At 47.7% G+C, this 60592-nt stretch overlaps 1 protein-coding gene across 1 annotated transcript; it reads right to left on the bottom strand.

The window, feature by feature from the left end:
• Positions 1-35176: 35176 nt before the first annotated feature.
• On the bottom strand, positions 35177-60368 carry LOC142740403 (uncharacterized). The gene is made up of 4 exons (XM_075849944.1): positions 60305-60368; positions 51355-51486; positions 36070-36223; positions 35177-35954 (listed from the first exon to the last, which is right to left on the bottom strand). The coding sequence occupies exons 1-4, from the start codon at positions 60306-60308 to the stop codon at positions 35291-35293; spliced, it is 954 nt and encodes a 317-aa protein (XP_075706059.1). The 5' UTR covers positions 60309-60368; the 3' UTR covers positions 35177-35290.
• Between the last annotated feature and the right edge of the window lie 224 nt (positions 60369-60592).

The following is a 60592-nucleotide window of genomic DNA, read 5'->3' as shown; positions in this document are numbered from 1 at the left end:
CTTCCACATCCAATGAAGCAAGGAGCACATCCTGATCAAGACGGATGCCCTCCAATTTCCTAAGGGCATCCATCGTATCCCTCACATATGAGGGTAATGATAACACAAAGGATCTCAATATCTGATCCAAATATACACTCGCATTTTGCGTCAGACTGTCTATCCCAGATACAATTGGGCGACCTTTAAGGGGGGCCGTCCCCTTGTGGACTTTAGGTAAACTATAGAATGTTGCAACCTGCGGGAACTCAATGAACATAAATTTGAATTCTTTCTCACTGATCAATTTGAGATTTTTAGCTGGGTCAAGGATATCCCTAAGCTGATTCTTGAAAATCCTAGTAGGGTCAGACTCCAAGACCCTATAGCACTGTTGGTCATGCAGGATATGAAGACACATTTTCTTATAGCGGCTGCGATCCATGACCACGATGTTGCCACCTTTATCAGATGGCTTTATGACAATCGTGTCATCTGATTCAAGGGATCGCAGACCCGCCATTTCCTCCTTGGTTGTGTTAAAATTACCAATCTTCGAGTCATCAAGTGACCTGAGCTGGTCTTCAACAACCTTTACAAAGACATCTATGGGTGTATTGTCATTTAAGGGTGCAAATTTGGTAGAAGGCGCCCTCAGGTTAGTAAATGGACCCTCACCAATATCTCTATGGCCTTCCTCCCACAGTCCCTCCAGTAATCTGAGGTCTGGCAGATCATCCTCCACTATTCCCAATTCAAGACATTTACGTCGATCATGAGTCTTGAAAATTTTTTTCCATTTTAATTTTAGTGCGGCCAAGGCATTAGTGTCGTACACGCGCCGGGAGGTTTTGAATAAGCACACAATCGTGCTAGCCGGCTGAATTAACAGTGAAATCAAACACAATACCGAATTGAATCGATAATCCCTGATGATGTGTCACTTATTTATGTGGCACTGAAACGCGTTGGATTGTCTGTCAGTCAGTGAGGTGTGTCAGTAGAATATATCGTGAGGGGTGAGGTGGTGCTTGGTGTTTGCAACTATACTATCACATCAGCACACCTCTCCTTATTACTGACCACCTTATCTGAGCCTGTTTATATTGTTACTTGGGGCTAAGATGGCTCATTTTAATGAAACAACTTAATAAAATTAATTTTAATCGTTCTATCTTCAGGCAGTAAAAAAGGATACAGAGGTAGGCCCCATGCACACGACAGTAAAAAACCTCCGTTTTTGCGGACCGCAATTGCGGTCCGCAAAAACGGAGCCATTCACTTTCATTGAACACTGACACCTTTCCGTAGCACTACGGAAGGGTGTCAGTGCCGTGGAAATGTTCCGGGAATTATGGAACATGTCCGTTCTTTCGCATTTTGCGGGCCGTGCTCCCATACTTTGTATGGGAGCACGGCCCGAAAATGCGGCTGTCAGTCAGCGGCCGGCCGTGCCCGCAATCGCGGGCCGTGATTGTGGGCACGGTCGTGTGCATGGGGCCTAAGACCTCATGCACACGACAGTATCCACAAATACTGACCATAAATACGGTTCCGTATTGCTTTATAGTCATCAGCAACGTACCTATTTCTGCTGAATGGTATCCGCAAATACGGTCCGTAATGCATCCGTATATACGGATCCGCAAAAAAAGAGGCTTGGTTGATGGGAAATCCCCTTTGTGTCGCTTAGCAACACTTCTGTATTTGCGGATGGCTATCCGTATTTGCGTACGCACCTCCGTAGCTATCCGCAATTTTGGCTTCCCCCATAGACTTCTATGGAGGAGTCCATGCCGCAATTGCGGCCCAAGAACGGACATGCTGCATAATTCCCGGCACAGTTCTGCGGCACGGACACTCATCCGTCGCGATACGGAAGGGTGTCCGCGTTCAATGGAAGTGAATGGGTCAGTTTTTTTTTTTTTTACGGTCGTGTGCATGGGGCCTACGTCTGCATTTTTTTATATAGTGAAAGGATATGTTTCTATTTTTATATTATACCATGAATTATTAGGCCTCATGCACATGACCGTAGCCATGTGCACGGCCGTGATTTTCGGATCGGCCGGGGGCGGAGTTTCACCCGCAAGCCGCCCGAAAATCGCGGGCCGTGCACATGGCCGCGGCCATTATTTGCTATGAGCCTGGACTGCAGAACACGGCCGTAATAAGACTTGCCTGTTCTTTCTGCGGTCCGGCCTCCTGGGCCATGCACGGACCGTGGAAACCATAGGAATGAATGGGGCCGCAATTCTCCCGTAGATTTTCGGGGGAATTGCGGCCGCAAAAGCACGTTCGTGTGTATGGGGCCTTAGGCCTCATGCACACGACCGTAAAAACTCCCGTTATTACGGGTCGTAATTACGACCCGTAATAACGGGCTCATAGACTTCTATTGGCCACGGGTACCTTCCCATTTTCTTACGGGAAGGTGCCCGTGCCGTTGAAAAAGATAGAACAAGTCCTATTTCAGGCCGTAATAACGGCACGGGCAGCCCATAGAAGTCTACGGAGCTCCCGTAATGACGGGTGGCTACATGTGTGCACCCGTCATTACGGCAGCGTTGCTAGGCGACGTCAGTAAATAGTCACTGTCCAGTGTGCTGAAAGAGTTAACTGATCGGCAGTAACTCTTTCAGCACCCTGGACAGTGAATTCCGATCAGAATATAGAGCAACCTGTAAAAAAAATTCGTTCATACTTACCGAGAACTTCCTGCTTCCTCCAGTCCGGTCTCCCGCCCGTTGCCTTGGTGACGCGTCCCTCTCGACATCCGGCCCGACATTCCTGGATGACGTTTCAGCCCATGTGACCGCTGCAGCCAATCACAGGCCAATCACATGCTGCAGCGGTCACATGGACTGCCGCGTCATCCAGGGATGTCGGGCTGGATGTGAAGAGAGGGACGCGTCACCAAGACAACGGCCGGGTAAGTATGAATTTCTTTAACTTTTATTACAGAAAGGGCTGTCCCTTCTCTCTATCCTGCACTGATAGAGAGAAGGGCTGCCGATTAGTGCAGTGCTATTTTGCCGCCAAAAACGTGCCCGTAAATACGGGTGGAATACGGGTGACACCGGACCCATATTTACGGGCACGGGTTCGTAAATACTGGTGCAAAACGGGTCGAATACGTGTGACACCGGACCCGTATTTACGCCAGTATTTACGGGTGGGAAAAAATACGGTCGTGTGCATGAGGCCTTAGTGTTTACTAGTTAAAGTACCCATATTCTGCTCATTTAATAATACCTGGAACAATATAGTTGTTTGTATTATATTGTACTCAATAAGTACTTTTAATAGTTATTAGTCTTTTAAATCTTTTTGAGGATATATTAGAAGGCATCTGGATACAAACATGGTACTTATTTTTATTTTTAACATTTTACATACGTGTGCAAATTGCAATAGCATAGGACATCGAGTCATCAAAGCTGAAAAGAGAGTCCAATAGGTGACTCTTGGGAAAAAGTGAATCTAGAGTGGTGTGAGTGAATTAAATGCTTATTGGCATTAAAAGTCGAATTATGAGATGCCATTCTTGTACTAAAATGTAGTCCTGTCATATTGTATAAGAATTGCCAAAGAGCATTTACAAGAAGCACCCAAAATTGAAGGTTTCGTTCAAACCTCTTGGATACAAACTATTCATCTCTGTTCTCAAGAGCGCATTGTCCAGGTCTCCCCTTCGTATGCCCAGATTTAAATGACAGATCGCCCATCCCTTGAGATCTTTCAGGTTGGAATTATGTTTAACCTTAAAGTGTTTCGCAACGAGGGATGGTTGGAAGATTTTTCCACTTCGTTTTAATTCTATTAGGCTGGCTTCACACAAGCATGTTCGCTCCGTAATTGACGGACGTATTTCGGCCGCAAGTCCCGGACCGAACACAGTGCAGGGAGCCGTGCTCCTAGCATCATAGTTATGTACGACGCTAGGAGTCCCTGCCTCTCCGTGGAACTGCTGTCCCGTACTGAAAACATGATTACAGTACGGGACAGTTGACCCGCAGCGAGGCAGGGACTCCTAGCATCGTACATAACTATGATGCTAGGAGCCCGGCTCCCTGCACTGTGTTCGGTCCGGGACTTGCGACCGAAATATGTTCCGTCCTTTACGGACCGAACATGATCGTGTGAATCCAGCCTTAACGTTGTCATAATTTTTAATGTTGTTCATATGTTCACGTATTCTGACTCCCATCTCTCGACTTGTCTTACCAATGTAATACATTCCACATGAACTTTGTAAGCAGTAAACAACTCCTGTTGTGGTGCAGCTCATATGTCCTTTTATATGGTAGGTATTTCCTGAGTTCTCCTCAAATTATTTATTCTTAATCAAAACTCTACAAGCCGTGCAGAGACCGCATGGAAAGAACCCTAAGTATTGAGTCTATTGTTGGCGTCTCTAGAGAAGTGAGTGACTCCTTACAATATGACTACCTATGGTGGTGCCCTTTCTGTAGCTGATGACGCTCTCTCATTCAGGTGCTTTTTTAGACCTATGTCTGTTAGTAAAATACCCCAATGACTATTTATGATTTGATTCATCTCGTTCCATTGGTCCTGATAGGTGGTAATAAATCGAGTTGTGTTATCCTTTGTTTTTTCTTTTACTAACAGAAGTTTTATTCCATCTGTGCACAGCGCATTTTTATGCGCCCAGAATAATGGCGATCCAGCCCCCGTGTTTTGAGGCGTTTCTTGGGGCGTTTGTAGCCTGAAAAACGGCCAAAAATAAGCCATGTGAACATACCCTTACTGTTTAGAGACCTGCAGGTCACATGACCGCAGGTCCTAGAACAGCAGCAAAACTCTAAAGAGAAGACTGAGATGAGCTGCTAGGTAAGTTTAAGGGGGTGGATTTGTTTAAGGGGTCTGTATTTAGGGGGTTTGTATTTGGGTCGGGTTTGGGGTCTGTATCTAGGGGGCCTTGTCTGGGGTCTGTATTTGTTTAAAGAGGCTCTGTCACCAGATTTTCAAACCCCTATCTCGTATTGCAGCAGATCGGCGCTGCAATGTAGATAACAGTAAAGTTTTTTTGTTTTTTTTTAAACGAGCATTTTTGCCAAGTTATGACCATTTTTATATTTATGCAAATGAGCCTTTCTTAAGTACAACTGGGCGTGTTTAAAGTTATGTCCAACTGGGCGTGTATTGTGTGTGTAACATCTGGGCGTTTTTACTTGTTTTACTAGCTGGGCGTTGTGAATAGAAGCATCATCCACTTCTCTTCAGAACGCCCAGCTTCTGGCAGTGCAGACACAGCGTGTTCTCGAGAGATCACGCTGTGACGTCACTCACTTCCTGCCCCAGGTCCTGCATCGTGTCGGACGAGCGAGGACACATCGGCACCAGAGGCTACATCGACTTACCTGCAAACGCCGATGCTGCTGCAGAATCAGGGGGACTGTATTAGTTTATGGGGTCAGGTCTGGGATCATTATTAGTTTAGGGGGGTCAGGTCTGGGTCTGTATTTAGGGGTCTAGTCCGAGGTCTCTATTTAGGGTGCTTGTTCTGGGGTTTGTATTTATTTAGGGTGTTTATTTATGGGGGTCTGGTCTGGGAACTGCAATAGTTTAGAAGGTCTGTATGTATTCTAGGATCTGGTCTGTGGTCAGAATTTATTAGTCTGAGTAAAAGGGATGGTCCGGGCACATGGATATGTCATCAGTATGAAAAACCGGTCCTTGCCCAGCCAACCCCATATGTTTCTATAGAGGCTGGAAATTGCTTCAGAAGCGAGGGGCAAAGATGTCTCATCAGGAGAAGTCGCCATAACGGGCTACAGTCTCTTTTTAAACTCTGGGAGGTTTGTTGTTAGTTGACCATAAATAAAATTTAAGTCTGATTATTGGGAACCCTTCCCAGGCTTGTGTCTGGTTGTTTCTTTGTTCCGCATTTACCATTATGGACACTGACCACCAATGTGGGAACAGGACATAGAATGTAATATGTGGACCTGGGATGGACTCAAGGGCCACACCTTAGGCTCCTGTAATGTGTTGGGGTGACCACCTTAGCTCTATTAGATACTATGAAGTTTCATAAAGAGGCTCAGATACACTGCTACTTGATGGACACTGACTTCTTTATTCATTTCATTTAAGGTCTTAATTGTCATAGTTCTCATTAGAAGTCAGGGCAATAGTCTTAAATGTGGCCCTGATGATGATGAAGATGGGCCCTTGACTCAACGAAGAGTCGTCCTCCAGCAATCAGCAGATGAAAAACTCCAGTGAAGGAAACCTCTAGGGAACCACGGCTGAAGGACTGCCCTTGCCTTGGGCTGTGGAGGGAAATTATGGCATGTTCCGTAGAGGAAGGATGATGCAGCAAATATATAACTTGTTCCATGAATATATCTTACTGCGGAAAGTCTAGGAAATATCCTCTTTGGTGAGAACAGAGACCGAGCCCGGAATCTGCCTCTGGATGCAGAAGAAATATCACTTGTTCCATGAATATATCTTACTGCGTGAAGTCTAGGAAATATCATCCTCTTTGGTGAGAACAGAGACCGAGCCCGGAATCTGCTTCTGGATGCAGTAGAAATATCACTTGTTCCATGAATAGATCTTACTGCGTGAAGTCTAGAAAAAGTAATCGAGTTTGGTGAGAGCAGAGACCGAGCCCGGAATCTGCCTCTGGATGCAGTAGATAAATCACTTGTTCCTTGATTATATCTTACTGCGGAAAGTCTGATAAATGTCATTCTTGTTGTTGAGAACAGAGACCGAGACCGGAATCTGCCTCTGGATGCAGTAGATAAATCACTTGTTTTATGAATATATCTTACTATGGAAAGTCTGATAAATGTCATTCTTGTTGAGAACAGAGACTGAGCCCGGAATCTGCCTCTGGATGCAGTAGAAATATCACTTGTTTCATGAATATATCTTACTGCTGGAAGTCTAAGAAATATCATCCTCTTTGGTGAGAACAGAGACCGAGCCCGGAATCTGCCTCTTCTTTCTGAAGCACAGGTCATCTGATCCTAACATAGAGACCTCTGGTGACATAAAGGATCCTGGTTTGTCTCATTGGTTGGGTCATGTCTGGTTGTAGGTCAGGGCAATGTCTTGGCCCATCATAGACTCTACATGTCTTCCTTGAAAGACATGCAGTCACTAATTGACCTTTTTCGGAAAGCCTGTGAACCAGCCATTCTGCAGGCAGGATATTAGATGGTCTCTCATCATCTGCTGCTGGTAAATTGCTGTGGGTTCACCATCTGCTGCCAGTAACTCAAAGGCGAATGCAATAGCGAATACTCCACAGTCATAGCTGTTCCTCTGCTGATCCACTTTTAGAAATCTCAGGTGATTCAGGGGCTCATCGACCATTACACTGTAGATATTACGAATCTGCTCACAAATCAGTGGAGGCAAATTGTTGGTGTTGAAGCTGTCAGCCACCAGGATCTCGCCATTTTTGAAGCAGGTTGTCAGCCAGTGCTCCCTCTCCTCATCATAGTGGATTTGCACAGCCTTAGTTATTACGCAGTAACCTGGCACTAGAAGAGCCAGCGGGGGTCTGCAGGCCATCGAAGTCTGGAAATTGACACTGCAGGAGCTCTTGGGCCATGGTGATGATGTCATCGTCCAGCATGCCACTTTCCCCTTTGCTCTTCAGGGTGTATAAGTGCTCTGGAGACAGGTTGTTCATGTTCTGCTGCCTCCAGGGATTAGGCATCTCCACTTGTGGTGCACCCAGCTCCAGGCTTCCTAGATCATTAGTAGATGGGTAAGAAATGTCTTCTACTTTAGCTCTTTTGGCTGGGGGCATTGTCCCGGGCTGATCGTCCTTGGAGCTTGGCGCTTTTCTCTCACGACTGACTTTAGGAGCTTCACCAGATGCCTTCTTGTCCAATATTTTAAGAGTCTCAAGATTTAAAAAGGAGACATCACCCTTCACTGCTGCGTCTCGTTTTGGAAGATTCTTTATATTGGTTCGTCGCTCTCTGTTCTTTTGTCTTTTTTTAGCAGTTGGTGACTGGTGGACAAGAAATGGCTTCACAACATCAATGTCCCGGGGTCTTTTATGGGGGTGCTTCTCACTTTTGTCTCCTAGGGACAGGTCTTGTGGTTGGGAGAGCTTCTCACTTTTGTCTCCTAGAGACAGGTCTTGTGGTATAAGAAGCCCCTCATGTACATCACGTACACATCTTTGATTATAAGAAAAATCTCCACTTTCTGCAATGGTGGAAGTTGAGTCAATGTCTCCTACTATGTAGGTTGGTGTCTTCTCACCTGTGTCTTGGCTGATGACGTGGTCTTTACATCTTTTTAGAGCAACTGACCTGAAGAAGCTCCTGGCCTGGGTCATGATGGTTGATTTCTTGGCCAGGAAGCTGGAATTCCTAATCAGTGTTCTCCACTTTCGATAGAATTTCCTCAATGGGGTCAGAAGGAAGGAGCCAATAGTCATGCAGGATGAGAGAGTGGTGACCAGCAGCCGCTTGCCACCATAGTGGCGCCCACGGCGACGCACACAATATATCACTTTCTTTATTCTTCTTTCTGAAGTTGTATCCAACATGGAGTCACATCCTCTGGATATAGCTGCAGTTACATCAATGATATGACCGTACTCTGCACTCAGACCTGACATAGACATTGGTCTCACTGTGATGTCATACAGTGACATCACAGCTCTAAGCCCAGTTATATAACATTCCATGTAGATTGTGACATCAGCTTGTGATTTTACCAGCTCTTCCATGATGTGGAGACAAATTGTTTTAACCCCTTAATGACCAGAGAATCTTATGTGTTATTGAACTAACATATATATGTGGTTTTTGTCTATTTAATGGTTGTATTTTTAATGACTAAAGCGATTTTTACCTTATTTTTCATGACATATAGGACTTTGTTTCTGCAGCATTTTCTACACTTAACTTGTATTTTAGTTTTTTTTTTTTTTTCGTTTTCTGATATGTACTACTGAATCTTTTTTTTGGGGGGGGGGGGGGGTTTCTGTTATTCAAAAACGTAGGGGTTTAGATCTATATATTATATTAAACACATTGATCCTTTTTAAAAAGAAGATGTCAAGCTTCTGAGGTGTGCATTGTGAGGTTCTGCAGCACCTGAGCACAGTACTACATGCACACTGCAGCTGCTGCAGTACCTCTTTTCAAAGAGTAAATGGGAGATTTCTGTTCATGATTGATTGCCTCATTCTTTAAAAAAAAAAAAAAGGGCTGCTGCAGCTGAGGTGTGCATTATTATGTTCTGCAGCAGCTTAGTTTTATATTATGATGTTCCTCAGCGGCTGAGATGTGTATGATGATGTTCTGCAGCAGCTGAGGTGTGTATTATGATGCTCTGCAGTAGTTGAGGTTTGTATTTTGATGTCCTGTAGCAGCTGAGTTTTATATCATAATGTTCTGCAGCAGTTGAGGTTTCTATTTTGACATTCTGCAGCAGATGGAGATTAGTATGAGGTTCTGCAGCCCCTGATGTTTGTATTATGATGTTCTGCAACAGCTGAGGTTTGTATTTTGATATTCTGCAGCAGCTGAGGTGTATTAGGAGGTTCTGCAGCAGCTGAGGTTTGTATTTTGATTTGCAAATGCCTGATAGGTGAGGTTTTGTCTGGGACCCCCACCTATGAATGGGGCCCCAGACCCACATCAGCAGCCGACTTTTCCCCATTTAAAGCCATGGAGAGGTGGCTGCACTTGCGCGCTTCTCTCTCTATTACGGAAGGAGTCAGGAATTAGTGTTTGAAATTGATGGCATACCTTCCAACCATCCCGGATTCAGCGGGACAGTCCCGGATTTTGGGCGGTGTCCTGGGCGGCCGGTGGTATGTCTCAGACTTCCGGTGTTAACTGTATCTGCGTCCTGAGGACGCAGATAATGTTGAGCCCAATGCTGAAGCAGGGAATCGTCAGCTCCATGCTTCAGCATTAGTACAGAGGATTTAAGCACTGAGCCCAGGGAAGCCCTTGACGTCACTGTCCATATATGGACAGTGTCGTCAGTAGCTCCTCCTGCAGCGGAATACCCTGCCAGAGCATTGACAACACTCTGGCCGGTGATTCCACTCATAGAGGGAATTTCTGATGTCACTGTTCATATATGCATAGTGAAGTCAGGGGCTCCTCCTGGAGAAGAATCCCAGAACGCAGCATGGGTAGCGGTATCTACAGGAGAGTGACACTATCTTTAAGGGAGTGTGGCACTATCTACATGGGCACTGTGGCATTATACTGTATGAGGGCAGCTAAGGGCATTATAGTCTATGGTTGCAGCTATTGGGGCATTATACTGTATGGGGAAGCTATAAGGGCATTATACTGTATGGGCAGCTGTGGGAGCATTATAGTGTATGGTGGCAACCAAGGGGGCATTATACTGTATGGGGGCATTATACTGTATGGGCAGCAGTGGGGGCATTATAGTGTATGGTGGCAGCTAAGGGTGCATTATACTTTTTTTGTTCAGCTATGGGGGCATTATACGGTATGGGTTAGCTATTGGGGCATTAAGCTGTATGGGGTAGCTATGGGGCATTATACTGTATGGGGGCAGCCATGGGGGGCATTATGCTGTATGAGGGCAGCGCAGCTATGGTGCATTATGGCATTATGTTGTATGGGGGAATTTGTTTGGGCATTATACTACATAGGGGCATCTGTGTGGGCATTATACTGAATAGGGCATCTGTGCGCATTATACTGCAAGGGGGCATCTGTGTGGGCTTTATACTGTATCGGGCATTTATGTTTGCTTTATACTGTATGGGTGCATCTATGGGGGCATTATACTGTATGGTGGCAGCTATGGGGGCATTATACTGTATGGGGCAGCTGTGGGGGCATTATACTGTATGGGAGCAGCTATGGGGCATTATACTGTATGGGGCACCTATTTGGAATCATACTGTGTGGGAGGCACTATAGGAGAATGATGCTGTGTGGGCTGAACCGGGGGTCTATGTGCGGAATCAGTGGTGTGGCTTAAAAGGAAAAAAACTTTTCCCTCTTTGCGTTTGTAAAGGATCTGCATGACACAGCTTCTGTGTCGACGCCCGTGGTTACTCACTCTGCACCTGCTCCCTAAGTCTGGTCGAGTGACCCCTTCTTAAACCAATCAGTCGGGGAGGCTGAGGAGTGGGAGAGCCTATCACAGCCTGGCCAGACGGAGCTAGCTCCCGCCCTCTGTCTATTTATACCTTCACTTCCTGCTCCTCCTTTGCCTGTGATTCTTTCAGTCTGTTTCCTTGTTTCCTGGCTCTGCTGCTGCTGCTTACTACTTGTCTTCTGCTTCATATTGACCCTGGCCTTGACTGACTATTCTCCTGCTCTGCGTTTTGTACCTCGTCCACTCCTGGTTTGACTCGGCTCGTTCACTATTCTCCTGCTCTGCGTTTTGTACCTCGTCCACTCCTGGTCTGACTCGGCTCGTTCACTATTCTTGTTGCTCACGGGGTTGCCGTGGGCAACAGCCCCATTTCCCTTAGCTTCTGTGTACCCTTGTCTGTTTGTCTGTCGTGCACTTAGTGAGCGTAGGGACCGTCGCCCAGTTGTACGCCGTCGCTTAGGACGGGCCGTTGCAAGTAGGCAGGGACTGAGTGGCGGGTAGATTAGGGCTCACCTGTCTGTCTCCCTACCCCGCCATTACATAATCACAGGCCCATATACCTTTTCTACCCTGGTCCCTGTCTCAACTATGGACCCCCTTGAGACCCTGGCTCAGCAAATGCAGGGCCTCTCCCTACAGGTCCAAGCCCTGGCTCAGAGCGGCAACCAGCAAGATGCTACCCTGGTAGTGCCCCCCAACTCACCTCTTGAACCCCACCTCAAGTTGCCTGACCGGTTCTCAGGGGACCGGAAGACTTTTTTCTTCTTTCGGGAGAGTTGTAGGCTCCATTTCCATCTAAAGCCCCACTCCTCAGGTTCCGAGAGCCAGCGAGTGGGTATAATTATGTCCCGGCTCCAGGACGGGCCCCAAGAATGGGCCTTCTCCTTGGCTCCCGACGCCCCTGAACTTTCCTCTGTTGACCTTTTTTTTTTTCTGCTCTCGGGCTCATTTATGACGAGACTGACAAGACTGCCTTTGCCGAGAGTCAGCTGGTGACCTTACGTCAGGGTAAGAGACCCGTTGAGGAGTACTGTTCGGACTTTAGGAAGTGGTGTGTAGCTTCTCGGTGGAATGACCCTGCCTTGAGGTGCCAGTTTAGATTGGGTCTGTCGAACGCCCTGAAGGACCTGTTAGTTAGCTACCCCTCTTCTGACTCTCTAGATCAGGTTATGGCTTTAGCGGTACGACTTGACCGACGTCTCAGGGAACGACGACTTGAACGTTTTTGTGCCTTCTCCTCTGGCTCCCCCATGATGGCTCCCGAAGTTCCGTTGCTTCGTTCTTCCACGGAAATCTCGGATGAACCAATGCAACTCGGGGCCTCCGTGTCTCTCCAACAAGGTAGAGACTTCCGCAGGAAGAATGGTCTCTGCTTCTACTGTAGGGAGGACAAGCATCAAGTGAACAACTGTCCTAGGCGTAAGAATAAGCAGCCGGAAGAACTTCCGCGCCTAAGTGATCATCGGGGAGGTCACTTGGGCGCACAGGTATTTCCCGTAAATATGAAACCTAATAAGATCTTGCTTCCCTTTCAGTCTCTTTTGGTGGTAGGTCTGCTACCGACAGTGCCTTCGTGGATTCAGGGTCCTCTACTAATATTATGTCTGTGGAATTTGCTATGCCTCTAGCTATGCCTTTGATTGATTTGCCTAAACCTGTCCCGGTAGTGGGTATCGACTCCACTCCTCTTGCTAATGGTTATTTTACACAGCATACCCCTGTTTTTGAACTCCTTGTTGGCTCCATGCATTTGGAGCAGTGCTCTGTACTGGTTATGCAGGGATTATCGTCCGATTTGGTTTTAGGCCTTCCCTGGTTGCAGTTGCATAATCCCACGTTTAACTGGAATACTGGGGATCTTACCAAATGGGGTAATGAATGCATGACGTCATGTTTTTCTGTTAATTTTATTTCTCTCCCTGAGGAGGTGAACACGCTACCTGAGTTTATTCAGGACTTCGCTGATGTTTTCTCTAAGGAGGCCTCCGAAGTGTTACCTCCTCATAGAGAATACGATTGCGCAATCGATTTGGTACCAGGAGCTAAGCTCCCTAAGGGTAGGATATTTAATCTCTCTTGTCCCGAACGTGAAGCCATGAGAGAGTATATCCAGGAATGCCTGGCCAAGGGTTACATTCGCCCCTCTACTTCGCCGGTAGGTGCTGGCTTCTTCTTCGTAGGGAAGAAGGATAGTGGTCTTAGGCCTTGCATTGATTACCGAAACTTGAATAAGGTCACTGTAAGGAACCAGTATCCCCTTCCTTTGATTCCTGATCTCTTCAATCAGGTTCAGGGGGCCCAATGGCTCTCTAAGTTTGATCTACGGGGGGGCTTATAACCTTATCCGCATCAAAGAGGGGGATGAGTGTAAGACTGCGTTTAACACGCCCGAAGGTCATTTCGAATACCTCGTCATGCCCTTTGGGTTGTGTAATGCTCCCGCGGTCTTCCAGAATTTCATAAATGAGATTTTAAGAGACTACCTGGGGGTATTTCTTGTAGTGTACCTTGATGACATACTTGTGTTTTCCAAGAACTGGCCCTCCCACATTGAGCATGTCAGGAAGGTGCTCCAGGCCCTTCGGGAAAACAAGCTGTTTGCTAAAACCGAAAAATGTGTGTTTGGGGTGCAGGAGATACCATTTTTGGGTCAAATCCTCACTCCTCATGAATTCCGCATGACCCTGCCAAGGTTCAGGCTGTGGCGGAATGGGTCCAACCTGCCTCCCTGAAGGCGTTACAGTGCTTCCTGGGGTTTGCTAATCATTACAGGAGATTTATTGCTAACTTCTCGGTCATCGCTAAGCCTCTTACGGATCTCACTCGCAAAGGTGCTGATCTCCTCCACTGGCCTCCGGAGGCGGTCCAGGCTTTTGAGATCCTTAAGAGGTGCTTTATCTCTGCCCCAGTGCTGGTTCATCCCAACCAAATGGAGCCATTCATCGTGGAGGTTGACGCCTCCGAGGCTGGAGTGGGTGCTGTCTTGTCCCAGGGTACCAGGTCCCTCACCCATCTCCGTCCCTGTGCCTACTTCTCCAGGAAGTTCTCACCCACTGAGAGTAACTACGACATTGGCAACCGCGAACTCTTAGCCATTAAATGGGCATTTGAAGAGTGGCGCCACTTCCTGGAGGGGGCTAGGCACCAGGTTACGGTCCTTACCGACCACAAGAATCTGGTTTTCCTAGAATCTGCCCGGAGGCTAAAACCGAGACAAGCTCGATGGGCGTTATTTTTTACTAGATTCAACTTTTTGGTCACCTATAGGGCTAGGTCTAAAAATATTAAGGCTGATGCACTGTCGCGTAGCTACATGGCCAGCCCTCCTTCGGAGGAAGATCCTGCTTGTGTTTTGCCCCCAGGTATAATCATTTCCTCTGTTGATTCTGACTTAATCTCCGAAATTGCGGCTGATCAAGGTTCAGCTCCCGGGAACCTTCCTGAGAACAAGCTGTTTGTTCCCCTGCAATTCCGGCTAAGGGTACTTAGGGAAAATCATAACTCTGCACTATCTGGCCATCCAGGCATCCTGGGCACCAGGCACCTCATTGCCAGAGACTATTGGTGGCCTGGGTTGCTTAAAGATGTTAAGGCCTACGTCGCCGCTTGTGAAATTTGTGCCAGGTCCAAGACTCCCAGGTCCCGACCAGCGGGTTTACTATGTTCTTTGCCTATTCCCCAGAGACCTTGGACCCATATCTCCATGGATTTTATCACCGATCTGCCTCCATCTCAAGGCAAGTCGGTGGTATGGGTGGTAGTTAACCGCTTCTATAAGATGTGCCACTTTGTGCCCCACAAGAAACTACCCAATGCTAAGACGTTAGCTACCTTGTTTATCAAACACATCCTGCGTCTCCATGGGGTCCCTGTCAATATTGTTTCTGACAGAGGGGTACAATTTGTTTCATTGTTTTGGAGAGCCTTCTGTAAAAAGTTGGAGATTGATCTGTCCTTCTCCTCTGCCTTCCATCCTGAAACTAATGGCCAAACTGAGAGGACTAATCAGTCTCTAGAACAATATTTAAGGTGTTTTATCTCTGACTGTCAATATGATTGGGTCTCCTTCATTTCCCTCGCTGAATTTTCCCTTAATAACCGGGTCAGTAACTCGTCAGGGGTCTCCCCCTTTTTCTGTAATTTTGGGTTCAATCTACGGTTCTCCTCCGTTTCACCGGGTGGTTCCAACAATCCTGAGGTAGATGTCGTTCATCGGGAACTGTGCACAGTCTGGGCCCAGGTTCAGAAGAACCTAGGGGCGTCCCAGAGCATACAAAAGACTCAGGCAGATAGAAGACATTCTGCTAACCCCTTGTTTGCGGTCGGGGATCTGGTGTGGCCGTCTTCAAGAAATTTGCGCCTAAAGTCCCGTCCAAAAAATTTGCTCCCAGGTATATAGGGCCGTACAAGGTCATTGAAGTCCTTAACCCTGTCTCCTTCCGACTGGAGTTACCCCCGTCTTTTCGAATACACGACGTGTTTCATGCTTTCCTCCTGAAACGCTGCTCCCCGTCCTTGGCTCCCTCGAGGAAACCTCCGGTCCCTGTTCTCACCCCTGAAGGGGTAGAATTCGAGGTGGCCAAGATTGTGGACAGCAGGATGGTCCAAGGCTCTCTCCAGTACCTGGTCCATTGGAGAGGATACGGGCCTGAGGAGAGGACTTGGGTACCTGCCCGGGATGTTCACGCTGCAGTATTGCTCAGGAGGTTCCATCTTCGGTTCCCCTATAAGCCAGGTCCACCTAGAAAGGGTCCAGTGGCCCCTCATAAAAGGGGGGGTACTGTAAAGGATCTGCCTGACACAGCTTCTGTGTCGACGCCCGTGGTTACTCACTCTGCACCTGCTCCTAAGTCTGGTCGAGTGACCCCTTCTTCCACAAATCAGTCGGGGAGGCTGAGGAGTGGGAGAGCCTATCATAGTCTGGCCAGACAGAGCTAGCTCCCGCCCTCTGTCTATTTATACCTTCACTTCCTGCTCCTCCTTTGCCTGTGATTCTTTCAGTCTATTTCCTGGCTCTGCTGCTGCTGCTTACTACTTGTCTTCTGCTTCATATTGACCCTGGCTTGACTGACTATTCTCCTGCTCTGCGTTTTGTACCTCGTCCACTCCTGGTTTGACTCGGCTCGTTCACTATTCTCCTGCTCTGCGTTTTGTACCTCGTCCACTCCTGGTTTGACTCGGCTCGTTCACTATTCTTGTTGCTCACGGGGTTGCCGTGGGCAACAGCCCCATTTCCCTTAGCTTCTGTGTACCCTTGTCTGTTTGTCTGTCGTGCACTTAGTGAGCGTAGGGACCGTCGCCCAGTTGTACACCGTCGCTTAGGACGGGCCGTTGCAAGTAGGCAGGGACTGAGTGGCGGGTAGATTAGGGCTCACCTGTCTGTCTCCCTACCCCGCCATTACAGCGTTACTTGAAAGTTGGGCGGTATGATTGGTGGGGTGCCACAAGTTCCGAAGATCATACAGTGAGTGCAATAGCTTAGTGTTATTAGGGCATTTAATATAGGACCTGTCTCAGTCACCTCTATTATACATTTGTCCACTAGATGGCAGCATTGCTTACATTAACAATTACAATTAAAAAAATATATATATTGTTTTTTTTACTTTTTCCTGTAGGTTTAAGTGCTTCATCCCACTGATTGAGGTGTGGTTGGATAAATGAAACCACTGACATAATCCTTTTAATGTCAAAGTAGGTGACATACTTGTATCCTGGTTCTATAAAACGCAATATTGAAAATTATATATTAAAATGATAGTAATTTGTCAGATCTGAGGACTTTACTTTCTTAAAGGGGTTGTCTGCTGTAGAGAGCTCATTTTAGGATGTCCTATTGAGATAATAGAGGGATCCCACCAGCGATGGGGTCCTAGCAGTGAGACCCCTTAAAATCAGCGCTTCTAAGATCCAATATGGAACTTTAGTGCAAAGACTCTGATACAATAGAAAATATGCAATCCTTCCAAGGTAAAATACTAACATAATACGGCATCTCATGGAGCATGCCACCATTTTTTTCATTTTTTATAAGGAATCAGTGCCTATGCGCTTTTTATACAGAATCAGTCTATGGATGATGTATTATATTTTAGTTCAACTCGAGATATGTGCATAAGGCTTACCTTTCTATTTTGTAAAATCCTTTTTCAGTAGTTTTGGTAACATAATCTGCAGGTAATGCATCCAAATAACCTCCCTCCTTTTTATGAGCAATATAGCATTACTGGTATGGCTAGGGGAAAGGATGTGTTGTAAACTTGACTAGCTGTGTGACCAAAATCATTATTGCTGCAGCCACCACTAGGGGGAGCTTAGGAGCTTACTGCATACAATTTTATTCTTGAGTTCAATGTATAAACAGTATGCAGTAAGATCCTAAGGTCCCCCTAGTGGTGGCTGCAGGCAGCCAGAATTTTATAATTTAATGGCTTTGCAAACCTATTGAATGACCATATTATTATTATTATTATTATTATTTTTTATATAAAAAGGTTAGTCAGTGTGATTTTTTGTAGATACAGCTGCTCTGTATTCCGTATACAGAGCAGCTGTATCTTTCGCTAAATCCTGCTCCCATCAGGTCCGTGGATCTGATGGGTTCAGTGACAGCGGGTCCTGCGTGTCAGATCCACCTGTAAGCTATCACATTTAAATTCATAACTTAGATGTGATAGATTACAGGTGGATCCTGTTTGTCAGAGACACGCATGATCCGCTGTCACTGAACCCATCAGATCCACGGGATACAAATCTACTAAGATCACACAAATACATGTTACAGTTATATCAGAATTTATCGTAGCATACAAAAACACAGAAGCACAAGCATGTCAAAGCATGAACCGATCTAATATCATATATGAGTACAGATATCAAGTATTACCCCCTCCCTCCCTGGCAGCAGTCACACAGACCTCCGGAATCAATTAAGCAGATCTCGTACTAGTGTGGCACTAGCCATTCCATCCGTATCCAACCATGGAGCCCATCATTTTATTAAAACGAGTAACGCCCCCCTTTTAAGGAAGACAGCCTTTTCATTAATGGTAATCATATTCACTTTGGCAATAAATTCCTGTTCAGTTGGAGGAGAAGACTGTGTCCACTGTTGCACAATCAGTTTTCCGATGTACATATAACAACCGGCCAGCTACCGTTTTACCATGTGTATCTAAGTTAAACAGTAGACAAAGCCTAACAAACAGACCTTAGGGTCCCTGGGCATAGACGTGGAGAATACTCTCCCTATTATTTCCGGAACAGTAGACCAAAACATATCCAATTGTGGACAGTCCCACGTCATGAGGATGAGGTCGGCAGGCTCCAAGCAACATCTTGGGCATGTAGCGTCAGGCTGCACTCCATACAGTGCAACACCACGGATGTCTTATACACACGATGAAGTGTATAGAACTGCGAGAGCCTGCATCTCTCACTCAGAGATACGGCTGGAACAGATGCCATGATGCTGGACCATTGATCCTCATCAATATCAGGATTGTCTCTTTCCCATTTATGCATGGCCACAAGAGGATATTTATCCAAAAATTTGGTCAATAAGAGCTGGTATATCCATTGTCACGTTGCGGGTTTGTGGACCCACTAGACCAGACATGGGCAAACTACGGCCCGCGGGCCACATACGGCCCGTTAGGCTTTTTAATCCGGCACGCCGAACTTGTCCAAATTATAGTAAAAACCTCCTTTTTTTTCCCCTTTCCCTGCAATGCCCACGTTTTCCCAATAGATGGCGCACTCAAAACACATTGACCGTTGTTAATGTGGCGCGTATTTCTCTTTATTTCACTTTAATTTTCACTTCGTTTCACGTCACCATTAAGCCCTTCTGTGAAAATGTATATCCGGCCCAAACACTCCCTCCAAATGCTCCTGGCCCGGCCCCTCTGTCAAATTTTAGAACCCATTGTGGCCCGCGAGTCAAAAAGTTTGCCCACCCCTGCACTAGACCATACCGCCGTAGCGGGGAGGCAGCTGGCCAAACAACAGGGAACGCCTTCAATACAATGTCCCGCACAAGGGTACCTGGATAGTCCAGACAGTGGCCGCAGCTCTGGCACTGATGGAGATGGGTGCAGCAAGTAACGCCAAACGTGGCATATGACACAGGTGCCGCAGTTTGCGCCAGACGTGGCGAATTCCCCTGGACGTGGCAGATGACATAGAACGTGACACAGCTCCGACACTAGTAGGCACAGGAACAAGAACAGCACGGGATACAGGTACAGGTAACAGGGCACGGGTAACAACTGGAACGGGAAACACTAAGGGACCATTTGCAAGACAGACTTGGGATAACTAACAACGCTCAGGCAAGGATCAGAAGGGCTGGGGACTTCTTATAGACCAGGAAATCATGGCAGTTGATGATGATGATGATTTCCTCTTGTGCGCGCGCTGGCCCTTTAAGGCCGGGCACGAGCGTGCGTTCGCACCCTACGGGACACAGCAGACCGGAGCAGAAGTGTGCGCTGGCGTCTCCTAGGAAGGAGATGGGGACCAGCGCTCACGGATCCATGGCTGCGGCCGTCGGGAGGTGAGTAAACCTGACGGCCCGTGGCCATTGACGCTACATCCATGATATAATACCTCTTGTGTGTCCAGAATGGGCAAGAGTTTGAACAATAACATCTTGCTGTATATTTGCAGGTGACTGTGGAAATTGCATGCCTTAGTTGTAGATACTGGTAGAACCCGCTATGTGGGTTGTGTAGGTCATCTTTGAGCTGTTGGAATGATTTAAAATCAGATCCACTGACAAGTTGATAAACCCCACAGCTTTCCAGTATTCTGTGCCATCCAATGCAGCAAACTCTGGAAGAAATCTATTCCCCCAAAGGGGTGTGTAGACCATACATCCAGTTATCCCTCTCAGTTGTTTAACTTTCTCCTACGTCGGAAACATAGAACGATTTCCACCCTCAATAGCAACTAACAGAATCCCATATTTCAGATGGTGTTGTAGTGTTAGTTCGAAAGCTCCCTCTACTGAGTTTGTACCCACCCTTTAAAATGTTGGTATTGCGTGGCCAAGAAGTATATCCAGGGGTTCGGGAGGACGAGGCCGCCTAAGTCTTTGGACCTTTGCAGAGTTTACAGCCGCAATCTAGGGTGTTTGCGTCGCCAAATAAGGTCTCGGAAATGGCCATTGATCCTATGGGACCTATTTAGCGGGATCCACACCGGTGCACTGTGCAGCAGGTATAGCAGTTGTGGCAATAATATAATTTTTATAAGGTTTAACCAGCCTATGACAGAAAGAGACAGCTTGCACCACGCAGCAACCGTGCGTTTAAACTTCTGTAATAGAGGAGACAGGTTGAGTTCCTCAAAGTCAGATACCCTATTAGTAACCTCTATACCTAAGTAACGTATCTGTTCAACACACTGGACAGGAGTTCCCACACATTCCAGAGGTTCGTCTAGGTCTAGGGCATCGATCGGAAGCAATGCCGACTTATGCCAGTTGATGGTAAGCCCAGAAAGACGTCCGAACTCATCAACCAGAGTCATAACCACCGCCAGAGAATGACCTGTATCTCCCAAAAATACCAACGCGTCATCTGCATATAAGGCGATTTTGTTTTCATAGCTACCATATTTAAACCCTTTAATGGTCTAGGATAGTCTAACTGCAGCAGCCAAGGGCTCTTTAACAATGGGGAACAAAAGAGGCGAAAGCGGGCACCCGTGTGTCGTGTACCTCTGAAGAGCTGGAATCTCTCTGATAAACCACCATTTACTCTAATCCTTGCTTTGGGACTGGAGTACAAGACCTTAACCCATGAGATGAACACAGGGCCAATCCCCACACTATCCAGCGTATGCGAGAGATATTGCCATTCGACACTGTCGAACGCCTTGGCGGCATCAAGCGAGAGGTTGGTCCTGTACCCATCATTATATGGTGGGATCTGCAAGTTAAGAAACAAGTGACGAATATTTACAGATGTCGCCTTCCCGGGCATAAAACCTGTTTGGTCAGGGTGTATAATAGACGTAATGACCTTATTTAACCTATTGGCGAGAGCTTTCGCAAGGATTTTCACATCCGTAGATAATAAGGAGATAGGGTGCTACGATTCAGGGAGCTGAGGGTCTTTGCCCTCCTTAGGTAGCACTACAATGGTAGCTTTTTGCATGGATGCTGGCAACACAAGGGATTCCTGAAAGACCTCTAAAAGCCTAGGGAGTAATAGCTCCCCATACTGGTTATAAACCTCTGTCGGCAAGCCATCGACTCCTGGGACCTTCTCGTTGGCCACACTTCTTACGGCCTCCTGTAACTCCTCCAAGCTGAGAGGGGCATCCAGTTGAGCCCTTGAGGAGTCAGTCAGTTTAGGCAATTTGGCGCCATACAGGAAACATAAGATGTCGGCAGTGGTAAGAGTCACCTTGGAGGAGTACAAGGAAGCGTAGAAGGACTTCAGTATACCCAAAACACCTGGCGTATGAGAAACCAAGCTTCCCAAAGAGTCTCTCAGAGCACTAATATGTGAGGATCCCTGCTGGGCCCTAGAAATCATAGATAACATATTACCAACCTTCTCCGCCTCCGCAAAAAATCTTTGCTTGGAAAACTGTCTGTTTCTATCTTCCACCTTCAGAAGGTGAATCCTCAGCCAAGATTGGGCTTGCTGTTAGATATGGTCAGTGCTTGGAGCCTCTGGCTGGACCTTTTCTGGTACATTTGTGAGCTGCAAGTAGTGGGATTCTTCTTCTTATAGTATCTCTGATCTAGTTGTCTATCCTATCCTTTTTCGGTGTCTGGATAGAAGATGTTTGATTACAGCCCTTTTCCTACTCAAATGAAAAGATAAGAACTTCCAGTTCTCCTCCCAAAAGGCTCTGGATTTCAGACACAACAGACCTTCACAGATAAGATAATAAAGAAGGAATCATGAGCCTATCGTAAGAATTTAAAGAGGCTCTGTCACCAGATTTTGCAACCCCTATCTCCTATTGCAGCAGATAGGCGCTGCAATGTAGATTACAGTAACGTTTTTATTTTTAAAAAACGAGCATTTTTGGCCAAGTTATGACCATTTTTGTATTTATGCAAATGAGGCTTGCAAAAGTCCAAGTGGGCGTGTTTAATGTAAAAGTCCAACTGGGCGTGTATTATGTGTGTTACATCGGGGCGTTTTTACTACTTTTACTAGCTGGGCGCTCTGATGAGAAGTAACATCCTCTTCTCTTCACAACGCCCAGCTTCTGGCAGTGCAGACACATCGGCACCAGAGGCTACAGTTGATTCTGCAGCAGCATCGGCGTTTGGAGGTAAGTCGATGTAGCTACTTACCTGCAAACGCTGATGCTGCTGCAGAATCAACTGAAGCCTCTGGTGCCGATGTGTCCTCGCTCGTCCGACACGATGCAGGACCTGTGAGTGACGTCACAGCGTGATCTCTCGAGAACACGCTGTGTCTGCACTGCCAGAAGCTGGGCGTTCTGAAGAGAAGTGGATGATACTTCTATACCCAACGCCCAGCTAGTAAAAGTAGTAAAAACGCCCCGATGTACGAACATAATACACGCCCAGTTGTACTTTTACTTTAAACACGCCCACTTGGACTTTTGCAAGCCTCATTTGCATAAATACAAAAATGGTCATAACTTGGCCAAAAATGCTCGTTTTTTAAAAATAAAAACGTTACTGTAATCTACATTGCAGCGCCGATCTGCTGCAATAGCAGATAGGGGTTGCAAAATCTGGTGACAGAGCCTCTTTAAAGAGGCTCTGTCACCACATTATAAGTGCCCTATCTCCTACATAATCTGATCGGCGCTGTAATGTAGGTGACATTAATGCTTTTTATTTAGAAAAACGATCTATTTTTACCACTTTATGAGCGATTTTTAGCTTTATGCTAATTAGATTCTTAATGCCCAACTGGGCGTGTTTTTACTTTAGACCAAGTGGGCGTTGTACAGAGGAGTGTATGACGCTGACCAATCAGCGTCATACACTTCTCTCCATTCATTTACACTGCACATAGCGATATAGCTATATCGCTATGTGCAGCCACATAAACGCACTATAACATTACTGTAGTGTCCTGACAGTGAATATACATTACCTCCAGCCAGGACGTGACGTGTATTCAGAATCCTGACACTTCTGAATCTTTTCTGTGAGATTTCCAGCAAGGCAAACGTAATCTCGTTTTAAATGACAGTTTACAGCGTAATCTCGCGAGATTACGTTTACCTTGCTGGAAATCTCACAGAAAAGATTCAGAAATGACAGGATTCTGAATACACATCACGTATATACACATCACGTATATATCTATATCCCTAGTGCAGTGTAAATGAATGGAGAGAAGTGTATGATGCTGATTGGTCAGCGTTATAATGTGGTGACAGAGCCTCTTTAATCAAAGCGACCCTCCAGTCCCCCCAAAAATGTTTACTATACATTGAAACTGCCGCGCTCCAGGATGATCCAGCCTCCGTTCCTGCATTCCGGTTCCCTGTTTTCTGCTTTCCACGATGGCCACCGCAGTCTCAGACTTCTCTATGGAGAGCTTCATTGGAAGTCTGAGTCACACTGCTATCCGATGGACCACTACAGGGGATGTCGGTCCTGCTGGACACAGCACCGGCACTCTGCATAGTAATTTTTTTAATAATTTTTGGGATGGGGGGGTCCCTTTAAATGGGTTAAATTTGGATTATGTTACACCAGTCTGTGAGTGCCCGTCAGTGTGCCGCTGCTGGACAGCTTTTTGGATCGTTGTTCCTATACCTCTTGCCCATTCACATTAAACATTGTCAAAAGCGAATAACATTGCCTTGAGCCACTAACTGCAACCGATTTCCAGACTTTTGTATACCAAGAGGTATGGGGAAATTCTTGTTTAATTAAGAAGATTCTTCAGAGGAAAGTCCCAAGAGGAAGAAGGAGAAGAAGCAGAAGTAGATAAATCACTGATGATGAATAAGCAGTAGAGCCGTGGATCAGGGGGAACCACAATGAGGATTGAGAGGAAAAAAAGAGGAAAGTCCGTAAAGCAGCTGTTTAGTGGTCTAAAGGGACAAAAACGATTTTACAAAGCTATAATCAACCAAAAATGAGAGAATAGAGAGCAATATTTATTTTGGCCTAAAGCGATAAACCGGAAATATTACTTTCACTCAAAAATTTCAAATGGGAGCCCTAAAGTTGATGCTGCTACTGTCAAAATCCTATAGATATTACTGTCAGGGATCATTACCATGTATATTGTTTGCAAAAATATTATCCTTGCATATATATATATATGGTGGGCCATTTATATGGATACACCTAAATAAAATAGGAATGGTTGGTGATATTAACTTCCTGTTTGTGGCACATTAGTATATGGGAGGGGGAAACTTTTCAAGCTGGGTGTTGACCATGGCGGCCATTTTGAAGTCGGCCATTTTGTATCCAACTTTAGTTTTTTCAATGGGAAGAGGGTCATGTGACACATCAAACTTATCGAGAATTTCACAAGAAAAACAATGGTGTGCTTGGTTTTAACGTTACTTTATTCTTTCATGAGTTATTTACAAGTTTCTGACCACTTATAAAATGTGTTCAAAGTGCTGCCCATTGTGTTGGATTGTCAATGCAACCCTCTTCTCCCACTCTTCACACACTGATAGCAACACCGCAGAAGAAATGCTAGCACTGGCTTCCAGTATCCGTAGTTTCAGTTGCTGCACATCTCGTATCTTCACAGCATAGACAATTGCCTTCAGATGACCCCAAAGATAAAAGTCTAAGGGGGTCAGATCGGGAGACCTAGGGGGCCATTCAACTGGCCCACGACGACCAATCCACTTTCCAGGAAACTGTTCATCTAGGAATGCTCGGGCAGCACTTTAAACACATTTTATAAGTGGTCAGAAACTTGTAAATAACTCATGAAAGAATAAAGTAACGTTAAAACCAAGCACACCATTGTTTTTCTTGTGAAATTCTCGATAAGTTTGATGTGTCACATGACCCTCTTCCCATTGAAAAAACTAAAGTTGGATACAAAATGGCCGACTTCAAAATGGCCGCCATGGTCAACACCCAGCTTGAAAAGTTTCCCCCTCCCATATACTAATGTGCCACAAACAGGAAGTTAATATCACCAACCATTCCCATTTTATTTAGGTGTATCCATATAAATGGCCCACCCTTTTATTTATATATATATATATATATATATATCAGTATATTACACAAAGAAATCGAATCTATGGAACAATGGAGGCTGTATGAGAAACACGCCTATGGAAGACACCGCCCCTGGAATACAAGAGGAGTGTACAGATGGACTTACAGCTGAATAGAGCCAATGGGGCTTAAGCACGTCCCACATCTCTAGGGAGGAGACTTGTGATTCTTTCTTTGTTCAATAAAGTTTAGTTCTTACTTCCTACTTCACTGAGGGAGGATGTCTACCACCATTTGTCTGTTTGGTACATATCTTCCATGCATGCCCTTAGTTTCCAATTTACAGAGGTGGCTATTCGGTGTGGAATAACAGGGAGAAGGAAGTTTAACCCTGTCATTACCAGAGTTGTAACTTGAAGCTCCTGGGCCTCAATGCAAATCTAGAACAAGGGCCCACACCAACCATATGAAATTTATAATACTAATTCCTTCTTATGTGGCGGAGGGACCTTTGGGGCCCCCTCTTGCACCAGAACTTGGGTTGAACTGCTTCTTCTGCACCCCCTATAGCTATGCTTTTGGCTATAACAAGTCAACCAAAAGTATATACAAGTTTTTAATTTCAAAAGGTATTTATTGGTATATCAGTACAGAAATGTGATATACAATTACAATTAATCAATCCTCGAGCAGGAGGAAACAGTAATAAGTGCTTGTTTTAAACAGGGAGACATTAACAGGGAAGTAAGGGATTTGGAGGGACATAGGGAGGGAAAAATATAAACCAGCCAACTGAGCCATAAAATTGTACATATTAGTCATATGACTGTAGAGCGAGCCTAGTGTCACATTTTTGGACCACAATTTACAGGGTAATAGTATACTGAAAGTCGGGTGAATGAGGGGAGGAGAGCCATGGGTCCCACACCGTACGATAGAGGTGGAGTGAATCAGTTCTCACAGCCTCAAGTTTTTCAAATATAGCTATACGATTGACTCTATTAATAACCATAGAGATATCAAGCTCAGCTGTACGCCACTTGGACGCTATATAAATTCGAGCCGCTAAGAGTATAAACTGGGCAAGCTTAAATTTAGAGTTCGGCATTCTGGGAGGAATGGCTCCCAGTAGACATGTAGGAAGTCATTTTGAAACGGTAAACTGGCAGATATTAGAGATTAAAGTACAGATACCTGACCAAAAAATTGAGACTCTTAGGCACGACCACCATGTATGGTACATAGTTCCATCTAAGGCACATCCTCTAAAACACTCGGCCGAAACCGTTGGGTATATGGCGTGAAGATTTGCCGGGACGTAGTATGCTCTATGTAACAATTTCGTGGACGTCTCAACCAAGGATAACTGCCAGCTACCCTTACTAATAGTGTCACAGCATTGTCTCCACTGTGCCGGTGAGAGCGCGGCCCCCATGTCTTCCTTCCACTTCAACATATACGGTAATTTGGTATCGGGGTGTGGGGTATTAAAAATACTATATACCATAGATAACAAACCCTGCCGAGAGGGCGAAAAGATTAATATTCTTTCTAAAAGGGTGTATGTCAATTTAGTTTGGGCAGGGAGTAGTTTGCGCAAAAAAGAAAACATCTGGATAGCCCTATAATGTTCAGGGGCAGGGGGGGTATGGGCCTCATTGAATTGTGCATATGAAATCAGATGATCAGCCCTATTGAAGTCATGGATTTTTGTTAAGTTATTAGAATACCACCAACGATAGCTTGAGCTCTGAAGGCCCGAGGTGAACCGTGGATTTCCAATCATAGAAAGCAGCGGGGAGCATCGGGACTGCAGCCCATGTCGGAATCTAACTGATCGCCATAGAATGAGGGAGTGATATGATAGAAGGGAGATATTCTTTAACGCAGTCGGTAGGGGAGATACCATCCACAGCAATGCGCCCCACGAATAAGGTGTAATTTGAGCCGCCTCCAATGAGACCCACACCGGTGCCCTATCTGGCGGAAGATGCGTTAGTAACAGTTGAGCCACCCTAGCCGCCTTGTAGTAGTGTAGTATATTGGGAACCGAAAGCCCCCCCACTCTTTTATGATACATCATGACACGTGTCGATATTCTAGGGCGTTTATTGTTCCAAATAAATTTAAAAATGTCTTTCTGGAGGAGTTGCAGATCACCTTTCTGGAGGGGGATAGGAAGAGTTCTAAATAAATAAAGTAATCTAGGGAGGGTCACCATTTTGATCGTATTAATTCTACCCACCCAAGAGATCGGTAGTTTAGTCCACTTCGCCATATCAGCCCTAATGGTCTTAAATATCGGTGGGTAATTGTATTTATACATTGTATCATGGGGGGGGGGGTTAAAGCTATGCCCAAGTAGGGGAGGTAATGCGTTTGGGTGTGGAAGCCAAAATTTATTTCTATCAGTTTTTGCAGGGAAGGTGGAACGTTACCAATACAGGGCCTCCGATTTAGATTGATTCACATGTAATCCCGAGACTGCGGAGAAGGAGCCGAGAGCCGCCATCAGATTTGGGAGGGAAGTCAACGGATTAGTGAGCGTGAGGATGAGATCATCAGCAAAGAGACTTATCTTTTGTTCCCTTTTACCAACCCTCGGTCCCGTAATGTTTGGATTACATCTAATGAGTTCTGCTAACGGTTCCATAGCGAGTGCAAATAAAGCTGGCGAGAGGGGACAGCCCTGTCTAGTACCTCTCCGTATGTGTATAGGATGAAGTGTGGTAGTTGGTAGTTTAAGGTGTGCCTCAGGGTTGTGGTATATTGTCTTGACAGCCCGAAGAAAGGGGCCCCCAATCCCCACCCTTTCTAATACTTTAAATAGGTATTCCCAGGAAAGGCTATCAAAAGCCATTTCTATGTCTAATGCTAAAAGGACCATCTTGGATTTAGTAACGTTGGCTGAATGAATAGTATTGAGGATTTTCCGAACGTTATCCGGTGCTTCCCGTCCTGGAATAAATCCTACTTGATCTCTATGAATTAATTGGGACATAAACCTGTTCAACCGTTTAGCTAGAATAGAAGTGAATATTTTAGTATCTAGGTTAAGTAACGATATCGGTCTGTAATTACCTGCCATCAAGGGGTCCTTGTTAGGTTTGGGAATAACTGTAATCATGGCGGAGAGGAATTCAGTAGGCATGGGCCGACCTTTCATCAGGTCTGTACAAAAGGTAACTATATGCGGGACTAACTGCTGAGAGAATTTTTTGTAGTATAAGGCCGTGAATCCATCGGGTCCCGGGGCCTTTCCCAATTTCAACTCTTTAATAGTGTCCTCTACCTCATCGCTCGAAATCTCGGCATTTAAACATTCAACATCCTTTTCGGAAAGTTGAGGGATGTTGACAGAAGCTAAGAAATCCCTCACCGCAGCCTCAGAAGGGGGGTAAGGGTTGGCATATAAAGTTTGGTAGAACTTGGTAAAGACCTCATGAATACGGTCCGGATTAGAGGTGGTCTGTCCCGGGCGTGATTGGATACGAAACACCTGATTGATTTGCTGCCGAGCCTTAAGCTGTTGGGCCATAAGTTTATCCTGTTTATTGGCCCATTTATAATATTTTGATTGAGGCCATCTAAGGGCTTTTTCTGTCTTATTGGTCAGTAACATATCAATCTGGAACTTAGCGTCTTTAATAGCACGAATGAGATACAAGGAAGGACTTTGTTGATTGGCCGCCACCAGTCGGGCTAGTTTAGCTTCAAGAGCATTTTGAGCCTGAGACCTTTCTTTTTTACAACGAGATGCCATTGCTATTATCCTGCCCCTTATAAATGCTTTATGGGCAAGCCACACATTATGTGAGTTAACATCAGGAGTGGAGTTGTCCATAAAGTACTTAGAGAGTTCAGTCTGAATCTGGTGCTGAACAGTAGGGTTAGATAAGAGTGACTCATTGAGCCTCCAGGAGAAGGGCATGACGCCTCGTTTGGAAAAGTCAAATTCAGCTAGAACTATATCATGATCCGACCAGGCCGACAGGATATGTCTAGAGTAGGCCAATGAGGGGAGGGAGTTAGTTGAGGCCAGGATCATGTCGATCCGGGTGTATAAACGATGCGCCGGAGAGAAGTATGTATTACCCCGTTGCGCCCCATTATATTCTCTCCAAGTGTCTGCAATAGAAAGCGAACCCAGAATCTTATTGATCAAAACCGCCTGAGTACGCGTGCGTCTAGAGGGAGCGGGCGAGGAACGGTCTAGTGTAGTGTTCATCACAAAATTAAAATCCCCACTCCATATTAAGTGTTGGTATTGTAGAGAGAGTAAGGTATCATGCAACCCGTTAAAAAACTGAAGCGGGTCTTCATTTGGAGTGTAAGAATTCACTATACATAGGACTTTATCATATAATACACCTAGGATGATCACAAATCTGCCCTGGGGGTCTACTATAGACTCAGTGACCTGGATCGGAAGATTATTCTTAATTAAGGTGATCACTTCGTGTGACTTAGAGGGAAATGTAGCAGAGTAAAATGTAGTGTACCGGGGATGGAAGAATTTAGGATGAGATGTAGGTGTGAAATGGGATTCCTGCAACATCTGCACGCTCCCCTCCTGAAATATTCTGTGCTGCTGTGAACTCTGCTCATTACGTAGCTCTCAGTCTGTTTCCTCTCCTCCACTCCTGTCTTCAATAACACCTTCACATGATTGGCAAGTCACCACCCCGCACAAGATCCTACTGCACGGCTGACAGCCGTCAGCTGTATAGCTAACAGCACGGTTGTGTTGGAAGCGCGCCCTGCTGTGTCTCACTTAGCAGCTGGGTGTGTTCCCCTCATCTAGCTGCTACTTTCTATCCTGACCGCCGGTGAATTCTCCGTGCGGTCTTCGCAGTGCTGCTACCCCGTTTACCTACGGGAGCAGAACGCGGCTCCTGAAATACTCTGTGCTGCCTTAAACTCTGTGGACAGGTTAGGAACAGGATATTTCAGGAGAGGAGCACGTTCGATTCCCTCCTGAATTCGCAGAGTCCACAGGTCAATCCCCACCGCAGTAAGGTGAACACCATCACCCAACCAGTAATTACCTTGGCCATCTTCATCTTCACAAGTCATAGTGACGAATGAAGATGCTTCCATTCTGTACCACGAAGCCAGAAACTGCCCTATTAACCTTCACCCGAGCCTTGTTAAGGAGCGCCACCGACCTAGCATGCTGCCAGGACTTATAAGGGACAATTTCCGAGCACACGACTATCACCCCGGGGAAACTGGACCACAATCTAAGGAGATCGCACTTGATGTCCCTAATCAATTTCCTAAAGGGGCGAAGACCCAGATCATTGCCCTCTAAGTGCAACACCAGCACATCGGGGGCTCTATCCAACTGCGCGAACCGATGGCTGTTGGGTAAAACCCGACTCCAGACCATACCTGTCCTGCCCAGCCAGCGAACCAAGACCTCAGCCCGCCGAAACCCCAACTGTCGCCCGTTGGGACGTACGTCGACCCTCTTCGCCCCCCAGTGCACATAGGAATGCCCGAGTATCCACACCAGCCGGTAAGAGGGATCTATGATGACAAAAATAGAAGGTAATAAAACAAACATTGGGGAGGGGTAGGGAGGGGAGAGAGGGGGGGGAATAAGGGCAATTAGCAAGCAAATACATAACAACACAACAGATTGGCCGATAAGCATTACAAAAACTGAGTGCGCACGTAAGACTGAAACCTACGAGAGTCCCATCGGCCTATACGTTTTACCACGTCAGACCCCAACCCCCATGAAACCGCCTCCGTTGCGGTCCCAATACGAAAGGAATGAGGGGCAAATAACGACCCATCCAACCTCATGTTCCCTAAGCAAAGACGAAATACCCAAGTAAACTGATAACGAGACAAAAAGGAACCGTCTGCATGACACAACAGCGGCCCACTAGCAGCCTGACGAATATCCCTGTAACCCGCAAAACATGCAACCGGACACATCCGCGCCCCCGCCGCTATACCCAACACAGCCCACTTACCACGCCCGCCCTGAACCATCTTAGAGTGCCTAATCCAGAATTGCACACTTCTGTCTGATAACAAAACATCCTCCACCCGTAACCCTCCAGCCCTCTTAGTGCTAGGCGCCACCAGTTCACCTACCCGCAAGGCCCCAATAAACGCCCATGAGAATGCCAACCGGTACAAAGTCACCTCAAACGCCAAAAAACAAATACTCACCAACAGCTCCCACAATTGAAAAGATACATGACTATCTGGCAATACCCTCCCTTTTCTATAACCCGTCAGGGCCTGGCCAACCCCCAAAAAAATTGTGATATCCCTGCAACCCCGGAGTTTAAAACCGGAAGCCAGAGTTACCACAAAACGATTAACCATGCATACTGACCAGCCCGCAAAAGAAACCTGACCCTGAAAACCCAGCAATTCTACCATGCGATCGTCATCCGTCCTTACCCCATCTAAGCCAGCCAGCCATACTTCCCAAATTCTCCACGCAGAGTCATAAGCCAACCAAATGCTGGGCGCCAAGGAAAACCGAATCAATCCTCTTATGCCAGCTCCCAAAGCCACTCGGGGAGGGTAATCCCCTCCGAATCCGCCTCCGGGGCCAACAAGCGAATCCGATCCATCTGCAATCGAGAAAGAGAATCCACTATGTTATTGTGGACCCCAGGTACATGTTCCACAATTACCCACGCATTAATGCTTCATTTACACGAGCGTGTGCGTTTTGCATGCGCAAAAAACGCAGCGTGTTGCGCGCATTGGCATTGCGTTTTGACTGCGTATACGCAGCGTTGTTGCGTTTTAAACGCGCGCACGACTAGCGTTTGCCACGCACGTCAAAAACGCAGAGGGGATTCATGGCAAGCCAGCCTACAAATAGGCCAGCTGGCCCAACCCCTGCTTGCTAGGAGAAGCAGGTTTAGCACCTTAATCTCCGCCTCTGCCGAGCTCGTCGATGTGTGGAATTTGCCTTTGGCATTATGTCGAACAGGTAGCGTGTACCGTATTTTCCGGACTATAAGGCGCACCGGATTATAAGGCGCACTTTCTATGAGCGCCTTATAAGGAATCATGTTTCATATATAAGGCGCACTGGATTATAAGGCGCAGCACATTACCGTTAAATAAACCATTGCTCAGACTGTCAAAATGTATTACACTTTTTAACAATAACTTGCAACTGGTTCAGCTGTAATTGCAAATCAAAACGTTTAGGGTATGTGCACACACACTAATTACGTCCGTAATTGACGGACGTATTTCGGCCGCAAGTCCCGGACCGAACACAGTGCAAGGAGCCGGGCTCCTAGCATCATACTTATGTACGACGCTAGGAGTCCCTGCCTTGCTGCAGGACAACTGTCCCGTAGTATAATCATGTTTACAGTACGGGACAGTTGTCCTGCAGCGAGGCAGGGACTTCTAGCATCGTACATAAGTATGATGCTAGGAGCCCGGCTCCTTGCACTGTTCGGTCCGGGACTTGCGGCCGAAATACGTCCGTCAATTACGGACGTAATTAGTGTGTGTGCACATACCCTTACCGTACTTTTTCAGTTCATTCCTCCACCAGAAATCCATCAAATCCGTCATCTTCAGTGTCGGAGTTGAACAGTTGGGCGATTTCGGCATCAAGCATGGGGTCCTCCTCTTCATTATCCGAGTCGGTCTCGTTGCTGCTGCTAGGCTCTTCAGTGGTGATTCCAGCCTTCCTGAAAGCTCGGATGACACTGGAGACTGATACATTCTTCCAGGCATCCACGATCCACTGGCACATAGTGGCATAACTCGCACGGCGTTGCCTCCCTGTTTTGGTGAATGTGTGGTCACCTTCTGTCATCCAATGCTCCCATGCAGCTCGCAATTTAACTTTAAATGACCTGTTGATGCTGATATCTAGCGGCTGGAGCTCTTTGGTTAATCCACCAGGGATGACAGCAAGCTCCGAATTAGTTTTCTTCACTTGGGCTTTGACAGTATCGGTCAAGTGGGCGCGCATCGAGTCACAGACCAATAGGGATGGGGATTTGTGAAAAAAGCCACCCGGTCTCTTGACGTAGACCTCCCTCAGCCACTCACTCATCTTCTCCTCATCCATCCAGCCCTTTGGGTTAGCCTTAATGATGACACCAGCAGGAAAATTTTCTTTAGGCAAAGTCTTCCTCTTGAAAATTACCATGGGTGGTAGTTTCTGGCCATTAGCCTGACAAGCGAGAACTACAGTGAAAGATGACTTCTCATTTCCTGTGGTACGTATAGATATCGTACTGGTCCCTGTTTTCTCAACAGTACGGTTTACGGGGATATCGAAAGTGAGGGGAACCTCATCCATGTTAATAATGTGTTCTGGCTGGATATTCTTTTCATTTATCTTGGTTATGCAGTAGGTGCGGAAAATGGCCAGCTTCTCTTCATAATCCTTTGGTAATTGCTGGCACACAGTAGTTCTGGTGCGAATGGAGAGATGACGCCTGTTCATGAAACGAAAGCACCATGAAGGACCTCCTCGAAAGTCCTTGATCTCCATGTCACGTGCTAAAGCAGTGGCTTTGAGTCGAATAGAGACAGTGGAGACGCTTCTACCTGCGTTTCTCTGTTCCATAACCCACTGTTCTATTTTGTCCTCCAACTGTGGCCACCTTGCTTTGTTTCCTCGGAAACTCAGTTTGGTCTTCTTTACTTGGCGGAGGGCATCTTCTTGTTTTCTCCACTTACGCACCATGGATTCATTAATGTTGAATTCTCTTGCAGCTGCCCTATTTCCATGCTCTACTGCATAACTTATAGCTTTAAGCTTGAAACCTGCATCATAAGCATGTCTCTTAACAGGAGGCATTTTTTGGGGTAGTGGGTATAGTTAACGCTAAAGCAAAGATATATTGCAAGGATCCTACAGAGCTGTAAGTATCACTCAGTGTGGCTCCTGACTACGGTGGCCGTAATGCTCAATCCATTTATGGATACTGTAAAAACCCAAGTGAAGAATAAATTCATAGGCGCACGGGGGGGAGGAGCATGGTGTGTGCTGTGGTATGCCGCCGCCGACCCCTGCCGCCCACGATAGAGGTAAAGGATCCTGTATGAACCCCTCTCTTTACTGTCGGGTTCATATATAAGGCGCACCGGATTATAAGGCGCACTTTCTATTTCTGAGAAATTCTCAGCATTTTATGTGCGCCTTATAGTCCGGAAAATACGGTATTTCTGACGACAATGCAATTGTCCATGCAGAATGTGACACGTGTTATAGAATTGTGTGTCGGCCTGCATAACTTCTGCCGCATTAATAATGCTACCTTTGATGCAGAATATATCCTTACACATGCAGGCAGCAGCCACACTGTCCCGGTTATTCCTCTCGGCCGATCTCTCTCATCCGGCCTTCGCGTGAGGGATACTGCGGCGGCATATTTTGAGTGTCGATCAGGAGCCGCACCGTGGGTGCGTGTTGACCTTTGATGGGTTCTCGGTTGTTTGGCGGCTTCACTACACACGTCACATGTGGCCTGGGTTTTTTCTATTTTTAGGGGTTTGTGTTGGATTAGGGACTTGCAAAACAAGAGGAGCCTTGACGCGGGTTGCGAGCTTACATCTGTCGGGGTTTGAGCAGGACTTGTGAAAGTTGGAAACCTTCTTTCTGGAGATAGAATGATGTGTGGCCTAAAGTTAAGAAAGTCCAATTGCAAGTGTACTTAGTTTGCTTCCGGGCCCATGACAGCACCTAAACGTTCGCACCTCTTGCAAACCATGTCAAACCCCGAGAGATTAACTAAAACCTCATATCACGTGTGTATGCATTGGGCCCAAAGGCCAGAAGTGTGAGAGGGTATAGCCAAAGGAAATGTGGCACAAACATTGTGTTGAGGGGTATCAATGAAAAACAACACGAAATCTAACCAATCAACATCCATTCTTTTAATAGTGTGTTTTGCAAAGACACAAACATTTTGCATAACCAAAAAAACACCAACATGGTGTATAATATACATCAAAAAGACAGAAGACGGCGAGTTGCCATCCCTGCAGCCAAAACAACTATGGCGTCAAAATATAAGTCCTCCAACACACTCAAAGGTGTTGGTACTGGTGGCCCGGGGACGAATACGCCGGCATTTCAGCACCACTATGCTGGACCTGGAGCTGTGGAGGTTGTTCCTCGCCAGCATAGTGGTGCTGATGTTGCCCGTGGTATGTTGGGGCAGGGAAGTGGGGAGCCATAGGGCGCATATAGGGATGCGGACATGGCATCTGGGGTGCTGGATAGAATGGGCCCGGCATCTGGGGCATGGTGGCCGACATGGCTGAACTGCGCCACTGCTCAATGGCCGTGAAGCACTGGTTGGGTTTGAGGGGCGGTCTGGAGGCGTCGATCAACGTTACGATCGACGCTTGCAGACGGCCCATACTGTCCATGGGGATCAGCCGGAGTAGGGGAACGATGCTGCGCCCAAAGGCATCGTTCCCGTCCTCATCTGCGGCTCGCCTCAGATATTCCAGGACCCGGGCATCGACTTGCCCAGCTGCAGAGGTCTGTTGAGCACGGGGCCGGCGAGTGCGGGCACGCACGGGGCGCTCCTCAGCCGGAGAGGCGACGGCCCGTGCAGACTGGCCAGGGGCGGGCTCCAGGGGTATCGGCTCTGGGCTAGGGGGCAGGACATGGGCAGCAGGAGGATCCGGCTGAGACTCGCCAACGTCCGTCTCCTCTGTGGTATCCTCCAAATTGTCGGTGGTTCTAAAAAGAGAAAATTACGTTAGAACAGAATATAGAACAATGCCCACAACAACACGATGGTAAACAGGACATGGGCGAACACACATTAGACACATGCAAAAGCAGAATCTCTTACGTGCGCATCGCCACGATGTCCTTCAGGAACATCAGCTGTTTCGTGTACATATATGGTCGCTTACGAGATCCGCCATCTCCGCTGCGTCCCTTTTCACCCATTTCACGGCGGAATTGGTCACGGCAGCTCCGCCACCGTGTTTTGATGTCTTGGACTGTTGGAGTAAAAACAAATATCACGCCATAAGAACTATGCCCTCTCACTTAAATGAGGGGCCCTGCACTGCCAATGACGTGGTACACGGTGATGCGCCTGCTCCACAAAAGTTCTTCGGGCAAATGCGCGGAAGACACATACAGGGCCCCAGTTCTTCAATAGGGATGACATTGCATTGACAGAAAAAGCCTGGTACTCACCCAACCGACTGCGGTCCCAGGTTCGGCCACTCTCCCACTCCTGGCCAAATAGCTCCTTCGCGACCACCTCCCAGGCGTCCTCCTTGACCGTGCGGTCGTGGTACGCCTCCACACGAGTGTCCCAAATGGCATGATGGCCCTGGACCAGGACAATGAGGCGCTCCACATCCATCCCACGCGGCATGGCAGCAGATGTTCAGTGGAAGCTAATTTCTGTCTCCAGTCACTAGCCTTGCCCACTCGCAGTGAAAACGCAAGCACTTCCTGGTTTTTGTTTGCTTGGTCCAGCTTTATAGACTCTTTTTCATGGACATAACAAGTGATGCGTGATTTTCGCGCATGCAACGCAGGAGCGTCCGTGTGTCATGCGTTGTTTTCACGCACCCATTGACTTCAATGGGTGCGTGATGCGTGAAAAACGCACGATTATAGAACATGTCGTGAGTTTTACGCCACGCACTCGCGCAGCGCAAAATTCACGCATCGTCTGCACTGCCCCATAGAGTAATATAGGTGCGTACGACACGCGTGAAATGCATGCGCGTCGCACGCGCGTATATTACGCGCGTGTAAATGAGGCCTAAGGGACAGTCACCGTAACACTGAGGGTATGTGCACACACAAAATAAAAAACGTCTGAAAATACGGAGCTGTTTTCAAGGAAAACAGCTCCTGATTTTCAGCTAGTTTTTAAACCACTCGCGTTTTCCGCAGCATTTTTTTTGGGCCGTTTTTGGAGCTGTTTTTCTATAGAGTCAATGACTTGCACTTCTTTTTTGCGGGCGTTTTTTACGCGCCCGTTTTTCAAAACAGAACAGAATGCTGTTTTTCCCATTGAAATCAATGGGCAAATGTTTGGAGGCGTTCTGCTTCCGATTTTTCAGCCATTTTTCGGGACGTTTACGGCCCGAAAAACGACCGAAAACAGGTCGTGTGAACATACCCTTACTGTCTCAAAATTCGGACTACCGGGGGTGAAGAAGCTGACACGTTATTAATGGCCATTACCACTCCCATATTGTCACAATGAAAACTAACCTTGCTGTCCCGGAACCTATCGCTCCAAATCTCCACCGCAACCAGGATAGGAAAAAGTTCCAGGAGAGCAAGATTCCTTACCAATCCCAGGTCGACCCACTCTTTCGGCCAATGAGATGTGCTCCACTGCCCCTTGCAATAAGCACCAAAACCCACTCCCCCTGCCACGTCTGTAAAGTACTCCCAATCGAAACTGTCAACCACCGGGGACATAATAAGGGACTTTCCATTATACAAGTGTAAAAGCTCGAACCAAACCACCAAATTAGCCCTGTGTTCTTTATTCAGCCGAATAAAACGATGGGGGGCCTTTACACCAGCCGTCACGCCCTACAGACACCTACTAAAAATACGACCCATGGGCATAATTAGACAAGCAAAATTCAGTTTGCCTAATAGAGACTGCAATTCTCGTAGTGAAATTTTACGCACATGCCTGGCCCGATTCACCTCTGCCCGTAGCGTTTCAAGTTTATCCCTAGGAAGACGACATTCCAACCTAACGGAATCAATCGTGATTCCCAGGAAGACAATGCACGAGCTGGGCCCCTCTGTTTTTTCAGGGGCCAAAGGCACGCCAAATTGTTTTGCCACCCACTCAATCGTGTGCAGCAGATTAGCGCATACCGAGGAACCCGCAAGACCGACACACAAAAAATTGTCTAAGTAGTGTATTACCGACGAGACGCCCACTACGTCACATATCACCCACTCCAGGAAGAAACTAAATGCCTCCAGGAAACGACTGGCCATACCGCACAGGAGCCATGACCCGCAAACACAACGCTATGTCCTTATTGTCCCATCTGATGTCCGGCCGCACCACCTTCCGCTGCCGGAACTGCTCATCATAGCGCAGGCACGTCTGCCCTCCATTAAACCAGAGAGCTTCGCCTATAGCATCCATTTAGCAGAAGAGCGCGGAGAAATGTCTTGGCACCTTCTGCCCGATCGCGCTCGACAAAATCGCAAATGCCTGAAGCCAATTCACAAAGGTTTGGGGGATCAGTCGATAACGACGCTTCTCTTTTTCCTTCTTACTTTCTAACCACTTGCCCTTATCCAAGTTGAACTTTTCTGAGGGTAGCAAAGAAATTATTTTGACTTACTTGTCTTTCCATAATTTTTTTTCCCTGACTTGTTTCAAATGCGCTCCCAGCGGGCCCTCAAAGCAGGCATACACTTCCCCTTTCGCCTTATCATCTAACCGCACCCCATCAACCTCTTTATCCTTCTCCGTCTGTACTGACACCGCCACTCCCGCTTCCTTAGCTACACCCCCATAGCCCACAGGCTGACTATCCGCCGTCACAGGCCAAACCGACAGCAGTACCCACGCAGGAGAAGGGGAGCCCGACGACCCCCCTGCTTCGCGCCAGTAGCTCCCGTACACAACCTAACAACTCAGGGGCCGCACCCCCTTCACCTATCCCCAACCCTGACATAACCCCGCTACTCTGCAACTCCCCTGTCATCCCCCTTTGGGACCCTCCCCCTACGCCTGGGGATCTAAATTTAGCAAGTATAGAAAATGTAGGTGATATAAACTCACCGGGCTGCGTAGGTGCTGTGTCCCCACCAGCCGGCGAAGGCGTCCTTCAGACGTCCATCCTCTCTACCGACCTCCCAGTCGTCAGCTTCATCCGGAGCAGCGGGATCCGAACAAGCGCCACATGACCGACAGCCACGACCTTCTCCCAAAGCGCTCTGGACCAGAGCGGACAAACTGGGTCTCTCCGCCCGACAGTTGGGGGCCTCATCCACCCCGCAGGTAGCCGCCCACCTGCACTCCGCTGTGTCACCACCGACCGTTGCACACGCCTTGGACCAGGCACCTCATCCAGCTGGCAGGCAGGCCCACCGTAGATCCTCGTCCCATGCAACTGGAGACAGGGGGTGGTCCCATATGTAAGGGGGCCACAGCCTCCCCGCATCCGCTGAGTCAAGCCGGCTATCTGGATTCCTCTCAGACCGGGCCGTCCGGCTCCTGGCACTGGAGGGGGAGCCAGGCCTGGGGGGAGCCTGCGCCTGACTCGAGGTAGCGATTCAGGGCACAGGTGCTCTGGAGGCCGCGTGTGTCGCGACCGCCGTCTTGGAGGGGATGACATCACCGCCTAAGCCCCGGATGATCCTGTAGACACGCAGCATCCTGCTGCCGGAGGAGAAGGCCCCAGCAGCTCACCGCTACCTCCGCTCACTGCCGAGCCCGGATACGTTGCGAGAAAGCCGGGTAGCCCCAGCCCTTCCCACGCTCATCCACCGCAGCCCGGAGCTGCACAAGTAATGCCTCCATTCCAGAAAAGCAGCAGACAGCGTGACAAGTTCAATTGCTGTCTGCTCCCGTAATAGCGACCCCCTGTCCTAGCCCCCCTTAACTACCCTCTAGCCTCACCCTATCAACCTCCGCCCCCCACTGACTCCTGACCACCCCTCCTATAATACCGTAACGCTTTCCCTACCTACATCTCTGGTCATGCTGGCCTACCCCTATGGCCTTTTGCCTGGTCCGACCTGTACTGGAGCATGGACCCAATATGTCACTATTAGATTTGGATACGGCTAAACCATGGGACGGACTCTAGGTGTTTTTAAATCTTCATCTTAAGCCTCATGCACACTAACGTGTTTTTGTGGCCGCAATTCACCCACAAATCTGCGGGTGAATTGTGTACCCATTCATTTCTATGGGCCCATGCACACGGCCTTGGTTTCCACGGTCCGTGAATTGGCCAGAAACCCGGATTGATTTCAATGAGCCCGGACCGCAAACCCGGACCGTATAATGACTTGTCCTACCTTTTTGCGTTCCGGCTCATTGAAATCAATGTGTGCACGGTCCGTGAATTGCGCGAATAGCCCGCGTATGATACTCGGTCGTGTGTATGAGGCCATAATACGCCCCTCACGGGGGTATGGACTTTGTGCAGTGCATTTTCGGAGTAGTCTCCATTAGCAACAGCCGATGGCTTGAAGATGGTATTTCCAAAGTGAGGTACCAAAATCAATAGTGTGGTCATACAAATCCGAGTTCAGGTCTGGCAGAGTTCATGCAATACAATAGACAGTGTGAGGGTTTAGCATCAGGAGAGGTTGGTACAGCGGTTTCTTAGTAGCCAGAGACAGGGACACCGTGCATTAAAGTTCATAACAGGGCTTTGCCTGTGTTTTATTCTTGTCAAAGAAACAGCCTCTTGTACAACAAGGCAAAATACAAAATAAATCCTGCTCGGCTGAGCACTAACTAAACAAGATTTTATCTAACTATACCAAGTGCCTTCCTACCAGGCACTGGACACAAAGTAACACAGGTCTTTTACTCACATAGAATACAGGCTACTCCAGACATAGTAGTCTCCGGTCTGAGTCAGGGGTGAGACTCACACACACTGTGTCTGCACCTTTTTATACACAGGCTGCAGGTGCAGCTAATTGAGCAGCAGCCTCGTCCTACAAATAGAGATGGACTAGGGATTGGGGAACCCGCCCTGCTCTTCCCCAATCCAACTCCAGGCCCTTTTTCCGGCTTTTCCTTAAGCCGAGATTGTAAAGCTAGAGCTTTCTATTGCAAAAAAATACTCATTCCCTGGAGCCTAGGATACATATGACAGGATTCTAGGGGAAATGTACCTTCCCTCGATGACTTTACCTGTCACTGTCTCACATACCCTCTTCCTCTGTCCGAGCCCGTGGGATCGGACACATTTAGCTACAAGGCAGTGTGTCCTAGACAAAGCGTCAGCATTGCCCTGCAGTTTTCCTGCTCTGTGTTCCACAGTATATTTGAAGTTCTGCAAAGTAATAAACCACCGTGTAACTCTTGAATTTCTCTCTTTAGCTTGACACATCCACGTAAGAGGAGAGTGGTCTGTAACCAACCTAAACCGACGACCCAATAAATAATATCTCAGGGACTCAAGTGCCCACTTAATTGCCAAGCACTCACGTTCAACTATGCTATAGTTTTTCTCAGCCGGGGTAAGCTTTCTGCTCAAATACGTCACAGGATGTTCCTCACCACCCACCTCTTGTGACAGAACTGCTCCGAGCCCCACATCAGAAGCATCAGTTTGGACAACAAACTCCTTTTTGAAGTCAGGAGTGACTAAGACTGGTTGGTTACACAGTGCCAGTTTCAACTCTTGAAAGGCGCTTTCAGCCTTCGTGTCCCACTTGACCATGACAGACTTACTTCCCTTGGTAAGATCTGTCAAGGGCGCTGCTGTGCTGGCAAAGTTTGGAATGAACCTGCGGTAATAACCTACAATTCCTAGGAAAGCTCTGACATGCTTTTTGGTTGAGGGCTGGGGCCAGTTTTGGATAGCCTCAGCTTTGTTGACCTGTGGCTTTATCACCCCTCTCCCAATTATGTACCCCAGATACCGTGCTTCCTCCAAGCCTAAGGAACATTTCTTTGGGTTTGCTGTTAATCCCGCGGCTCTAAGGGAGTTTAGTACTGCTTGTACTTTTGGTAAGTGGCTTTCCCAGTCATCACTAAAGATTATAATGTCGTTCAGATATGCCGAAGCATACCGACGATGGGGTTTGAGGACTATGTCCATTAACCTTTGAAAGGTCGCTGTAGCCCCATGTAGCCCAAATGGTAAACAAATATATTGAAACAGACCATCCGGGGTGATGAACGCAGTTTTCTCTTTGGCGCCCTCCGTGAGAGGTACTTGCCAATAGCCTTTGGTTAAATCAAGTGTTGAAAAATACCTTGAATGGCCCAGTCTATCTATTAACTCGTCAACTCTTGGCATTGGGTATGCGTCAAACTTTGACATCTCATTTAACTTGAGGAAATCGTTACAGAAATGTAATGACCCATCTGGTTTCGGAATCAATAGAATGGGACTTGACCACTCACTTTTTGACTCTTCAATAATCCCAAGGTCTAGCATTTTCTTGACCTCCTCAGATATGGCTTGTCTGCGAGCTTCAGGGACTCTGTAGGGTTTCAAGTGGACCCGAACCTGAGGCTCGGTCACAATGTCATGTTTTATTATACTAGTCTGTCCTGGCAGTTCTGAAAACAAGTCTGTGTTTCTCTGCACAAACTCTTTTGTCTCCTGTTTCTGTGGCTTTGCGAGGGATTCTGACACATACAAATCTGGGTTAAGACTATAGGGGGTACTTACTGCCACGAGGGTCTCTCTTTCTTTCCATGGCTTAATTAAGTTTACATGGTATAACTGCACTGTCTTCCTTTTACCTGGTTGGTAAACTTTATAATTTACATCCCCCACCTTTTCAATTATCTCATACGGCCCTTGCCATCTAGCAAGAAATTTGCTTTCTACGGTTGGCACTAAGACCAACACTCGATCACCAGAGTTAAAATTTCTAACTCTAGCAGTTCGGTTATACACCCTGCTCTGAGCATCCTGAGCTTGCTCCAAGTGTTCCTTAACTATCGGCATGACCGCAGCGATTCGGTCTTGCATCAACGTGACATGCTCAATTACACTCCTATAAGGTGTGGACTCTTGCTCCCAGGTTTCCTTGGCTATGTCCAGGAGACCACGGGGTTGTCTGCCGTATACAAGTTCAAAAGGAGAAAACCCTGTGGATGATTGAGGAACTTCACGCACAGCGAACATCAAATAGGGCAGAAGACAGTCCCAATCCTTCCCATCCTTACTAACCACCTTCCTCAACATGCCTTTTAATGTCTTATTGAATCTTTCGACAAGACCATCAGTTTGAGGGTGATATATAGAGGTACGCAGGTGTTTAATTTTCAGCAGTTTACATAATTCCTTGGTGATTTTGGACATAAAGGGAGTTCCCTGATCGGTAAGGATTTCCTTAGGTAAACCAGTACGGGAAAACATGTAAAACAACTCTCTTGCAATGGCTTTTGAAGAGGAATTTCGCAAAGGGACTGCCTCAGGGTAGCATGTGGCATAGTCCAACACCACTAGGATATATTGATGTCCTCTAGAGGATTTGACTAAAGGGCCGACCAGATCCATGGCAATTCTTTCAAAAGGGATCCCAATGATAGGCAAAGGCACCAGCGGACTCCTAAAATGTGGCATAGGAGCCGTTATCTGACACTCCGGGCAGGACTCGCAATACCTCTGAACTTCCGTATATACCCCCGGCCAGAAGAATCGTTGTAAGATACGCTCTCTGGTCTTTTCGCAACCTAGATGTCCACCCAGCACGTGTTTATGAGCCAGGTCCAACAGCGTTCTACGATACGGTTGGGGTATCACCAACTGTTCAACAACCTCCCCACGTACGTTATCTATCCGATACAGCAAATCCTCATTAACCGCCATGTGTGGAAACACCTTATCAGCCCCTGGATGTTGAGGCACTCCATTTAATACCTTAGTATTTTCCCTGGCTTTTACCAATGTGGGATCGCTAAGTTGAGCGGTCCCAAAATTGTTACGTGATACATTTAACTCTGGTATATCAGAAATTTCCTCCTGTTCATCTGTTTCACCAGCAAAAACAGCCAGAGGAAATTTATCAGGCTCAGTGGTCACCCCTACTGCTGGCACCTCAACATCCTCGTTAAAGGGTTCTGGGCTAATCACAGTGCACACATTAATACCATCATTAACATTTACAGTGGAGTTTACATCTTTTTTCCTCCACAAGTCCCAGAACACTGGGAAGTCTCTCCCCAGGATCACACTGTGCATCAGGGCCTTGACCACACCCACTTCATGGCGAGCGGTTCCACAGGAAGTCTCTAGAGTGACCAAAGCGGTGGGGTATTCTTTAGTGTCCCCATGAATGCACAGGACCCCTATACTATGTCCTCTGAATGTTCTAGGGTCTATCAGGCTGGCATGCACCAGGGTAACCAGACTCCCAGAATCCAGCAAGGCACTCACAGTACACCCTTCCACTTTTACGACACACATTTGTTGTTCAGTCTCGTAAACCGTCTCAGCAGAATGTGCAAACAAGGATATTCGCCTTGCTGCATCACACTCCATTGGCTCAGTAGTCAGGGGACAATTGGCAGCAATATGCCCAGGTCCATAACACCGCCAGCACTGTATGCGGCCCCGGTCCCCAACTTGAGACCCTGGTCTGGCTTTCAGTGTCTCTCTGGGATTTCTTCCCTCCGTCTGCTGCCCTTCTGAGCCACCTCCCTTAAAGACATTTCTCACCCCTCTAGTAAATGGAACAGTCTTACCGGGGTGCTCCGCACGATTTGCGGTTCCTGGGGTTAGAACATCCAGGCGGTACTTCTTGGAGTAGATCCTGAGTAGCTCTGTACCTTTCAATCAGGTTCATCAGCTGTTCCGCATCTGTAGGATCTCCTTGACCGACCCAACGCTGAACCTTCGGTGGTAAGGAGCGGATGTATTTGTCAAGCACCACTCTCACGATCTGCGCAGGGGTTGATTCCTCTGGCTGTAGCCATTTCATTGCAAGATGGACAAGATCATACATTTGTGATCGCGCAGGTAGGTGTTCCACAAAAGTCCAGTTGTGCACCCGTCGAGCACGCACATTCATATTAACACCCAGACGGGCAAGGATCTCACCCTTCAGCTTGGAGTAATCCTTGGCATCCTGCTCATTGAGATCAAAGTACGCCTTTTGCGGCTCTCCGGTTAGGAAAGGTGCCACCACTGCTGCCCACTGATCTGAAGATAACTTCTCTCGTTCTGCCACTCGCTCAAACATCATGAGATAGGCCTCAACATCGTCGGTGGGTGTCATCTTCTGCAGAGATGTCTGTACCGCTGCACGAGTGGTTTGGCGCAAACCATGAGGCCCCGCTGACCTCTCCACTGAGGCCTGAATTTGGTCTTGCAAATGGCGATTAATTTGCTGCTGTTCTTTTAAGGCCAGTCTGTGGGCTTCACCCAGCAGAATATTGGTTTCAGCCTGTGCACGCATGGCTTCCTCATGCACCATTTGCTGAGTCGCGCTGGCTTCTTGCAGAGCTGTGCTTATCTTCCCCTGGTTGATATTAGCCTGAATCAGCTGTTTAAGTATTTCATCCATTTTAACAGTCTCTTTTTCTAGCCCTGTTGCCGCCTTCACCCAAGACATACGCTTCCAAGCACTCTCGGGGAGAAAAAAATTGTGTTGTTGCCCCTAGCAACGATTTTCCGCTTGGAGCAGCAAAAGTCCTTTTTAAATAGGTGTATGTCTCTTTAAGACCGTGCCCGCACCGGCCACCATATGTGAGGGTTTAGCATCAGGAGAGGTTGGTACAGCAGTTTCTTAGTAGCCAGAGACAGGGACACCGTGCATTAAAGTTCATAACAGGGCTTTGCCTGTGTTTTATTCTTGTCAAAGAAACAGCCTCTTGTACAACAAGGCAAAATACAAAATAAATCCTGCTCGGCTGAGCACTAACTAAACAAGATTTTATCTAACTATACCAAGTGCCTTCCTACCAGGCACTGGACACAAAGTAACACAGGTCTTCACTCACATAGAATACAGGCTACTCCAGACTTAGTAGTCTCCGGTCTGAGTCAGGGGTGAGACTGACACACACTGTGTCTGCACCTTTTTATACACAGGCTGCAGGTGCAGCTAATTGAGCAGCAGCCTTGTCCTACAGACAGAGATGGACTAGGGATTGGGGAACCCGCCCTGCTCTTCCCCAATCCAACTCCAGGCCCTTTTTCTGGCTTTTCCTTAAGCCAAGATTGGAAAGCTAGAGCTTTCTATTGCAAAAAATACTCATTCCCTGGAGCCTAGGATACATATGACAGGATTCTAGGGGAAATGTACCTTCCCTCAATGACTTTACCTGTCACTGTCTCACAACAGATACAAGTCAGGACAGGCAACTATCCCAAGGCAGAGTCAGGAAACAGTCCTGGTCAAGTCCAAAATAGCAAACATCCTCACAAATGGACAGGATCCAGAGAACTTTGTGAGACCCTCTACAAACTGCAGACACCACAGAGATCATTGCAGGAGTAGTTCTTTATTCTTCTCAGTACAATACAGTGATGATAGCTTTTCTTCTCACCTGTCGGTGGGGACCTCGACCTTGGATGAGTCTGACCTAGAAATGGATGCACCAGACACTCACTGCACCCATTATGGTGGGCACAGGGGCCACCTCTGCGGGTCACGGAGAGAGCAACCCATTACCTTTCGTGGAATCCCAATGGGTGGAAGCTATGCCCCCAGTCCTTGGCTGCAGCATTTCAGTATCACTGATAACAGCTACCTGCGCCTCCGCGGGTCACAGTGGGAGCTACCTACTACCTTCACAGAATTCCACTTCACAGGTGGCGGGCCAGAAGAGACTGCAGCCATGCTGATCTCCCAACAATTGGCAACAGGGAGGTTGGGTTAACGTCTAACTTTATAGAGTCCTTATGTAAAGGATCTGCCAGGCACAGCTTCGGGGTTAACTCCCTTAATTAATCAGTCAGCACCTGAATCTACATCCCTGAGACTGACTCCAGCTTCCACCACTCAGGCTGGCAGGCTTAGGAGTGGGAGAGCCTATCGCAACCTGGCCAGACTCAGCTAGCTCCTGCCCTCGGTCTATTTAAGCCTGCCTTTCCTGTTCCTCCAGTGCTTGTGATTATGTAACAACCAGGGGGTAGGGAAACGGACAAGTGAGCCCTAATCTACCCGCCACTCTGTCCCTGCCTACTTGCAACGACCCGCCCTAGGCGACGGGGTACAACTGGGCGGCGGTCCCTGCACTCAGTAAGTGCACGACAAACACGACAAACATGCAAGGGAAAGGGCAGTTGCCCACGGCAACACCGTGAGCAACCAGAGTGGTGAACGAGCCGAGTCAAGCCAGGAGTGTGCGAGGTACCAAACGAAGAGCAGAAGAGTAGTCAGTAAGCCAGGGTCTGTATGGAGCAGGAACAAAATAGAAGGAGCTGTAGCTGGGCCAGGAAACCACACGAAAAAGAATCACAAGCACTGGAGGAACAGGAAAGGCAGGCTTAAATAGACCGAGGGCGGGAGCTAGCTGAGTCTGGCCAGGTTGCGATAGGCTCTCCCACTCCTAAGCCTGCCAGCCTGAGTGGTGGAAGCTGGAGTCAGTCTCAGGGATGTAGATTCAGGTGCTGACTGATTAATTAAGGGAGTTAACCCCGAAGCTGTGCCTGGCAGATCCTTTACACCTTAGTCCTTGTATGGTACACCACCCCTTGAGGACCACTCAATAGAGCCATGACAAACTACTGACTTGAACAGTTTTACTTTGAGGGTATGTTCACATGGCTTATTTTCGGCCGCTTTTCGGGCCGTAAACGGCTGAAAAACGGCCCAATAATCGGAAGCAGTACGCCTCCAAACATTTGCCCATTGATTTCAATGGGCAAAACGGCGTTCTGTTCCGACGGGCGTTTTTTTTTACGTGGCCGTTTTGAAAAACAGCTGCATTAAAAAACGGCTGGGAAAAAGAAGTGAATGTCACTTCTTGACCCGTTTTTGGAGTTGTTTTTGAATGACTCAAAACAGCTCCAAAAAAGGTTGCAAAAAACGCGAGTTAAATCAGGGGCTGTTTTCCCTTGAAAACAGCTCTGTATTTTCAGACGTTTTTGAGTTTGTGTGTGCACATACCCTTACTGTGGCAATTACTTAGCTGCACTGATGGAAAAACCTTAGCCATCTTGAAGGGTCTAGACTGAAATCCTCAGTACAGCTATCGACAGCAGTGCTCAACGCATATACTAGCTGTCCGCTACAGAATATGCTTCAGTTGCATCTTCTTTATGGCATCTATACCCTAACTCACTATTCACTATTAGAGTATTTGAAATGGGGTTTTGTGATTCAGTTAACCCCTTGACAATGATGGATGTTTTTATTGGAGTTCAGAGCACTTTAACCAATATTGGATATTGAGATATCATTAAAGGGTTAAATTGGTGCCCATAAAGCGCTCCCACTATAAAGCCCCTGAATCACCGTACGGGGTGGCACACTCTCAGTGAATCAGACAGCTACATTTCTGGGAAAAGTCACTGAAATGTTTGGCAGGAGCAACGTGACAAGCAGGGATTCCCTTACATTGCACAGTCCACATGACCAATTTAGTGAGCAGATGGAACCCCCTTGAAATATTTGTTGGCTCTGAAAGCTGAATTAGTATTCAAGAGAATGCATCTGAAGGCTGCTTTTTTTTTTTTATTGCAGAAAGCGCCACTCTTGTCCAGACCCATTCGAATGATTAGGGCTGAGCTGCTGATTATTGGGGATCCCAGTAATCAGCTTATTGTCGGAGGACCCTTCAGCAAAAGGGGATTGTCCAAAGCGGGCAACCCCTTTAAAGGGGTTGTCCAGTCATAAGAAATTGATGGCCTATCCTCAGGATAGGCCATCATTATCTGATCGGTGCGGGTCTAACTACCGGTACTACTGCCGATCAGATGTTTTGAAGGGGCTGCGGCACTCGTACAGGCGCTGCTTTCTCTTCATTACTGTCACTTCCCATTCTGTGAATCGCTGACACACTTTTATCGGCGGCTCACAATATTACAGCTTTCTTCCATTCATGTGAATTGGAGGAGGCTGTAATACTGTAAACCGCCGCTTCAAGTGTGTCGGTGATTCACAGAACAAGTATGTAAGGAATAAAGGGCAGGCAGCGCTCGTACATTCACCGCAGCCTATTCAAAACATCTGATCGCCAGAGGTGCCGGTAGTCGGACCCCCACCGATCAGATATAGATGGCCTATGCTGAGGATAGGCCATCGATTTCTTATGACTGAACAACCCTTTTAATATAAATATCTAGTCAGGGATTACCCTTTGAGTCTGGCAGGCGAACCGGATGCCTTCCTGCTGTGGCTGCTCACAGTACCGTATAACACCATTATCTCCAGCATATTCCAGCCCAGGAAAGCAAGATAAAGAAAAAAAAATACTAGGAGCCTGCAATCGATTAAAGAGGAATTCTTGATAACTCGGCTTTCACAAGATCTCACCAACAAGATGTAATGTTTCTAAAAGTAGTTCTGATTGTTTCAGGAGACCCGTGCGTTTCTTCTCGGCTCACGTTAATGTTTTTATACTTGATCTCTAATTACTTGCTGAGAACTGCAATCTTATGTAATGACACAATTATCCTACCCAAAATAACCCAGCTCAGAAATATTAGCAGCAATTTCTATTTAGGTTCCAAAAACACTTTTCATCTTGACCGTATCTTCATTAGCAGAGTTATCAAAGGAAAAGATCGAGACGGGGTCATAACTAGAGTGCAGGGCCCCATGCCACACTTTTGAATTAACCCTCGCAGATTGTGTGCAGGACAACTTTTTATCTCCCGCTAGGTTGTGGATGACCCTTACTTACAAATAACTTGACCAACTACCCATGAACGTTTGAACGTGGGTTGACTCGAAGGGTCGGCCACAGCTTTATTTATTTATTATTAGAATATGTATCAACATAAACGTAAACCAATACACATGTTATACCCGTATGCCAGCCCGCCTAAGGAAGGGCATGTAGGTCGTACCTTTCCACAAATACCGCCACAAGGAGGGTGAGCATCCTTAACTGCGCACACCTCCTCCCCCATGACCTCCGGTCAACCGAAACAGAGCCTCCTCCATACCATCTTGGAGTCCAGATAAAAAGATATCCAAACCGATATCCGTGAGGTGTACCCCGTCCTGCAGCAACAGGCACCGATTGTTGCCTTCCAATTGCCTGTACCTAATTACCACACCTCCACCAGCCCTGACATACCTGGACAACCTGGTGTTAAGCAGCCGCCTACCCCTTTCAATTGCAGCTTCGTCACTGGCCCCTTGCCACACTGCCCTGGGAATGACCTCTGACCAAACTAAAACCAACTCTTTGAAAACGACGTAAACGTTTCCAGGTCGGACTGGATCAGTGCTATGAGCTCACCCAGGCGGACCGAACATAGGTCATTCCCCCCCCGACATGGATCACCAGTACTGTAGGACCGATTCGTTGCCTGCTGATGGCCACCACCTCGGGCAAAACATCCATCCACCTTAGGCCTTGTAAACCCCACCAATGGACATCAGCTCCCAGCAAACCCAACAAGAGACCTCCCGGAAGAATTGCCGGACGTAAGAATGTCCAAGGATCCATATAACGGGGCGTGAACCTAAAATTGAAACAAAGAAAATCGATGCAAAATCAAGTCCTGGTGGATATATCCGGCGAAACAATCCGACCGCCACCGCCCAATACGCCGAACAATCTCATGAGATGTACCCAAGCCACTGGCCGTGGTAGCGGCTCCAATGCGGAACGAATGTGTTCCGAATTCCTTGTGAGGGAACCCAGCATGGGTTAAGGCTGACCGAAATATTGCTGTGAATTGAAACCTGGTGAGGGGTTTACCATTGGCATGTGAGAAAAATTGCGCACCTGACACACGGACACCTGAATAAAGTGTAACGTCCCGGACAGGGCAGGCGGGACTGGGAACCCGTCTCAAAGATACGCAACAACCCCTGCCAAAAGTATCCGTCTTGGATCTACGTATGCGGAATCGAACCGCGGAGTCGGATAATGCCACATCGGAAGCTAACAAACCACCAGGGCGGTTTGCGTACATGGCTATCAATTCCGAGATTCACAAAGCTCCAAAAAAGGCCAACGCAAAAGCCGCTGTGAACAGAAATATTTCAAAGGGGGAAGAGCAAACATAATCAAGGACCTGTAATAATTTTATGAGGATAGGGAAGGACACAGGGCGTCTGGCCTCCCTTCTAACTGCAGCTTTTTTCCAACCTTTTAATGCTTGTGAAATGAAAAAGGACTTGGTGGCGTCCGGCCAGGCGCGCAATTTAAAGAAAAAAGCCAGGCCAGACAGACACCGCTGCGCAACAGCCCCAGAGAACCCGCGGTTATATAACCTGGCAAGGTATTCCAGTCAGGACCCAGGGGACGAACCCCCAACAACATCTAGCAACTCATTCCACAACTTACCGTATGTAGCCCAGGTAGCTGGTGCGAGGGATGACCTCACGAGGGGGACCAGCTGAGATCCAGCATCCTCCACAGTGCATCCGGGCAGCTGGCCCCTTCCAAGTCCGTCCATGGGCAGAGCGAACGGAAAACCTGCCAATTAAAACGTGAAAGGGCATGAGCGACATTATTTTGCACACCTGGAATATGATGAGCCCTAAATTGAATGTTGTACTGCAAACATCTCAAAATCAAGCATCTAATTAGAACCACCACCGGCATGGCATGGAAGAGGAAGTCAAATGGTTAACGGCATGGACCACGCTTGCATTATCAGACCAAAATTCCATAGATTAATTAGCTAACTTGTCTCCCCATAATTCTATCGCAACTATGATGGGGAACATTTCTAGCAGCGTTCAATTTTTGCTCCAGCCCCGCAGGCTACAGGCCACGGGGGCCGCGCACCAGGAAGAGCCCAGTATAGCCCCAAAACCGATGCTACCCGCCGCATCCGTAAACAACTGGATCTCCTGGTTGGACACAGTGGGTGACCTCCAACATGTGCGCCTGTTGTAATCGGCGATAAAATGTAACCATACTTGGAAATCCTCCCTAAGGGCGGCAGTTATGCGTACATAATGGGTGGGTAGCCGGTTTCTTCTTCCGAAAGGGGAACGCCGGGCCGTCAAACTGCGAAAGGAATTTAACAGTATCTGACATCGTGGCGATGCCGCAGGGTCTAAAAAAAGGAAATCATCCAAGTAGTTCGTAGTCGATGTGCACCCCGTAAGTTCCTTCAAAACCCACTCTAAAAACTAACTAAAAACTTCGAAGTAAAAACATGAGATGGAACAACCCATCGGAAGGCACATGTCGTAATAAACCTGGCCGTCCAATACGCAACCTAGCAAGTGAAAACAGTCCGGATGGACGGGTAACAAACTAAATGCTGATTCAATGTCTGATTAAGCCATAAGGGCTCCCGGGCCGGCACGGCGGACTAAGTCCACCGCTCTGTCAAACGAGACGGACGACACGGCGGACAGACCCTTATCTATGCGATCATTAACCGAACCGCCTTTAGGGTAGGACAGGTGGTGTATCAAGCGGAATGGTTGGAGAATGGTTGGAGAATGGTAAAAAAGTGCTGGCCATCCGGCCAAGCTCTATCTCTTTTCTTACGTTTTCTGCAACAACCGAAGGGAATTCCCTGGCGGATTTTAAATTACCTGAAAATGTTGGTGAGGGATTGTAGATAAACGGGATAAAGAACCCAAAAAAAAAACCTGTCCTAATTAGGGCAGCCTCTCCCATCTTGGGGTACCGGTCTAGCCATGTTAGCATCTCTAGGACGCGTATTGGGGTCCTCGACCCTACCTGTACTGTTGGGACGCGGGACCTGAGCGTTACGCCGGTTACACTGAACTGCTGGGTGGGGGCCTCGACAAGTGGAACACTCGTGCTTGAACTTGCAGGAACCATAGAACTTGCAGTGCCCCTCATTGAAGAGCCAGCAAGTCCCGGGATGCCTGTTGTTTTGAGCCCCGATCCCGGCGGAGGGACCGCCAAACGCGGGAGGGGAGGGTGCTGCTGGCTGAAAGGGACGCTGAGACATCATAAGTCTTAGCCAAACATCCGTGGCTTTTGTATCCCAACCTACTTCATGTTTTTGCACCATGCGCCTACGAAACTCCTCATCATAGCACCAACAAGCTGAACCCCCGTGGGACTTATATGCGCTGAAAATAGTATCTAAATAAACAAAGAGTTGGAAAGCCTTATCAGGGGACCTCTGTGAAACTACGCAACCCAGCACCGCAAAAGCTTTTAACCAGTTATTAAATGTTTTAGCTACTTTTGGCTTGGAAGGAACACCCCTTTCAAAACGACGTTCCCTATCGATTGTAGCCGAGTCCACCAACACCAGGGACCAAATATCAATGTATTCGTTCCTTGCTATTTTTTCCCTGGTGTCGTCAGACAAATGTGCCCCTAGGGGGGGTGAATACCGCAAAAATATGTATCCCTGAAGGCGGGCAGCGACGGGGATGCAATAGACGTGGATGCCTCCACTAACGTTTTTCCCGCCTCCGCCTGCGAGGCTGGGACTACAGGAGCCGCTGGAGCTCCCGCCAACAGGTATCTCAACACATTAAGAACGTCCACATCAGATTTACCCCCTGAACCCCAAGCCCGAAGGCAGTCATACTCACCGTGTCCTCCTGTAGATACCGGGACCATTGCCGCCGAGGATGTCGGTGGAGGTACAGGTGCTGCGGGTGCTACTGGTACCTCCGTAACGATAGATCTTGTTAACCGACGGCGGGCAGAGGAGCGGTTGCTATGGCGACGCCCATCATGGCTGTCCCACGGACTGCCGTGGTGTGACGACCCAGTGCGTGAGCTCTCAGTCCTTGAGCTAGAATTTGACCGTGATAACGAACTCCTATGCCGTGTAAGACGTCTGGATGACCGGCGTCTGGATGATCGGCGAGAGCGGGAACGGCGGGTTCTAGTAGTATCCCTTGAGCTAACTGAAGAGGCCCTCCCAGTATGTTCTGCCAGAACGTAAGCTGGACTCAAACCTGCGGGTATGAAGGGAGGTGCTGGTGGTTGCGGCACCCTGGGTAGCGCCTGCTCGCAGGTGAAGAAGTCCTCTTCACTGTCCCCTACAGAGCCAATATCCGCTTTGTTTAACGGGGGGGGGGGGGGGGTGGGAGTTTCATGCCACCCCCCTGCTACAGTACCTGGGAGGGAGTGCTGAGTGGCTATCCCCTCAGCTGCGGTACCTGGTGTAATCCTGCTGGCGGTCGGCATGGGTGTCCCCCGTTGGCTAAATGCAGATCTCATTGGTGGGTTGGGGGTGGCAACGGCCCATACCGGTGGGAGATGTGAGGCCCCTCGAGGAAGGGATAATGTCCTCGTCGGTCTCCCTGGCCGCATCTCGCGAGATCTGCGGTGAAAGTGTGGTGCGCGCATCCGCGGCCTGTCTGGACAACAGCGAGCGAACTCTACTGTCGCCGAAGGGGGAGAGACGCCCTGTTGGCCTGGAGCGCCAGGAGGAGTGACGCGCAGGGAGTGTGCCAGGTGGGGAGAACGTCGGTGCTACATTCTCTTGAATAAGAGACTGTAGCCATACTGAACCTTCATCCTGCATCCTGGTGCAGATGATGTCTTCAAACTCTTGCCGGTCCATGACAATCAGGTAAATGTACACACAATTTTTTGGCAATACAAATCCCTGAGTGATAACGGCCAAAAGAGGAAGATGAGACAATTGCAGGAGAAAAATGTGGATCATTCCAGGGGCGCTGCTGTGTGGTGAGAATAATTGGGAGCGAAATCCAGAGGTATTGATAAGTTCAATTTAATTGCATGAGTGGCTACGCGTTTCAACGACGGACAGTCGTCTTCATCAGGCCTGATGAAGACGACTGTCCGTCGTTGAAACGCGTAGCCACTCATGCAATTAAATTGAACTTATCAATACCTCTGGATTTCGCTCCCAATTATTCTCACCACACAGCAGCGCCCCTGGAATGATCCACATTTTTCTCCTGCAATTGTCTCTACTCCAACGGTTCCCTTCTGGTTACCGACTCGGATCTGGCAGCAGCACTGTGGCTTATTTATTTACACGCTTTAAAAACTTCGGTTCCAGGTGAGCATATTTCTTGGAGTATTGTCTCACCTTTGCCAATTGATCTGCACAAGGTGGCGCCGTGTCTTTTTTATTTTCTTCCTTTAAAAGAGGAAGATGGCTACTTTCCTTGCCCTTATAAATCCTAGAATAGGGGTGTGTGTAAGACTGCCCTCTATCCCCCCAAAAAAAGGCCTGTAGGCGGATACCCCATCCCTATAGGCCCCATTATTCACAACATTGCTTGGAACAATCCCCCTAGCGTGAACGTGGCTAATTTAACCCTCTTATTGCCACCCAGTCATGGGCACAACGCCCAATAAGCCTGAGTGCCTTCAATTATTGCCCATAATATCAAGGACCCCCCAAATCAGATCCCCATATCAGACATTTACTTACCGCCCCCGGCTTTTCTTTATGGCTCACTCGCCCCTGGCTTTGCTTTAGGACCTGTCCTGGATCCCCACAGGCTGCTACATCAGGCCGTGGTGTCACAGCGCATAGAAGGTCCTGACGCTGGATCTTCTGTGCTGCTGCCCAGCATCAGGACCTTGTATGCGCCACGGCAGAGTGGCGAGGCCTAATGTGGCAGCCTGTGAAGAGGGTGCGACCACGATTGTTACGCCACTGGATTTAGGTAAAATCCAGGGACATACACAATAATTATAGGATACCATAGTAAAACCACAACCCCCCCACTAAGAGCTCCATCAAATATTTTTAAAATTAAAGTTATTAAAGTCCACCATAATTTCTATATTAGAGCTGCTTTTTTTTACACTTACAGCTCTAAAACCTTTGCCGAATTCGACATGGATTTAGTGCGGATCCAGAGTCAAAATCTATGTTAAATGCAATGACAAATCGCACTCTATGCATGTGAATGGGGTTTCCACAACCCCATTCTCTAGAACGGGGCCACTAAACCCAGTTCTACCTCTCTGTGTTCCAGCTGATTTCCGACCACGAAGAAGAAAACATGGCTGTAATGTTTCCGTAACTCCCATAGTAGTGAATGGCAGTTATGAAAAAAGCGTAGCATGCGAGTTACGCTATTTCCGTAACTACTATTCAGTTCTATGGGACTTACGGAAACAGCGTAGCTCAGCAAGCTACGCTGTTTTCTTCTTCATGGTCATCACAAGCTTCAGCCACAACACAAAGAGGTAGAATGTTGTTTAGAGGCCCCGTTCTAGAGATAGAAATGGGACACAGAGGGGGGACCTGCATCTATCGGACATTTGACATATCCTGTGGCTATATCATAAATGTCCTTGATTAAAAAAGTCCATTTAAGTCACCTGGACCTCACTTCAAGTAAGTAGGGCGGGCGGACGGAGCCAAGGAGAGAATGACATGGCGGTCAGAGTAAGGTTGGAGCGTGCTGTGACAGGAGTGGACCAGTCCGGTCATCTGACCTCATTTCATTGACGTGAGGTCAGGTGACTGGACTGTGCCAGGCCGGGAGTGAACCAGTCTGGTCACCTGACCTCACGTCACTAACTTCAGGTCAGGTGACCGGACTGGTCCACTCTTGGTTTCAACTGTATTTTTATTGCAAAGTTTCAAAATATACACAAGACATAAAGACGTATGGGCAGGCGATACAATCCATTTGACATATTAGAAAATTCCAATCAGACAAAACAAGACACCGGGAGAAAGACAAAAGGGAGGGGGGAAGAAAACAAAAAAGGTCAATCAAAGACCAATCAAAGTTCTAACTCAGAGATATCGGTAGCCAATACTTATCCCACGGATCTCACACCACTTTGAATCTGTCCAGCGTATTGTCAAGTGAGGCTGTCGTATGTTCCATAGTGCGAATTTCCCTAATTCTAGTCAGTAAGTCGGTGTTAGAGGGAGGGTCAGTCTGTCTCCACTTCCAGGCAATAAGGGTTTTAGCAGCAGTGAGAAAGTGACGGAAAAAGTCGAGCTAGGGGTTTCCCCAAGGACCTAGGAGGGACATTCAGGAGATAATGAAGAGGGTCTAGAGCAGGGGTCTCAAGCACGCGGCCTGCGGGCCGCATGCGGCCCCTGGGGCTGTCATCTGCGGCCCGCGGGACACAGAGCCGCTAGTATCGGCTCTGCTCCGAGACTCTGGAATTCCCTGACATCGCTGTCCACATATGAACAGCGATGTCTGGGGCTTCCCCAGAGCCGGTGTCCCGAGCAGAGCGCTGGTGTCGGCTCTGCTCCGGGACTGTGGAATTCCCTGACATCGCTGCCCATATATGGACAGTGTGTCAGGGTCTTGCCCAGAGCGTTGGTGTCGGCTCTGCTACTGGACTCTGTGGAATTCCCTGACATCGCTGTCCACATATGAACAGCGATGTCTGGGGCTTCCCCAGAGCCGGAGTCCCGGGCTGAGCGCTGGTGTCGGCTTTGCTCCGGGACTCTGTGGAATTCCCTGACATCGCTGCCCATATATGGACAGTGTGTCAGGGTCTTGCCCAGAGCGGAGCAGAGCGCTGGTGTCGGCTCTGCTACTGGACTCTGTGAAATTCCCTGACATCGCTGTACACATATGAACAGCGATGTCTGGGGCTTCCCCAGAGCCGGAGTCCCGAGCAGAGCGCTGGTGTCGGCTCTGCTCCGGGACTCTGTGGAATTCCCTGACATCGCTGTCCACATATGAACAGCGATGTCAGGGGCTTCCCCAGAGCCGGAGTCCCGGGCAGAGCGCTAGTACAGGCTCTGCTCCGGGACTCTGTGGAATTCCCTGACATCGCTGCCCATATATGGACAGTGTGTCAGGGTCTTGCCCAGAGCGGAGCAGAGCGCTGGTGTCGGCTCTGCTCCTGGACTCTGTGGAATTCCCTGACATCGCTGTCCACATATGAACAGCGATGTCTGGGGCTTCCCCAGAGCCGGAGTCCCGAGCAGAGCGCTGGTGTCGGCTCTGCTCCGGGACTCTGGGGAAGCCTCTGACATCGCTGTCCATACAATCGACAATGATGTCAGGGGCTTCCCCAGAGCAGGAGTCCCAGTGATGTCAGGTGCACAACTGGAGTCCCAGGAAGAGCCTACTAGCGCTCTGCCAGGGACTCCAGCTCTGGGCAAGCCCCTGACATCACTGGGGCAGCCTCTACAGAGGGCACTGGGGCAGCCTCTACAGAGGGCACTGGGGCAGCCTCTACAGAGGGCACTGGGGCATCCTCTACAGAGGGCACTTTGGCAGCCTCTACAGAGGGCACTTTAGCAGCCTCTACAGAGGGCACTGTGGCAGCCTCTACAGAGGACACTGTGGTAGCCTCTACAGAGGGCACTGTGGCAGCCTCTACAGAGGGCACTGTGGCGTTATCTACAAGTGGGTGTGTGACAGTATCTGAAGAGGACACTGGCATTATCTAGGGGTGTGTTGCATTATCTACAGAGGGCACTGTGGCCTTATCTACAGAGGGCACTGTGGCCTTATCTACAGAGGGCACTGTGGCCTTATCTACAGAGGGCACTGTGGCCTTATCTACAGAGGGCACTGTGGCCTTATCTAGGGGTGTGTTGCATTATCCACAGAGGGCACTGCGGCAGCATCCACAGAGGGCACTGCGGCACTATCTAAAAAGGGGCTGCCCAATCTTGACATGTGTGCTAACTGAGCCGCCGGACTGCATTTAGCGACACTTAAACTGGAAAGCTGGATTGTTGAAATAAGCACGTGGAGAAATATCTCAAATTTTAAACCTAGCGCTATTATTATAGTAATATAGTGTTATAGTAGTTCAAATAACTAATTGATTAACAATAATTTTGTATTGTATCAAATTTGAAAGTAATGCGGCCCGTCAACTTCCCATTTTTCCTATATGCGGCCCACTTACTCGGCCGAGTTTGAGACCCCTGGTCTAGAGGAATATCCTGCTGCAACACCCCCACCGCCAAATCCCTAACCTCCAGCCAAAACTGTTGCACCAGGGAGCAGCTCCAAAAGATATGGAACAGGTCTCCCCTCTGGTCTCTACATCGCCAACAATCCGATGGGATACCCGGATAGAAGCCATGCAAGAGGGCGGGGGTATAATACCAAAACATAAGGATTTTATATTGATTTTCTTTACATGTAGTACAAAGAGAAGTTTTAGCTGCTTGTGACCAGATGATCTGCCACAACGAGGAAGGGATGGATTTATCCAACAATGTTTCCCATTTCGACATATATCTATGCCCAGGTGGAGGGCAGTCATCCAGGGGTAGCAGTATTGTGTAAATAGCGGATATGAGCCCTTTAGTAGTGGTAGTATGGCGACAATGTTTTTCAAAGCTTGTAGGCTTAGTGACCCGAGTGGATCCGAAGGTCTGCTGCATGTAATGTCGAATTTGGAGATAGTGGAAAAATGTAGAAGAAGGGGATGTTATGATGCCGTTGGAAATATGAAACGGGTGAAGATCTAGTGTATGAGGATCAACCATATCGGCCAGGTGGAACACCTCTGCCCCCATCCACAATCGGACCACTCGGGAGGTAGTACCCCCTGGAATAGTTAGTGCGAGTATATAGTGCCGAGGTCAAAGGCGGACCTGGTCTACTCTCGGGCCGGCACAGTCCAGTCACCTAACCTCACGTCAGTTACACCTTACAGTCAAAACCCAAAAATTTATGTAATTGCCATTTTTTCCATTCCACCCCACAAAATTATTGTAAATAATAAATTAAAATAAGTTTCTCAGTACATTATATGGTACAATAAATGGTGCCATTAAAAACTACAACTCGTCCAGCAAAAAGCCCTCATATGGCTATGTCGACGGAAAAATAAACAAGTTATGGCTTTTGGAAGAATTAAAAAACTTAAGGGGTTAACCGAGTAGACTGGATTGTCTGGGTCCTCCTGAGAGACAGACGTTCTTTGTAGCCGCTCTCCACAATCTCTACAAGGGGAACATGCCCTTTAACATTTTCTATGATGTCCCTGTTAATATGATCTTGAACCCACATGCCACTTTCTTATCCAATGCCACGATTTTGAAGAAGTGCCGTACCGTAGTCCTCACTGATTATAGTCCATCTGTATAGATGTAAGGTTTTCCTGCTTGCATGTCTTCACTTACACTTAAAATTCCCCAGATTATAGTTTATAAATAGCTGTAGGAATGGGTGATGTGGAATGTTTGGGTTAGAGATTAGACACGCTTCTGACTTTGATGATCACTCTTACAGTGCTGGCTAAATTTTGTGAACTGAGCTGGGATTTCTGCCAAAAACACAATATCAGAAGCTGCCATGATTGATGATTCAAAATTACCAAACCTACATCACATATTTAATATACCAGCTGTAATGCTGGCGGCTGGTGCCGCTCCTGTAACCTGTCCCCGCTGCTGACTTACTCATCCCTGTTTCCGGCACTCTGGATGTTGTGTTGGTTCAGGGATCTGAGGCCGGCGGTATGCTGCCTCCCCCGGCAGGCACAGATGCCATTATCCCTCTGCTCCCCATCACCATACTCCTCTTCCCCCCTCTGCTCGCTGCCACTCTGCACGCAATGTCTATTAGGGTGCACGCTTAGAGTTTCTTAAAGGGCCAGCATGCGCGCCTTCACCATCATCCCCAACCAATTCCTGTTGCTCAGTTCATGTTTGTCACATTCCTTGTTCTCAGAAATGGTTTGAGAGGTA

The sequence above is a fragment of the Rhinoderma darwinii genome, chromosome 2, assembly GCF_050947455.1.
Source record: "Rhinoderma darwinii isolate aRhiDar2 chromosome 2, aRhiDar2.hap1, whole genome shotgun sequence".
In the NCBI taxonomy this organism is placed as follows: domain Eukaryota; kingdom Metazoa; phylum Chordata; class Amphibia; order Anura; family Rhinodermatidae; genus Rhinoderma; species Rhinoderma darwinii.
This window is presented reverse-complemented; position numbering and strand designations above follow the sequence as displayed.

Coding starts and splice junctions, on each gene's coding strand:
- LOC142740403 (XM_075849944.1), bottom strand. Junction 36,224..51,354: donor AGCTACCTGGGCTACATACG/GTAAGTTGTGGA, acceptor TTACTCCAACAG/TCCAAGACATCAAAACACGG. Junction 35,955..36,069: donor GACATCGTGGCGATGCGCAC/GTAAGAGATTCT, acceptor TTCTCTTTTTAG/AACCACCGACAATTTGGAGG.